Here is a 72,089-nt window from a genome sequence, read left to right as displayed (position 1 = left end):
TTTTTTTTTTAAAACATTAATCACAGGATCATCTCACAACAATTACTTTAATAACAAAAAGTGCACTGTGTCCTCAAACAGGTAGAAATAACAATGCTAGTACTAATGCTAGTACAATGCTATTACTTGAGCATTAATGACAATTTTTTCTTGATAAAGAGAAGCATTTCTGCCTTGTCACCAGTTAATCCAGCGGTACTACACTTCGGAACATTCATTCATATATTTGCGCTACGCCACCGCATACAGCGTCTTCACACACAGATCAACTTTACTAGAGAAGTGTAACATAAATGCATCTGTAAATAAATACAAATTAAATTCACATCGTGCATGCTTTAATTACCTTCAAATGCAACATATGCTGGCTTCAAACTATTAGTGTGTGAAGACACTGTATGCGGTGGCGTAGCGCATATATGTGAATGAATGAAAGTGTAGTAAACGTCAACGGATATCCCCTGCTCAGGGAGTAGGGAGCAATGAACACTGGACAATTGGAACACAGTTCATTCACGAAGCTTACTTCTAACGAGCGAGTTACCTGAATCAGGTGTGTTAACTAAGAGAGACATGCAAAATATGCAGAGCTGGGGCGTGATCTACCACATGTCCAGCCAAGCTAAACAAGCGCATGGTTCGTGGTTGTTCCCTCACGTTGTATTTAGGGCTGGTCCGAATACCATTTTTTGAGCTTCGAAGCTTCGGTAGTAATCAACATCGAATATTCGAAGCTTCGGTGGGAGGGGCTGAACATATTCTTCTCTCTAATAAAGGCAGGAATCTCTGTATGCCTTTCTGTTTGCATTTTTATTATGTCGAGAACAGTACATCCAAACGATTTTTGCTGTGGACCCAAGGGAGTGCAGTGTTGCATGTTGGTGTAATATGGACACACCACAGGTTCAGAATTAATAAATTGTAATAGAACATTGCTAGTTGGATGCGGCGCGCCTCACGCAGGCAGAGCTTATATGCTTCATGAACGGACACCGCACTAGTGATACAAAACACACAGGTCTGTTAAGTGCAATACTTTTAATAAGGTAGCCTAACATTTTTTATCAAACAAATCACTCCCAAATCAGAAATTAGCACAGTAATTATGGCACCGTGTTTAAAAAAGAAGAACGAAAAAAATGGCGCGGTGTTTATATATAAATAAATTATTCATATCTAAATTATTTATTAATAAATATATATACATTAAATATAACGTTTGTGTATATAAGCCTATATAAACTACATAGCCTAAGTATATTATTTTGAAACCCAAAATAAATGAGGCCCAAACATTTTTAACAAACGTGCGTGTTTATTTGAGCACTTCAGTCAGTGAACAATCAGCCTACAAAACGCTAAAATAAATCAAATAAATAATACATTTAAATATGAATCTAGCCTAAATAAGAATGTTAAATCGGCTATTAAACAAACATTCGTTGCAAACATTACTAAAACTTCGCCCGGACCTTCTCCGACAGCTCAATCAGAATTACTGGCCCGAGTCTGACTGGAACCGGTCTGTTTTCTCTTTCTCTTCCCCATTACACAGCTGCTGTTTTTAATAGCAAAGTGATTACATTTATTTTCGTTTACTTAGGTTATAAAGTTAATTTAGAAATATATTTGGAACACTTTTTATCTGTTAAATTTAAGTTTTTGTTTTTTAAAGTAACGACCAAGTCATCACGATTTCAATTAAAACCCATATAAGCACGCTTTGCAGAACATGAAGCGCCAGCCAGCGCTATGTGAAACTTCATTTTTGCTCATAAAGGTAAGACTAATATATCATCCGAAACTATAAAAAAATAATTTAAATCGAAAACAAAACTCTTCCTTTAGCTATTGGCCTAATGCATATGCATTTAGGTATTAAAGGCGAGTCCAATGAGCAAATGGCATCAGGGTCGTCCACTTCATCTTTTTGTCAAATACTAGTTTATTAATAAATAATTCAAATATCTCCTTACTTTTTCCCGACACATTCATGGTAATTATTTTTGCTGGAGCTTTGCGGCCAGCTTACTGTGTGCATTTAAATACAGAGGCGCGGTTGTCATTACGACAGTCACACCTAGTTTTGCTTCAACCATTCAAGTGGGTCCGACTGTACTTTATAGTGTCTCTTAAATATTACTCAATTTCTCTCTCTCTCTCTCTCTCTTTTTTTTTTTTTTTTTTGCTGTTTCTGTGTTAGTGGCGCAGCAGTCTGATCTTCTTCATTCATTTAAGCGGGAATGAGAACCGTTTCGCGGGGGATGCAAGGTGTATGAAAAAAAAAAACACGAATATTCGAATCTCAAAATTTAAAATCGAATGCCAACCCACCGAACGAATATTCGAATATTTTGGTCCAGCCCTAGTTGTATTTTGGCCTTATAAATGTTACAAACTGCGATCTTTGTGTCATCTTCACTTACACCAGCGGCATGTTTACACGCGACTGTGAGTCTGCGCGCGTGGCTGTGACGTAATTGCATGCGCCGCTGGCAATAAAGGGATCGGCTAGGAATCGGCAAGAGGAGAAATTGACCGGCCGGTCACCGATCCGGGCCGATTCCAATCACTAGCCGATCAATCGGTGCATCTCTAGTAATGAATGAAATTGGAGAGGCCACTTTAAAGGTGTGAATATTTAGGACAAAAGAAAAAGTGGGAATATATGTTTATTGTAGTAGACGTGTTGTTACAAATCTGTATGACTTTCTTTTTGAGTAAATTATTATTTTTATTTTTGTGTGAGCTATCTCTTTAACATAAGCTCCTAATGCTATTGTGCAAGATTGGTTAGTCCAGGTTATTCCAGAGACAAATAATATAGTTCTGCCTCTGAACTGTCTTTCCTTTTGACTGATGTAAAATAGGCCACATGGGCTTGTTATTGAGAAATAGCTGGGTGTAGTTTTAGTCTAGTCAAGAGACGAGCCAAAATAAAGTTCTGACATCATTTTTCTAGCAATATCATTTTATTAGCAAAATATTCCACCATTTACTGGTGCATTCAGGTCGCACTCAAATTTGCCATTGTCGTATTTGTAAATGTCGTAATACTCAAATTTGTGTTGTAATACGCAGTCAATTTTCTTAAATTTTATTTTTTCTTATGCAGTATAAGGATTGTATAAAGAAATTGTAAAAAATGTCAAAAGCAGGCATTATGGGTACATTCATAGATATCTGTAAGTAAGGTGTGCGTCACATGACTAAACACGCAGCATCTTTTTTCAGATACTTCCATTTCATTACAACATGCAAATGGTATTTTCAAATGTATCCACTTGGTTGAGCGTCTTCAGAAAGCCCAGTACAAAAAAGCCATCTTAGTGTGGAATAGAGATGTCCAAAAAGTAAAGAAAAAGATGCATTTTCAGTTTTTGCAGATCAATGTAGTAATTTAATCCTTAATTAACTGCATTCTGGTATATAATTCCCACCTTTCATGATCGAATCTGTTTCTAATAGATAAAACAAGTCGCGTCATGCATCTCATCTCGTTTCTCATTGAATATCTTGTTTCACTAGGAAATGGCATATTATGGAAGTAAAACTGGAAACTGGTTGTGAATTCCATTTCATGTTGATTTTAAGTTTGTATGTGTTAAGCATTTAGACTGGGATTCATAGCTGAAAGACAATGTATGAATGGCAAAGCTTGTCTTTGTTTGCTGTACCACTCTATGACCAACTTTGAAATCAAGAGTTTAAATACCAGGTTGATTCTCAAGCTCTAACCTCAGCTGAGAGAAAACAAAAACCTTTTTACAAGGTCTTAACATGTTAAAGAAAGATAGGAAGATGCTTTGAGTAGACGTTTTGACTACTCAATGCCAAAGACTGTTATTCCTGTACCAATGGACACATGTCCTGATCGCAGCTTGACCCTGTGGCTTACACTAATAAATACAATTACGGTGGTTGGAGTGTGGCCTTCTGCCAGAACGTCTTTGGCACTGCTGGGTTGCTGACGGAAGCTGTGTGTATACTGTAAGTGTCTGTATCTGTCATGTTTGAGTACATCTAGTAGATCACTGAGAAGCTTTGGAAGAAATTTGAGGATCTTCAGTGTTCCCCAGATACAAGCCAGAAGAAAAAAATGATAAGCAAAGGCCTTTTCACAAGAAGTATCCTCTGAATTTCACATTATGTTTTCAGTATTTGAACTTTGAGCATTATGTTGCAACTTTTGACCTGCACACAACTCTCTGTCCACTGTAACGCTTTAGCATGATTTTCTGATCTATTTTGCTATTTGATCTATCTATTTATCGGATTGAGGAATGGTGGAAGGGCCTTATTAAATGAAAAATCCAGAAGTGTAATTCAAACGTAAGTTAGGGAGTATTACCAATAAACCAACACTGTACAAGGAGGACATAAACAGATCTCTACTAACCCAGAAGCTAGAGTCGCCCAGAAGTCTTCTTCATGCATGAACAAACACACATAGAGCTGTAGTCATGGCCCCCGAGGGCTGGTGTTTTTGTTTGAGTCTTGAAACACTGTTTATTGTGTGTCTTCCTGTGTTTGAGTGTGTCCTGTGTCATAGCCTTTCACTTGATCCCCTTTTCGATTGGCTTGTTCTTGTCCACTTGTGTAAAAATTGAAAAACGCAGCTGTGAGTGTGGCTGGTTTTTTTTCCTCATGTGATTTTAAATTGACCACAGAGGACTTGGCCTAAACGCTCCCATGGTTAGCAGACTGCTTCATGTTACAAAAGTGCCTTTGCAAGTATTGCAAGACTCTGTTGGAAAGTTCAGCACTTTATCAGTTTCATATAGTCATTCATTTGCAATCGACAAAACCTTAGATTGCGGACCTACATGAACTTTGTTTCGTGTTTACACACAAGCCAAAAAGGTCATTGACTTTATGTCAGGTTTAGAGGCTTAATGTAAGATGTCATGAAATGTATAAGGACAATTGGCTGGATTCACACACTCACTTAAATCCTAAAGCCAAACCACGAATAGTTCGTCAAATGTTTGTGTTTCTATAAGCCAGGAGGGAAAAGACTGGAAATTCTAGCCCTATGTAATTTACATGTTGGCCAAGCACTTAATCCAGCAGCCAGGCTAAAGAAAGTTGGATGCTTGTAAAGTCAGTGTGAGAGAAAAAAAAGTATTTGGCAATACTAAGAAGTAAATGTGACGTTATGGATTTGTACCACATATATGCTGTAATAGCATTTTTAGCTTCCTGCTGGAGTAATTTCCACTTATTCAGTATGCAGTATGGTTATCCAAAGGCAGAAATGCAAATGTACTTTGGCTTCTTGGGCTGGAGTAGATTTTATAGGCCTTTGACATAATTGGCAGCTTATGTCTGCTATTTAAACATGCATGTCATTGCAATTAAAAAAGCATTAACAGATATTTTCATCGAGCAGTTGTGTTATTGCCTCACCATTGATTCCTGCTGTTATTTGTCTACTTGCAGCAAAACTTATTTCAACATTAATAGTTCTGCTATTGCACTGGGTGAAAATGTGAAACGTGTAGGGTTGTGGCTGGTAGTGATTAGGCACATTCTGCTGGACATTGTTAGCAAGTTGGTCAGAAATCAACTGTGGTTGGTCCTTAATATTGAGAATGCTGAAACTTGTGAAACCCCTTAATGTTATAGCAGAAAGCACATGAAACATGCATAAAAAGCCGTTTGTTACTGTGGTCAGGGGCGGATTTAGCCATTTTGGGGCCCAAGGCAAACACAGACATGGGGCCCTCTACATATTTTGTTCCTCCTTGTAAAACTGTAAAATCGTATTCTCATAATATATTACCTGTGCAATAATATTTATTATCTATTCACAAGGAAGAGTTGCCATTTGTTCCATTTACCTTGGTTTCCAAGCAGAATCTCCTAACTATCTGTTTGCTGCTGCCTAAATTGGAAAAGTTGTTTATTGTCTTTCTATCTCGTTTTACTAAAGTGAGAAGAAACACACGCCATAAATCATGTAAATGATCAATATGGACACATAAATGTAAAATGCTGTATTACAGTCTTTGTCATTACTATAATGGCCAAAAGTGAACACGGAAGTGCTGTTACCTCCACAGGGCTTGAAATTAACTTTTTTACTTGGTAGCACTGGTGCCCCCACGTTCAAAAAGTTAGGAGCACCAAAAAAAAAAAAATTATGAGCACCCAATTTGTTTTTAGTAATGCACGATGCACCGATCTTGATTATTCATGGCCGATTCTGATTGTCGATCTTTTACAAGCAAATGGGCTAATTCTGAAAGCCTTTTTTTAATATATTTATGTTACGCCTTAAGCAAGGGACAAGAATGAATGTAAACATGAGTACATGGACAAGCTGGTTAATTTCTCTATTAGAGCCATTTAAATTAGAGGCAGCCACTGTATTTTTAAACAATCTACAGTAGAAATGACAAAAAATAAACGACACAGTTCGTGCTTAGTGGTGTTGACAAATGCAGCCATAATCAAAGTAGGCTACTCTGTTAATATTCAAATTGCAAATAGAGACCGAATTTTTCAAGCATGATACAGAGCTATAGACAACATTATCATCTTATTATCTGCTCACATACTTATAACAGCCTAGATATTTTATGTAGCCTAATTTGCGCGCATTGGGAAGTCACTCTCTGCTTTTGAATGTGCGCGCGCATTTTATTTTTGATTTTAACAAACGCGCGAAACTCTCGACGGCGCTGAGCATGTTATAATACAAGAGATTACTTTAACAAAGCCATTTGAAAGTAGGAGGACACAAACGGGAATTTGAAAAGTGCGTCCTCAATGGAAATTACGCCCCTGCGTGAGTGGAACTCTGCCGCTGAGTTACCATTTGATGTGGATGTACGCTGCGTTGTACAGTATTGAGACGGAGGCGCCAGAATGTATCTGACAGAATGTACGCTGTAGCACTAAATATAGAATATTTCTTCAATCACTTCTGCAGTTCTGCAGCAGATGCGACGTGAAATAATGGAATAGTCCAACAGTGTGGTGTTCGAGGGAGGCGCCAGTTTCCATAACATATATTCTATAGTATTCTGATGACTTTTCAGAGAATCTTTGACATTTGCCATAAAGTAAAAAAAAAAAAAAAAAAAAAAATCACCTCGACCAAATTTTTTTGAGGGGGCCCCCTTGCAGCTCGGGGCCCAAGGCAACTGCCTACCTTTGCCTAATGGCAAAGTCCGCCCCTGACTGTGGTTAAAAATTTCTTTTAATGTGGTCACCCAAAAATGAAAATTCTGTCATTGTATACTTAGCTTTATCATGTTGTTCAAATTAAAGTTATGGCTTTCTTTATTCTGTGGAACATATAGATATATTGAGAGATGTCTTAATGTATTTTGTTTGTACATTGGAAGTGTATAGGAAGTCTCCAAAATTGTTTGGTTCCCAGCATTCTTCAAAATAAGTCCTCATAAGAAAGTAAGTTATACAGGTTTGAAACAACACGAAGGTGAGTAAATGATGATTTTCAATTTTTGGGTAAACAATCCCTTTATGTTTGGCTGATATAATGAAAAGTTATGTTTCAAATAGCTGCTTGTCAATCAACTGAGGACAAGCAGACACACTTCATATTAAATCTAAGGCCTACACTGAGTTCTGTTGAGACCTTTTTTTACTGTTATAAAATAAGTCAAAAACAAATATTAGCATAATACTTAGAAAATGTCTATCAAGTAGTGTTGGGCACGTTACTTTAAAAAAAAAATAGTTATAGTTACCAGTTACTTCTCACAAATAACTGAGTTAGTAACTGAATTATATCATTATAGGAAACTATTGTTTTACTTAAAAAAAAAAAGTTCAATATGTCAAATAACTTGGATGCCCTCAATATTATATGTTAAATTAATAAAACATTGAACACTAATCTACACTATTAGACTGTTACTGTGGGACAATATGAGAGACACCTTCCATGGGCTAAATATCACAATATTAGGGTCGCTTCAACCCACGGACATGAAAAATATCCCGCGGCAGCACTGATCTCTATGGGGTTGAAGACTCTGAAAAGAACTAAAATTGCTCCTTAATTTTGACTGTGCAGATAAGAATAAGGTATCGTTTGAAACTGCAAAGGGTCTACTTTTATTTAGTCATAACAACAAAACAATGTCCTTTTTTAAAATAAAAAGTAAACGGTGCACTCTCTGCCATCTCAGTCTCCGTCACCTCTCTTCACAGACATGCAAATAAAACAACCCTAATCTCAGTGAATATCTGCCTCACAGACGTGAGAAATATTTGTAAAGATGTCTACTTTTAAATGAAGTCTCATTTAAAAGTAATTTTCTCTGATAAAGTAATCTGTATGATACCAACGCAAGCTCCAGTTGCTCCCTTCTAAACATATTATTTCTGATGTAATCATGCCCAGGAGTGTCTCCGCTTTTCAAATGTTTTAACCATCCATGTGAGACACGTGTTTATGGAAGAAACACTTTGAGAGGAATAAGCCAGAATTTACTTCAGAAGAAGAACGCAAAGCAATGCGATGCACAGCTTCTTATGGCTGAGAGAGAGCCTACTTGGATGAAAACCGCTTTAGTGAGCTCAATTATAATAACGGCACATAGCATTTTATTGTCAGAAACGGTAAGAGTATTGTAATGGGGAAACAGTAATTAGTTTGATTACTCATTACTGAAAACATGAATGCTGTTAGTAATGCTGTTTATTTATAATGTTGTTGTTCCCATCACTGCTATCAAGGGCGTATGAGTTAGATTTTTTTTGTTCGCATATATTACCCTTCAACTCCTTTTAAAATTAAAAAGTAATTTTTTTGACAGTTTTTACTTTTTATAAAAAATTATGTTAATGTACTGAAATGAAATGTATCTGATTTTGTGTTGCTTAATGAGACTCTATGTCTGCTATATATGAGTGTTTTATTTTACTGAGGGCGGAAGGAGCGGATGGTATGTTACAGTGGTTACATTTGCTGTCTGTGGAACACGCATGATGTACACACGCAGATGTGTGCACAAACACACAGTCTGGCCTTGATTACAGGACCAGTCACCATCCTAAACTGCTTAGCAGATGGCGTAGCTAGAACTCATGGCTGTGACACGCGTGTTGACGCCCAGTATGCAACTCTCACCTACCGCCCACTACACAGCATACTGCTTTGACATCACAGACATCATTTAAACTTTTAGAGGGACTCTCTCTGAGGACTGGAAAACGAGCCAGGACTTTGTTATTCCATTCATTCCGCTATCAACTTTAAGAGGTTTTTATGGTTTTAACTTTTTTGGTACAAAGTGAGAGAATTGGGCCCTGTTCCCAACCTTACAAAGCCCAAGAGGCCTGGGGTGTCCCATTTGTCATTTGGTTATTGACGAACAGTGTAGTCCGCAAGTGCTGTTCTGATCTCCATGGGTTGTGGAACCTAGTTACTTATTCAATGTAACTCATATTCTCGGTTAAATTTAATATCTATCTGAGACATCTCTGGTCTGCTGCTGATTATCATAAAATTTGCTGATTATCATTTTGTTTATGAAGATAAACAAAAAATGTGTTTTCAGCAATGCACTTCTTTGGTTGAGACAGCTATAAAATTAATTTGGTTGATTTAAAGCAATTTCTGATTATGCGTTAATATTTTTGTCACATCACTTCCTGGTGTCCTTGCCAGGATATCAATGAAGAGTAAACACTCCCCTTTCCTACCATTGGTTAGCAAATAGATAGTCTAAACCCCTAATTCACTTCATTGCTTGAGCCAATATTGCTGTGTTAAACTGGTCTAACCAGATCTCATGGGTAAACTGTTTTACGAGGTGGAAATTTCATATCAATTTGTACAATTTTGTAAAAATAAACCTAACTAAACATTTAAAAATAAAAGGTCCAAAAGGTCCAACACTAACCCCACATGTAAATATAACTGTCAGTGAGGCATATGCAGATTGTATGAAAACATACAAATTGTAGATTATATAAATTCATATGGATTAACCAACAATTTGCCAAAACTTAAAATAGTTATAATAATATAGAACTGCTATTAGATCATGTTGGCCGATCGATTTTGACAGAGGTACTTGTCTACAGATGGTTTTCTTGTAGTTGTTGTTGTTGCATTTTTAAAAATATGATAGGTGAAAGTATTTTATTAAAATTTCACACATGTGAAACATTGCACCTTTAACAGCTGTAATAAAGGTCAACAGTAACCAATCAGATGACCTCTCATTATGGGCCACTGCTAAATCGGTACCTATTGACGTGTTCCAGGACATATGAAGGATAGAATTTACAGCTTTATTACATTATTGCGTTGGTATGTCCTTTGTTTTTTCTGTTTTAGGACATGCTTAGGTGCCCTCATAATGATGTTAAGATTTTCATGTGATTGACCTTTGAGCATTATCACACTAACAACTTATTTGTGTGCCAACAGCTTTCTGAGTTGATATCATATTCACACATACCCTCTCCAAAGCTTGTAATCCATGACCGTCATCACTGACCCTAATCTACCCCACACATTCAAATGAGTATAGCCAATGCTAATCCAGAAGGCAATGGCTGTGTCCAAATTCAGGGTCTGCATCCTCCTTAGGATCCTTCCTACCAGGTTGAAGGAGGAGGGGTCCTCCGAAGACCGCAAAACCTGGAAGTAGGTGTCAGTGAATTTGGACAGCCTACACTTCTTTCAGTTCCCTCCCTTCCCCGTTGCTCATATCCTGTCGCCTAGCAACCGTGACAGCGCTAAGCAAGAAGTAAGGTTATCTGTACTGCACAAAACAAAATAACTACTCTTTCATCCCTAAAAGCGTTAAAAACATCTTCAATCACTAACAAGAAATTAGCTGTGTGTAAGGGGATATTCACACAGACAGTAAGAAAGAAGCTAGTTTACGAAAGTGATGTTTTTTAACATATATACATACAAATGTAAAAAAAAAAAAAAAGCTTAACACTAAAACCAAAGGCCTAACTAGACAACCGCTGTAAAAAATATTTTTTGAAACGGCAGTTTTTTTAAAACTTCCATCATTACTACCGCTTGCTACGTCCGCCATTATTTGAAAATTCTGGAAATGCTCTTCCGAAAGGAATTGTGGGATAGGTAGGACGGGAAAGGATCCACCAGACCCATCCTTCAAATTCGGGGAAAAGGAGGACGTATTTGTGGGCCGCATTTGAAGGATCCTACGAATTTGGACAGCCTTCGTCGCGGCGCTGTGACGTAACATCCTTCAAATGAGTCCTCCGAAGGATGTAGACCCTGAATTTGGACACAGCCAAAGACAGCAGTGGCACCTCCCTGCCTCTCTCATTCCCAGAGTGCTTTGCAGGATGTTACTCTAGACCCTGAAGCTACATGGCAGCTGAGATTATGTTACATACAGTATACAAACACATTGACAATCCTACAATTTATAAGCTCAAACACAGCCGGAGGATACAGAGAGTAAACCATAAACTTTGCAAACAGCTCTGCCTGAGAGAGAGCAGTGCATTGTGGTCATCATCAAACCTTCATGCAATTGCTGTTTTGTTGTATATGTTAATACAAACGGGTTGTTCTAGTTTATGCTGTAAGAAATGTCTGGGAACAGTTTAAATGAAGGATCCCAGCCTGTCAGGGATACCAAAAAAACACCTTTTTTATTAAATCATATAGTTTTATATTCTATACTTCTTTACGCAGAGGGATTATTGAATTCAAAGCCAAAGAAACTCTTCTGAAGGGTTGTTTCCATCTGAAATTCATTACAATGAATGATGTTAATGTTTCTTAAAAAGGTCGGTGTGCATCATTCAGAATGATGAGTTGTGTACAGTGGTATGGCCATTTGATACAATGATTTATCACCATGGTACTGTTATACATTTTAGGTAACTATTTGAAGTGTAATTTTATACTTTTTTTTTTTTTTTTTTCAAATTGTACTTCATGTTGATGAAAATTATGTATTCCCAGCGATGAGGGAAGGCGTAATCCATGTGTAAGCAAATCTGTTCAGGTCCACTGCTTAAGACATGCAAATGCAGAGGGAACAGGTTGGGCTGTAAACCACCAACTGTGTGATTGACACCTACATAGGTAGCTTCCCTGCAGAAAGGCGTGCATTTATGTTAATAAACAGTGCCGTCTATGATGGTTTAATTTACCATTATATTTATGTTTCAACATGTACATTAGAAAGAACTGCTACAAATAGGTGCTTATTGACCTCATGTTACCCCAAACAAAAATGCGGCCCTGCACTGTGGTGCTCTTATCATGTACAGTTACAAAGAAAATCATTCAAGCACTGCCACATGCCAGTGTTGTTCACCTGCCCTACTAAATTTGTATGTCAGTTATTCAGATAAATAACCAGTTACTGGATGAATGTACTGCCTGTTGAATTGTTAAGCTATACCATTGAAGTAAAGTTAAATAGTGACCATGATGGAGAACAGAATAGTCTCTCTTTTACAAATGTATACTTTTAGCATGCTTTACTTGCATATATTTAGATACTTGTAGTACTTAATTGATAGTTACAGCTCTAAAATTATATTAAATATTAACAGTTTATAACACAGCTGCTGTTATTACTCGCAACTTCTTTTAAATGTGTAAAAATATATTAAAGTTAAATTGCTTGACTACCATAAACATCCTACTCTTATCCTACCATTGGAACTTCAAAAGCACACTAGAATAGCGTTTAAAGGCATTTAAAATTATACTGTGGTAGTGTGAGGCAGTATGGTGGCTATCTCATGCATCTTCAATCTTCAAAGCCAGTGGTATGTCAGCACTGGCCTCTTTTGAACTAATTTTTTTTTTAAAACTAAGAAAAGATACTGCCTGAAAAACTATTTGAGAAAATCAGGCTGTACTTTCATTTCGGTCCAAAACCATAGTGAATAGCTTGATGGGTAATTTGACCCTGATGCTGATGATTTTGACAATAGCTCTGTTAACATATCTTCACTTAAACACATGCATCCCATAATCCCCTGTGAAGATGTTGTCATCCCATCTGGGGGCGGTTCCCTGGGAAACAGGCCTCATGTAGTGCTGCAGTATTTAGTTCAGTTACTCAGCTCTGTGTATGTATGTGTGTTTGTATGTAGGTTTCGATTACTAGTAAAAATAGTATGGCAGATCGCAATTTACCTTAAAAGGCATTACCTTTTTGATCTGAATCTGCCTCATACTGAGTATACACAGAGCCTGTTTTTCTTGTTGTGTACTACTGGATCTGTTTTTTTCCTTTTTGAGCAGGTTTTTGTGTCTGTACCCATGAGATCCTATCAGAGCTTTTCAGTACAGGCAAAGAACCAGAAGTCAACTTAGTATCAATAGTGATTTCTCTCTCGAAATTGAAGCAAGTTGAAACAAGGCTGCATGTATAAGAACTCTCCCAGTTCTATTGATTGGCTGTCATCATTAAGCCAAGGTCACTTGCCAGCATCTTGTAGCACTGGTATTGTGTCACTATCTGCCTACTTGAGATGGCTATGACACAAGGAGAGTAGTGTGTACAGTAGAGACACACATATAGGCTGTAATTTTTGGTTCTTTGTCATATCTGCTTTATTAGCTTACATAACCATAACCAGACACAAATCATTAATAAACGCTTGGTCATTATCATAAAGTAAACTCATACAGAGTCATACAGAAACAGGTTTTCTGCTGTTGTTTATTAGCATTTTATGGTTTTTGTTCCAGTTATTTTGTTGTGGCAAAACAAGCTTGCAGTAGGAGGAGAAATATGCAGGGACATGTAGATATTATATTGATATGTTTGTCACGATACAATAATATTACCCTTTTTAAATGTATTGTCATTCAATTCACTATATTGTGATCCTGTACTCTTGTTTGTCATTTGGCTTCTGCTTTCATTGTAGGGTTATAAGAATAGTTTTATTTTTGACAATAGGCATCTCAGTGTTAGTAAGAAATACTTTAGGGAATAGCGTACCTTGGTTCAGCTCTTTTATCATAGCGTGAAATCATAGCACCCTTGCAGTGTACTATGCTGTATGGGTTGTGAACTGTACAGGTGACACAAGTTGTAGACTCACAATTTGTCCTAACCAGTATTTTTGTGGTAGAATAGAAATAATTGGTGTACATTAAATAACCTATTGTTTGCCTTTTCATAGACTTGTTGTGAGAATGATGGTCAGTTACAGCTTTCCCAGGAAAAAAATTGAGAGGGAATAAAATATTGAACCTTACCTTTAGACAGTATCTAGTACACAATTATTTGCTGGGCTTTCAAGTGAAAGTATAGTATAGGAGGTTATCTTGTTTGGTTTACACTACCAAAAAAATTGCAAATCCTCCAACTTGATTTCAAAATGATAACTGACAATACATTATTTAACTTTTTTTATTTGTTGACTATCTGTCTTTGCCTTATTAAACGACTACGGTTCAGTAACCATATATTGCAAAGAAACCTCTGAGCAGTTTCTATTGCAGTAAACCAACCATGGGTTTCCTGAAATAACCCACTATTGAAAATAATTTTGAAAATACATTGTCTACTGCAGATGAATGTTGTTGTACCTTTTCCCCTCAGTGTGTAATGCTGTTCTGTCCATATAGAATTTGGTTCTGTACAAACAGATTTTTCAGGCATGATATTTATACCACCAAACTTGTTCCAAGAAAGTTCTGGTTGTGACAAAACCAAACTAAACAGACAATTTTTTTTCTCCTAGTGGGATTGACTTGTGTGTTCTGTACACACATTGAACAATAAGGGCATATTTATTTGTATGGTTATCACACACAAAACTTGTGTAACGCTCTCGAATACAGTGTGTAATTGGCAGTAGTTTCTAAGTATGTAATACTAAATGAAAACCTAGAGTACAGCTTCTTACAGATGAAAAAACTGTCTGGCAGGGGTTTTAGTGGTGAGGAATGGTAATTTGTGGTGACTTTGAGATTCGAGACAGACTGGATTTCAGTCAGTGGAAATGGCTCTTCTGGGGGCCCTGAGCTGCCGTGAGATCCTAGTGCATGTGAGAAAGAGTGACACATTTGAGTCATTCAGTTTCTCTCACTGTTTGCTTAGTGAAAGGCGAAAGAGATGAGAAGAGAAGTGGGGTGTGTGTGTGTGTGTGTGTACTTGAGAACAGATGGCAGCTGGTTAGCTGGGCTTGGACAAGGTAATTACCGTGCACTGTGTTACTTAACTCTTTACTGGTGCAATCTGTCGGGTTTTCTCTCTGGTCTATTCTCTTATTCGCTGATAGACTGTTTGCTCTTTAGATAATCTTGTCTAAATGAATTTGCAGTTGGGCTCAACTAAGCTGTCATAGCAATTGGTGTTGTGGTATTGGGTGTGCCTCTTGTTTTTACTTCTCTTAACCTCATGCTCTGTTTCTTCTTTTCACACTTTCGGATCTCCACTCAGACAAGGCAAATCAACAAGGAAATCTACATGCTAAAGTTAAATTGAAATACATTTCATTTGGCAAGTGAACACATCTTTTCCATTTTATCACACATTCTAATCTAATCACACCTTTTATCTCAGTTGAGGTGTAAATCTGAGTCGTTAGTGCTGTTCTCTAAGGCAGGCATCACTGTAAATATTGCTCATACTGGATATTAAACTTTGACGTATCACACATTGTTTGTGCAATGTGTGGAATGATTCATATAGATTATTGAGGTGTTTTATTACTTTTTAAACAATCAGACTTTACGTTTTCAGCAGGCAGGTGACAAAACAGGCCAAAATCCCATAGGTTTGCATATCTTGGAAACAGAATCTCGTAAACATTTGAGGGTGGGCTTTTATGACTGGGCCACTTTGAAAATGCTAGTAGCAACCAAAGCATAACATGCTAAAAACACTCAAAATACTTTAGCAACCACATAGCATCGCTCTGGCAACCACCCACGTCACCCTTGCATATTAAAGGTGACTGTTACTAATCATCACAAACATTTTCTTTAGAAATTGCAAGACATTTCTAAGTAAATTGATTATGCCTTTGTTTAGGTTGAATTGTTTGCAAGAAACATTCAGCACTGCATATTATATTACCCTTATTAAAGGATTTCCCAAGAAGTTGCTCAACTGTTAGCAATGCTTGTGTGCTACTAAACTGGAATACAGAAGCATGAAAAACACTTTCCATTTACTTGTATAAGCTCTGGGGTGTGACAGTCTGAGTATTCTTGTTTGTATCATGATGATTCAGGTTTGTCTGACCTTTGCCTTTGCTTTTGAAACAGATTTCCTACCATGGCAGTGAGGAAGGGGGGGAGAGTGAAGACTCAGAAGGTGAAAACCAAGAGTTGGCACAGATTGACAGAGGTGTGTGTTTTGCCAAATGCATATTTCTATAGCATACAGGGCTTCAACAACTAATTGATAAATATTACATAGATAATACATTTACATAAGTTAAAGGTTGTATCAGCGATTTCTAGCCTGAAACATAAAGTGTCAAATTCAGCTGACCTTTCATCACGATCCGCTCGCTGCGTGCCCCATAAATTGTCTGTGAAAAAACCGCGTCTCTCTGGTCAGCCTAGGGTCCGAGATATGCCAAAAAAACAATCGGCACTACCAACCTTTCCACACATAAACAAACAGTGTTCCAACCAATCAGCGTCAGGGGTTTGGTGTTGTGGACTTTCGCTCCGCCTCCCTCACATCCCAGCACCAGTAGGAAAGTCCACAACACCAAACCCCTGACGGTGATTGGTTGTCATCATTGAAGGAATACTCCACCCAAAAATGAAAATTCTGTAATCGTTTACACACCCTTATTCCAGATGTATATGACTTACCTTCTGCAGTGGAACACAAAATGAGATTTTTTTCAAAAATAATTCATGTCTGTGAGTCCATATAATGCAAATGGAGGGGTTCCTCAAAGTTGCCACTTCAAAAAACATGCAAAATGGACATGACATTTTTCACAGTTGAGGTAGAAGAATCAATGTCTTTTGAAGTTAAACAATATGTGTGTGAGAAAAATAATGTAAATAATGAGATTTTCATATTTAGTGGACATGTCAATATACATATCAGTCAAACAGATTGCAACAACACGTGCAAATTAAAGAAAATTAAATGAAACAAAATTGAACGTTCAAAATACAGTTTCATTGCAGTCTCAAAGGGCTCTAAACGATCCTGGCCAAGGAATAAGGGTCTTATCCAGCGAAACGATCAGCCATTTTCTAAAAAATAACAACAACAACAACAACAAAAAAAAATTATATAGTTTTTAATCTCAAATGCTTGTCTTGTCTAGCTCTGTCATGCGCATAGGTACTCTGTTAATCCGGGTCAATACAGTTAGGGTACCTTCATCGCTGTTTTACCTTTTTTTTTGTAAATGTGTTTAACCTTCTTTGCATTTTCAGTACTTCTGCAGCGATGTAAGATGATTTTAAAGTTGGAGGAGAAAATGAGATGGGAGTTTTTCGACATACCCTAAACGTATTGACCCAGATAATAAAGAGTACACATGCGCATGGCAGCGCTAGACCAGATGAGCATTTAAGGTTAAAAAGTATATAATTTTATTTTATTTTTTTAAATGACCAATCATTTCGCTAGATAAGACCCTTATTCCTCATCTGGGATTGTTTAGAACCCTTTGAAGCTGCATTTAAACTGCATTTTGGACGTTCAAACTTGCGGGCACCATAGAAGTCCACTATACGGAGAAAATTCCTGAAATGTTTTTCTCAACAAACATAATTTCTTTACAACTGAAGAATATATGTTTAGAAGTGAACTACTTCTTTAAGTGTATTTTAAGTTTACGTTTTGCTAAATGACATCATTCTGCTATATTACACCCCCTGCAGAGCGCCGGCGGAACTGTGCCTTGACCCCTCTAGCCACTAGCCAACAGCACAATCAGGGCATTCTTTCTCCCGCCCACTTACGCCGTCTCCGTTTACTCCTGGACCCAATCTTGGACCGTCACAGTTCTGAAGAGGAGCTGGAGCGCATCGCAGGAGCCACGACAACCGAAGGAAACCGAAAGTGGCACAGACATGGAGACATGAGCAGCGCGTCGAGTGACGAGGAGGTGAAGGACCTGTGTGGGCCAAATGAGTCGTCGACTGGTCCCCGCTTGAGCGCCACCTCTCCCAGCCCTGTTCTCTTCAGCTCTTCCCCTCCTCGAGCTCTCAAGCCTTCCCACACCCCAGCCCGCCTCCCTGTCCGGCCTATCATTCTCAGCCACTTTGAACAACCTTCCATGCCTTACTGGCGGCACCGGCCTGCTTACACAGGAGAACCCGGTCGCCCCAGCTTGGACCTGGAGAAAATGCAGCAGGTACGGAAACACTTATTTTCACCAAAGTTCTTACTTATCCAAGAAACTTTGTGATTTTGCAAGAGATGACTCACATTTACTCACATATTTCAGGAAAAAGGCTGAAATCGATGTGGAAGATGGTTAAATTCACTCAACGAAGAGAAGCGATAAATGTGTGTGAGAAAAAATACTATTGATGTAAACATTAGCTCATTGTGAAGCACAATGCAAGTATAGAAGACTGTGCTTACGTCACACGTTTACATCAAGTTTCACAACTTGCTGATGTTTACTCATAGGACAGTTGGCTGGAAGTGATGGTTCATATTTTAAAAAGTTTAAAATATTTAAAATATTTATATTATATTATATTATATTATACAAAAGGGTCATTAGAGATTCATAGAGTCATAATTTGCAATGTTTTAATATCATTGCATTAGAAACAAAGTAGTAGATTAAGTAGCATTTTCTTTTACAATTAAGCAGAACATTTAGCAAAAGTTTAGATTTTAAATTCTAAAACAATAGATACATTTTTCTACCTATAGCAACAGTTTTTTTTTTTTTTTTTTCCCAAAAGTACAGTAAACTCTGGCTACTCTGCTTCATACAGCCACCAAAAAAAAACTTGGGACCAGTCATTGTGAAAATGTCTTAGGGGAAAGAAAAGATTTCTTAAATACTTTAATTCCAAAGAGCCTTTTTGGATTACTTTCTGGTGTAAAATCTCATCAAAATACTATTCAGATTTCAGACCAATAGTCCATGTTAACTCAATGGCTAAGTTTGAAAACAATGCTAGGCAAATGCACACAACTATACTTACTAAGACTACTCCATGTGCTCCAGGGCTTTGTCCACCTCCGGAGAGAAAGAGAGGATGACAGATGTCAGCCCCCCTCTCTCACTTTAAACAAAAGCCCAATAGAGTGAATCTGTGAATGAAAACAGGAAAGTAGGACAAGTAAACCTAGTAGTTTTGTCTTCAGGTGTTCAAATATACAGGCCAGATTGTGCGGAGTGTAAAAAAGAATACATGGAGAAAGAAAGAGCAAAAAGGCGAGAACAGAGAGAGGAGCAAAATGAATATGGCTGTGAAGACCATATGACACTTGGAGTGCACTGTTTGTGTGTGTGTGCTTGGTCAAGTGGAATGGGAGGTGTTGATGGAAAAACAATATGGGAGACTATTCACGTTAGCTGCTACAAGCTCATATGCTTTTATTTTAAAAAATCAAATCGATTTTTAACAAAAAAAAAAAAAAGATTAATAACACACAAAAAATGAAATAATCCACGTCCAGCCTTACTCCACTACATATTGCAAGTTTAATTATATATGACAGCTGTTATGTTAATATGCTCTGCTACGTTTGGCCAAGAGTTGTGTTAGCTTTTCATTATTAATCCTTACCAACTAATCCATTCCTGCACATATGCAGTTACTTATATCTCAAACGGAGGGGTCCAGCTATTGTTTGAGTGAAATGAATGGTTTGTCTGACAGATGTCTAAATGCTGCCCTCCATAGTTGAGTGAGCTTGACAAACATTATCTCCTTTTTTGGGAACTTTGAAATGAGGCCGAGCTCATTTCAAACTCCACTTGGGCTTTAACCATGGCTGCCTTCCAGTCACGCAGATCTGGACAAATTTGACAATTCCTGTTTTTTTTTTTTTTTTTACTGGGATTTTCCCTCGTAGAACAAAGACACTGCTTGAAATGTGCATTAATCTTCCTATAGGTTTTTTCTCATAGATTTATTATTACCAGTACATGCAAGCTTTGAAGCACGCTGGTTGTTTTTACTGTAATGGAAAACCTTGTTTGTAATATGATGTTTTTAAAGAAACAGAGGATTATTTCCATCCTCATTAATGATGGGTTGTCATGTCATTGTGTATGACATTCTTTCTTTTGTGGAAAAGAAAAGAATGTTTTGCAGTATGTTCATGCTAATTTTTTTCCACAAAACAAAACCATTCAGACTGAATGGGATTTGAAGTTCAAGATAATCAGTGACTTATTTTTTTTTGGACTACTTTTATTAATTGCCTTTTGTTCGTTGACCGCCTTGGTCCTTGATACAGCCTGAACATTCTTGTAAACATCCCCTTTCTTGTTCTACAAAAGAAAAAAAAAATTAAATCATAAACATTTTGTAGTCTTTGAAGATCTTTTTTTTTGTCCTATGTACACTTTTTTAAAAATGAACTGTAAAGAAACACAGTTAACCTCTGAGCTTGAGTCACCAGGCCTCAATTTAGCACTGACAGTACTGAGTTCTGGGTAAGGAAAGCAAACAGATTTCCATGGTTGTCCGGAGGGGGTGGCCCACAGGATGTTTTGCTCTGTTACATAAAAGACTCATTAGTTTTGGTAGCCACAGTGGCCCAGAGCTTCCAGGGCTCTTCCAGAACAGCTCAAGGGCAAAAAAGCAGTAAATGTTTATACTGACAATATAAAAACTGGTTCCTTATTGTGTGCTTTTGTGTGGAGTTTGGCTTTGCATAGACTTATGGAAGGTTTATGTCAGTCTTTTGAACCACAATTTCTCCTTTCTGCTTTTTGTTTCAGAAAATGCTTCTAAAAAAGAACTGTGGAGGGAAAACAAGGACTATCAAGATTCGGGTAAGTGTATTTAGACACTTAAACCACACTTAAAAGTTTATGAATGTCATTGCATTAAATAACAAAAAAACAAAGTGTCATTTATTGTAAAGAATGATTGCACAAGCACACTTTTCAAAAATAAAATTTGACAAAAAATAATTATAAACAATAAATACATGCAATTCAAAAATGTATTTGGACACTATCTGGTGTCTTGTAGAACATGTTAATAGTTAATGCATTGGACTACTCCAAGCTACCAGGGATAATATATATATATATATATATATATGTATGTATGTGTGTGTGTGTGTGTGTGTGTGTGTGTGTGTGTGTGTGTGTGTGTGTGTAAAGTTCGAAAGTTTGGGATTAGTAAGATTTTTAATGCTTTTTAAAGGAGACTTTTCTTCTCATCAAGGCTGCATTTGTTTGATTAAAAATGCAGAAAAAACTGTAATATTGTGAAAGGTAATGCCATTTTAAAAAAGTGGATTTCTATTTTTACTATACTTTAAAATATAATTTATTCCTGTGATACAAAGCTGATGCTGTGATTTTCAGCATCATTACTCCAGTTTTCAGTGTCACATGATCCTTCAGAAATCATTCTAATATGCAGATTTATTATCAGTGTTGGAAACAGTTGTGCTGCTTAATATTTTTTTTGGAACCTGTAATACTTTTTTCAAGATTCTTTAATAAATAAAACATTAAAAAGAACAGCCTTTATTTAAAATGGAAAACTTTTGTAACAATAAACACTTCATTTGAAGTTTAGGGTAATTATTTTTCTTTCTTTCTCTCTTTGAAAGAAAGTAATATTTTATTCAGCAAGCATGTGTTAAATTGATAAAAGGGATAGTAAAGACCCATATTGTAAGAAAAAAATTATATTTGGATTCTATTTTACTTTTTATTCATCAAAGAATCCTGAAAAAGTATCACAGGTTCCAAAAAATATTTGGTTGCACAAAAGTTGCCAACATAGATAACTCTAATAATAAATCAGCATATTAGAATGATTTCTGAAGGATCATGTGATACTGCAGACCAGAGTAATGGCTGATGAAAATTCATTTTTGCATCACAGGAAAAAAAAAGAAAAAAAAAAAAAAAAAAAAAAAAATATATATATATATATATATATATATATTGATGTATATTAAAATAGAAACCATTGTTTTATTTTGTAATAACATTTTGCAGTATTACTGTTTTTTCTGTATTTTTGATCAAATAAATGCAGTCTGGATGTGCGTAAGAGACTACTTTAAAAAAAAGTCTTACTGATACCAAACTTTTGAACAGCAATATTTGAATATATATATTTGTTATCTAATGCAAGGACATTCAACTATAAGTATATAAATCTTTTTTTAGGGTCACTGTTTACAGTTTGTTAGAAAACTGAAGGATTGTTTGTTTAGCTGCCATTTTATATACAGATAAGTTTATGCAAATAGTAAATTCTTTAGAAATGTTTTTTCTAATTCTAGTCTTGGATCAGGTTTATCTGATCAAACAGTACAGTAGCATGATTTCTTTGAATGAAAGTGGTTGGACTGCTTTGTAAAACACTGACATGTGAGCATGCCTTGTTTCGGCGATACGCTGGAACCTGGCCAAAGTGCACCCGCTGACCCTCATAGCCACGGCCGTGGACCCCGGGTGTTTTTTGGCACTCATCACACTGGTCCAGAAGGCCTGAACTCAATGATGCCAGCGTGTGACGTCATTATGAGCTCGGTACCTAATGGACTGCAGAACAGTGACTCCTGCTTGCCTCCTCCTGGCACAGGAACAGGAACACTCTTGGGCAACCCTGGCTGCAGACCAGGCTGCTGGAGTCAGAGAAATGAATTAGAAACACAATCTGTGTCACCTCTTAGGGGCCCCTTACAAAAAAAAAAAAAAAAGAATAAAAAGATGGGAATACTATTGTATTCTTTGAAATACCTTTTGGTAACATTTAAGTACCACAGTATTCTCATATTTACAGAATTTTGCAGCGCTAAAATGTTATCATTAAAAAAAAACATATTCTTTTATCTTCCTGAAATGCATATTTTGCCTCCTGCAGAATATTGTATTTGCAAAATAATTGTTGCGGATTTTTCTTTCTCTCTACTGAACATCCAGAAACCTCCATTTCATCTGCAGGAGATTGGATGACCATTTTTATGAGATTAATGGAAAGAGGCGAGGAGAGGAGATAGGGATGAAAAAGGAGAAGGAGAAGGAAGTGTGTGTAAGGATGAAGTCATTTTCCATTTATAGAGTGCCGGCTGTTGCAGGATCTACAGTCATAGAGAGAAAGATGTTCATCACTTCACTCCTCCGCTTTGTTGTTGTTTTCAACTTTCTTTCACTCTTCCCACTCTCTTTGCTTTCCCACTCTCTTTTCCTTTACCTTTTGTCCTTGATTGTTGACTCTATATTGTCATATTATGTACTATGTATCTATTGTATCTATTATGTATCTATTATGTATATATGTATCTATTTGATCAGACACGCTCAAAATAATCCTGCTTGGGTGGTCACATCCTCTGTTGCTTTCAGTCTATCTATTTATTTTCCTTTTCGAATATTTTTGGCCAAAGCGTGTTTTAGTTTAGTGTTTTCAAATGTACAATTTTAATATTATTTTCAAATTTTAATTTCAGTATAATTTTAGATTCTTTTGGTAATGCAATGGTGTGGTGTGCAGTGTACTAAAATGAGGAGGAGAAAGTCCCTGTTCTCATTTTAACTTTTTTTAGTTTACTTATAAAAGTATACAGTTGTGTTTATGAGGTTGTTTCTGGCTTAAAGTCACACGGGAAAGCATCAAACATACATTATGCTTGGAACAAGCAATCGACACCATGATATATTTGTAGGGTTATAATGATATATTTTTGCTGCAAGATATGGTTGGCTCTAGCACTCCCTGTGACCCTATCTAGGCTATAAAAAATAGAAATACTTGTTATAAGTCACATCGATATCTAATAATGTGGACATGCTTTTTTAAAGCATTGTTTACATCACATTTAAAAAAATAATGCATCATTAATGTAAATCTTTAAAAAATGTGTAATGATGGTCACAGCTCAGTTAAAATAAAAGGTGCACCTATATAAGTGACTGATTAAGTAAAAAAAACTCACTTGCCGATCCTTTCTTGCTCATTTTGATTCATTCATTCCATCCATTTATCTATTCAAGCCAGTTGCAGACTTGTGAAAATTATATCCTTTATATTATATCATTTATCCTTCAAATATATCACTGTCATAGGGTCTTAAGCTAAACATAATGCTTAGTATAGATTCCTCTCACACAAGTTTTGTATTTCCAATTTAATATTTAACACTTTAGGACCTCAAAGGCAGGCAGAAGACATTTTTTTTGAGTGACTGCTGGATAGTTTCAAGATACAGACTGATGTTTGTGATGATACAGAAACAGAACCATTAGTGACTAGCACATATCTTAGCTTTTAGGCAATGTTACACATTGACAGAGAAGTCTTTATGGAGTAGTATGTCTGAATCTGTGGTATTTATGAAACAGCAGGTAAGAAATATTTGTATTGTTTACTAGTATCCATCCACTGGATATTTGTGACCCTGGACCACAAAACCAGTCTTAAGTAGCACATATATATTTGTAGCAATAGCCAAAAATTCATTGTATGGGTCAAAATTATAAATTTTTAAAATATGTGGATATTATGTAAAGATCATGTTCAATTAAGATATTTTGTAAATTTCCTAAATATATCAAAACTTAATTTTTGATTAGTAACATGCATTGCTAAGAACTTCATTTGGACAACTTTAAAGGCGATTTTCTTAATATTAAGATTTTTTTGCACCTTTAGTTTCCAGATTTTCAAATAGTTGTATCTTGGCCAAATATTATCCTATCCTAACAAACCATACATCAATGGGAAGCTTATTCAGTCAGCTTTCAGCTTTCAAAAAAAGTGAAAAGGGGTGAAATAACTCAGCTTGCATTGAAGATCACATGATGGATGTAGAATGATTGGATTGCATTCATACTACACGTGCATACTGTATAGAACAGCAGCTATGAAGTAAGTTGCTTATCAAATGTAGTACCTGTTTGGACAATATGTGATTTTAGATGCAGCTCTTGTATTTACAACCTTACATGTGTTACACTATATAATCACAAACTTCAGGTAGGGTATATTTTTTAGTTCTAATATGCAAAAATAACTCTATCATAATACTTTTTTCCCACTCGCTCTCTCCTTTCTGTCCTTTCCCAACTGCACATGTAGTGGTTGGGCCCCTTGTTTTATCTCAGAGCCCCTGTCTCTCTGCTGGCCACGCTCCAGGTGAGAGCAAGAGATGGAGAGGGAAGCGGCTATCTGGGGGCCTGTTAGGGAAGAGGGAAAATCATCATGGGGGTTTGAGGTCTGGGACATGACCAGAGAGTATGAGGGCTGAGAAACAAGAAAAAGAGATGGATAAAAGTCATTGGTGGATGAAGCCAGAGAAGACAAACAGTCTCATCGCCTGGATGAGTTTTGGTCCAAATTTGTTGACAAGACTGATGTTAGGGGTTGAGGGGTTAATTATTTCCCATGTAAAAGTGGTATAGTGTGTAGTATAATGTTTTAAAAGCATTATGTGGTCTTAAAATCTACCCGGAAAGTCTGACCTATTTGTTATAATTAGTTTATAATAATTTGTCTTCCTACAGTTGCAGGTATATGTCAGTTTAGTCCTGCAGAGCTATTTAAAACTTGAAAATAAATAACTGCATTTGATGGTTTTCATCATTTGCTGTTAGGAATGTATGGATGAAACCAGTTTAAAATGATTAAACATAGAACATTGCTTCCTGAAGGGAGATTCATGGAAAACAGCTGCATGTAGAAAGTAAATGGAATTATGTAGCACTGCAATGAAACCCTGAGGCCTCCTCTTTTTATTTTGATGAAGTGTTGATCTGGCCCCTTGATGGATTTGAAAACCTCAAACAGAGTGGCTATTTGACAGGAAAAGAGCTTAACCTTGTGGTACATGCCAATATATCTTTGTGAGTTGTGCAGTTGAAGCCAGGCTAGATTTAGCTGGCCATATGTGAAACATATTAACTTCTTCTTTCATTCCCCAAGACAGGAACTCCACCTTTCTCTGGGTTTTTCAGATTTTTGCTCATTTGGTTTTTACTAAGGTTTTGTTTTGAAGATCATTTTAGTAATGTAAGACGGTGATGATCCACTAGACTAGAGGAACATAGCAGAAGCAGAAGACTTTTTAGAAATCATATAACACTATTAAAAATAATAATATAACAAATTAATAAATCAACTACATATGTCACAAATGGGTTTTGCAATCCAGGAATTCTCTGTGATATCCATAAACTCAGATAAAGGAACAGGGTCAGTTAAATGGGTGTGAATATGCTTACAGTAAAGTCACAGATGCCAGAGACATCTAGCATACAAGCTTAAAGATCTGTGTCCAACCAATTGATGATGGTTGGGCCGACAATTAGGCAAACTGATTGAAGTGGACTGCTTTATGCATAAATCTCAAGTATAGTATTCTTCAATAGCAAAGTGTGGTAGTAGTCTTTCTGTCATATTTTTAATAAGCGCCAATCCTCAATATTTAATTCTGTGCTTAAATTTCTCACAAATTCAATACACTGCACAGCAACGGTAGTTGAGGTGGCCACTCTAGATAAATGTGAAGTGATTGTGCATAGAGTGAATTGACCTTCCTGAAAATGCCACTCTCAGTTTAGACCACCACAAAGGGGTGCTCATGAGCATCCTTCTGAATCATTAAATGGCAAATACCCTTTAAAGTCTTTGTATTACTTCATAGACACTCGCTAAAAAATCAAAGTTCTGTACTAGTTTTGTCCCACTTTAGCTTGCAGTCACCTTCATACCCTCTTTTTGTTTTTCTTACAGAACCTGAGTGGTGGTCGTCATGCACCCCGGTACTCCTACGATCCATCCATCTTCGCTTTCCGCCCTCTGAGCAACGCTCCACCCTGCAGTCCCCTGCTCCCTGCTGAGGAACCTCCGTGTGCTTGAAGGATTGGACTGGAAACTTTCAGAGACAAAACATCACAAATTTGTGGACCAAAAATTCCCACCATAAAGACAATGTATGTTTGCATTGCCTTTTATTTTGCAGGATATTAGTGTGAACAAAGACCCTGTGATAAGGCCTGTTGACAGAACAGGAAGTGTGATCTGGGCCAGAATGTAGGAGAGGAATGAGGAGACGGCAACCTTTTGCCTTTAGCCGTCTCATCCTCTCTATCTCTCAGGAAACCCACTTAGAACTTATTATAATGACAAGGCCATGACCACTGCGCTATCTATAAAACCACAACCAAATGGTTTGGTTTCTCTGATGTGAGGGAGAGATTGGTCAGCGGTTCGTAGATAACATCTCACAACTTGGCCACATGGTTATGTTGAGGCCATCGGCTTGAGAGTAAAATGTAAGACCATGTTTAGGTTGCATTTTATTTAGAGAGCAAAATGCCATGAGAGACAATCAGTTTTATGCCAGAATGGGCCTTAATTCATCTTTGATAAAATCAAAGTTTTTCGTTCTATAAACAGTGTAAACAGGAAAGCTAAAAATCTGATATAATTACAACGCAGGCCAGATATTCCAAGTCATTTTTCAACTTCAGATGTTATGTAAGTCTGACCATAGCAATGTATCAGTAATCAGAGCTGATTATCTGATGTGTATTCCAAAGTAATTAAATCTTAAGCGAAAAAACACTATACTAGAATCTTTCAACATTATATATTAAACATGCGCCTTGCTATGTAGCATACTCAGTACTGTGTACCTAAATACAATGACTTTTACCATCAATATCTAGTTTAGTAAATGTTTTGACACTGTTTGAACACACCAAGGATGAAATCATTACACACAGGGGCTGAATGGAATACTAGCGTACTGCATACTGCAAAATATATTTTTTTAATATAATGTATCCTGTTTCACATTATATTTACAGCAAATGTTTGAAAAAGTATGTTGTTTATATTGGAAAATTTTAAAAGTAAGTGTGCATTAATTTCTGAAAGAAAAAAAAAAGGGTTTATTAATCACACTGGAAAGAAGGTCAAGTCAAACAGTGTATTGTGAGATCCAGTATTTTCCAGAAAATGTGCATACTGTTCACACTATACAAACACAGCAGAAATAGTAAGATGAGTATGCTAGTATACTATTACAAACATAGCCTGTGTGTTTATCCTTCAGATGTGTAGAAATTTAAGTACATAACGCGACATATGATCTTAAATATGGACAGCAGGAATCCTATCCATGCAGTATATTTCAGAACCAATCCTTCTGAGGATTTTGATTGTGGATGTAATGTACTTAGCAGCATACTTTTTACTGAATGTAAACTGCAGTTGTAACCCGAATATGGGTCGATAAGCTAGGCCAACCAGAGGGTGAACAATAAGGACAATTACTCGTAGTTGTTGCATAAGTTTCAGCTAGGTGTTACGTGTATCTCTGTGAAACAAATACAATATTTTTGAAATATAGCTATAGGGGCATATAGTACAGTACATGCTTGCAACATGTGAACATTTGTCCTTTTCTGTCTCTATGCCTCAAATGAGGGGAATAAATGTTTCTTCCCAGTTTGTCTTGTTACTTCACTTCAAATGCTCACATACTTTTATAAAAAAAACATACAAAACTATACACTACCAGTCAAAAGTTTTTGAACCCTTTGAAATGTTTTTTAAAGAAGTCTCTTCTGATCACCAAGCCTGCATTTATTTGATTCAAAGTACAGCAAAAACAGTAAAATATTTACTATTTAAAATAGTTTTTTTCTATTTGAATATATGGTCCCACTTTACATTAGGTGGCCTTAAGTACTATGTACTTATATTTAAATTAATAATTTGGTACAATGTATTTATTGTGTACATACATGTTTTTACGTTGTACTTATATATTTTTAAAATCCTATATGTAATTACATTTGTAATTAATTTCTGTAATTACCACTATTGACCCATCCCTTACACCCTAACACACCCTTAAACCTACCCATATTACCAAACCTGTCCCTAACCTTACCCATATCCCACCTTAATAGAAGCAAAAGTGCTTTGCAATGCAATATGACCACACTAAGTACATTGTACTTATTTTCTGATGTAAGTACATAATAGTTAAGGCCACCTAATATAAAGTGTGACCGAATATATTTTAAAAATGAAATGTATTCATGTATTGTGGACCCCCTTGAAACCTTGCCTCAGTGGATGAATGATGCATAAGCTATTGGCATCTAAATGTCCGTGCCTCATTTTACCCTGATTACATAAACATGCTTCACAAAAGTCACTTTCCACTCTCATAAGAGTTGTTTCTTCATGTAATAAGATGTTTGTGTGAAGGTTGTGTTATTTTTTACTGTGTATGTGCATGTGTCGGGCGATAAGTGAGTCTGCCAACATTGCAGGTTCCATATCCACCCTAAAGGAGCATTCTCTTTCCAGCGTGGGCTGATTCCACAGGCCTATCCGTGCCAGATCCCAAACAGAGCAATAAGCTGTGTTTGTGTTCAGGGAACCAGTGACGTCAGTGCCCAACTATGATGAGGGGCAGAAGGAAGTAAGCCAGGAATGAAGACATCAAGATGGGTGTGTGCAGCTTGATTAGAAGATACTCTAGAATAATATGGTTCAATCAGATGCCTTTCAAATCCAGTTTCCTGTAGGATAAGCAGTGTGTACACACTCAGTTTAGAATCTGGAATGGGTACAGGTCACTGCAAATGGCACATCTGTAAATCTCTGTGCAAAGTGATCTAAAGCAGTTGTGTTGCAAATAGCATTTGTTAAACCTATTCAGTACAATTCTTTGTTAGGTGAACAATTGGTATGTTGTATATGTTGACCACAATGAACTTTTATCTCTCACAACTTCCTGTCAAAAATTAAATGTGGCCTAACTTTACAGTGTATGAAGTAAGGCATTGCACTACTGGGATGATAAACATTAAAAGACTAAAATGAGTATTTATGTATACTTTGATATATACACTACCAGCTAAATGATTTTTTAATGCTTTTTAAAGAAGTCTGTTCTGATCTCCAAGCCTGCATTTATTTGATCCAAAGTACAGTGAAAACAGTAAAATTTTGAAATATTTTCACCATTTAAAATAACTTTTCTATTTGAATGTATTTAAAAAATGTAATGTATATCAATTTTCAGCATCATTACTCCAGCCTTTAGTGTCACATGATCTTCAGAAATCATTCTAAGCTGATTTGCTGTTCAAGAAACATTTATTATTATAAAACAGTTTATGTAAGCAGTATATATTCTTTGATGAATAGAAAGATCTGAAGATCAGCAATTTACCATTTTACTTTGCATTATACCAATCAAAAGAGTCAGTATTATAATTACTATTATTTAGAAAGAATATATAGAAATGAATACATTTATTTAGCAAAGATGCTTTAAATTGATCAAAAGTGTTGATATGAAGGCTTGGTGAGAAGAGACTTCTTTAAAAAAAACATTAAAAATCTTACTGTTCAAAAACTTTTGACTGGTAGTGTATGTAGAAATATATATGGGAATATACACACAGTATATATTTCTCTATGGGTGTGCAGACTTACATTTAAGGACACCAAGGTTATGTAACATATCTATCCACAAAGCCCAGTTACATGGTGCAAACTCCACATTTATTAATTATATTGATAACTGGAAGTTCATCTGGTTGGAAGAGTTGTCTAACCACAATCTGTCTGTCTCTCTCTCTCTCTCTCTCTCTCTCTATATATATATATATTCAAAAAATTTACAACTTAAATTGTACAAAAGAAGCATTATTAATGCTTTAACAGTTTAAATGCTGCTTCAAAGGGCTCTAAATGATCCCAGCCGAAAAAAAAAAAAGATTATTTTAAAAATAATCAATTGTCAATTCTGTATTCCGGTTCATAAATTGTGATTTTTATTTTTTCTTTTAAAAACGCTAGATAAGACCCTTCTTCCTCAGCTGGGATCGTTTAGAGCCCCTTGAAGCTGACTTTAAACTGCATTTTGGAAGTTCAAACTCTGGGACACCATAGAAGTCCACTCCATGGAGAGAAATCCTGAAATGTTTTCCTCATAAAAATATTTCTAATAGACGTAAGAAAGAAAGATACTAACATCTTGGATGACAAGGGGGTGAGTAAATTATCTGTAAATGTTTGTTCTGGAAGTAAACTTCTCCTTTTAAAACTTGCAACTTTAACATTCCTTTTTAAGTATTTTGGTGGGCTTGGTACTTCTTCATTTGGCCAGAGAGTTAAAGTGTATCCATAGATAGACATGCCTGAACAAGCCTTGAGTGTTGCCTTGAACATGCTTTTTATAAATGAATGAATGAATGAATCAATGGAACAGCTTTTATAACAATACTAGAATATTATTAACAATATAAATGTTATTATTTACTTTATAAAAATCTGTAGTTTTCACAGGAAAACAAACAAGCAAACAAGCTTTATGTACTATGACCTGAAAAGGACATTTTTAGAATTATACTAAAAGGCCTTTTACTTGCTAAAAATCTAAAATATCAATCAAATATGATAAAGTAGGCTTTATGGGGTTATAACTTAAAAGACCCCAAACACTTAACACAAGACCCCATGTTGGTGAGACACGTATGTTTATTTTACAAAAAATAAGTAACAAAATACACATTTTGTATGTGACTAATCATGCTCTCCAAACAATGGAGAATTCAAAAGCACTAAAAGGGTTGGATAAACAGAGAGACCAGTGCGTAGTAGCGAATGTGGGGGGCCTAATCCATCCTTGGAGACGCCAACACACACACACACGCTCACACATCACCAACACTGAGTCACTCTTCATTAATATCAAGAGAAGAGACACACATAAATAATGTACACAGAGCTCACTCTCACTCCCTTTCGCACACACACACACACACACACACACACACACACACATTAACAGCTTGCTCCCAATCCTAGAATGCCAAGCAAGTGTCCAGATGGCTGGTAAAGCCGCCTCTCTCTGAGGAGGCATCGTTAGCAGTCAACAGAACCACATCCAACAGGAGCTCTAGCCATACGGAGCGTGGCCACTCAGCCAAACTGAGGAGGGAGTCCGCCGTTGTTCTGAGAATGACCCAGAACAGCGGACTGAGTGGTCAATGAGCTCACTAAGCCTGTTAAAATGATCCCAGAACAGCAAGCTGTGGGTACAGATTTGTCAACAACAGAAGTGCTTAAACATAAATGGACTGACATTACACTGGCATGATGCATTTGAAAAAAATAAAATAAAAATACAACATCAAATGGAATAGATTTCAAATTGAATAAGCAGCAAAACAGAAACTCCAGAATATTGTTCTCAAAGAAACTCAAACTCAAAGTTGTTGAGTTGTTTGGCCATAAAAACAACTCTGAGAACAGAATAATCTTTTCCCAAACCTTTAGCTACCTCCGCCCCAAACTACCACAAAACCATCCTTGCCCTCAGGCCAGGTGTGGAAAAAAAAAAGTATATTAATGACAAGGCAAAGGAAGTATAAAGCATAGTACCAAACCGTTTCCATTAACAAGTGCTAGAAACTTTTTAATCAAACATCTGTTAAAATGTTCACATTTTGGAGAGTTTAAAGATGGTAAAAAAAAAAAAAAAAAGTATTTATCTGTCCACTTCCAAGGTCTAAGATGAATGGTTGGGCTGATTCCATTTTAAAGTAGATGGTCTTTCCATTCTGTTTTCAGTACCCATACTTATCATTCAGATGTGTCCGACCATCACCAGTCTGACCTGTTCAAAACAGACACACAGTATAAAATTATCTCTTTGTTTTACCCATTCAAAATTTCTGGTCAACACCATCATGAAATGGCAATGGATCTTTTTCACATTTCCGGGTTTCTAAGCAGTGGAAGTCATCATAGTTAAGTTAACTTTAAGAGCAGTAAATGACAGAGTACCACAAATATATTTTTTGCTTTCCCATTTGCCCAAATAGCAAATGAAAAACTCCATGATAGTGTTTTCACAACTTTCAAAAAAGAACGGCAGTTAGAAGAGAGAACAATGTCAAATTTACCGTGCACATACATTAAAAAAAATAAATAAATAAAAATCTAAATATTATATAAATATATATATATATATATAAGAGGGGCAGCTATTTACCTGATGGAGGAACCCAAACGCAGTAGTCGGGGTCGTCTTCTGGGTACTGCTTAGACATGGTCACCGGAGGCTAGAAATAATGGTAGAAATGTATATCAGGGCACATGAAAACTAATCCAATCAACCATATTTCTCATAAACAACCAAAAATCTCTAAATACTTTTGTCCTCTTTTTATAAAAGTAGATCAGTAGTAGTTTCACTTTTGTGAAATGGTACATTTGAAAAGCATTCTTGTTTTAACTTTCTTTAAAATAAATGCTACTTCTTTACATTTTGGGGCCACTATAGGTCCAAACCTCAAACGGCTTATTTAGTACTTTTGTTAAATAATCTTTCGTACATATCTTATACTTTGAGTAGAGCTGTTTACATGGATAATAATTGACTACTGCAATACTTACCCTGCTTGGGCCAACAACTTTTTTCTTGGCATTTGTCTTTGGACTCTGGACATTTGAGACACTGTTGTCAATTTCTTCTGTTGGGATATAAATCATAATTACTTAACATTTCATAGACATTATGCCACAGAATGTTTGAAACCATACACGCAGTATATGTGATTTTACCTTCTGGAGGAGAGACACTTTTATCTTGAAGATTTGGAGACTTGCATTTCTCTTTTTCATGAGATGTAACTATTTTAGCAGGCTGGTCCTCATGGGCTCCTTTAACTAGACACACAGAAATGTTTTAGATAATATTCGTTGTTAGCTATGATTACAGGCTAACATTATGGATGAGATTTTGTCTAAAATTAGACACAACGCTGCTGTCTTGAGGTCAGAAATAGAATTACACTATTCTGGGACTATTGTATTACAAGCAATTTTTAAAATCCTAACAAAGATTTTCCCTCTACAACACTTTTAAGGTAGGTAGCTATTTTGGTAAATGTCTAACCATTAGGGCAGTGCGTCTGAGTTTCAGCTCTGTCTGCACTGGAATGTTCCGAGCTGGCCGTCTCTGCAGACTGAACAACCTCCATATCACCATCTGTGACAGCATCCTCTGTGTTCTTGTTTTTTACCTCCTCGTCCTCCTCCTCTTCTTCTTCCTCACCACCAGAGGGCATTTCTTTCATGTTGAAGAGCGCAGGAGGCAGACTGGCTCGCTTTGGGGGTAACGTCTGCTCATTTAGGTAGAGAGAGATAGAGAGTAACTCATTATAGTGCCTATGAATGACCTATATATTATTCCTATATAAATTTAAAAAAGACTCACTCCTATAGTTCCAGTCTTCAGTTTCAATTTACTGCCTCCTTTCATGGCTCCAAACATAGGTAGAGATAACTTCTTAGGTTTCTCAGTGTCTGTAAACTGAGATCTGCATTTAAAAGCAAAAAAAGTAAGATTAAACAAAATTTAGGCCCCTATGAAATATTTTTTATAATATTTTATATTTATTTTTAATCAAATTCTGTGTTTTTTGTATTTTTCTGGATTTTGTTTCCCATTCAATTACATTTTAATAATCAACATTAGGTACTAAGCTGAATTTATAAAACTTTAACAATTTATATATTTATTAAAATTAGTGACCTATGATTTTTTTTTTTTTTTTTTTCAGAAATGTAGTGCTGTCTGTTTTAATTGTTCTGGATTCAGTTTCATTTTAAATTGAATATATTAGTGGACATCCAATTAATTTAAATCTAATATCAAAAACATTGGCAATACAATTAATAAAATTTAATGAATATTAATACAATTAATTAAATAATAATAATAATAATAATAATAATAATAATAATAAATAAAATAAAAATTCAATAAAATAAATATAAATAAAATTCATTTTCTGGCAAACAGTGTAGAGTTGTACTGGTTAAAATAAACGTGGACAAAAAATGTAGTTTACATTTACATTTACATTTACATTTATTCATTTAGCCGACGCTTTTATCCAAAGCGACTTACAATTGGGAATACAACAAGTGATTCATCCTAAGGAGGCAGATCAACATAGGAAGTGTTCAAAAATACCATATATCAGGCGTTGTTAGAAGAGTGCAGGCTAGAAGGAGAAGATCAAGAAAGAGAGGAAAAACAGGCTAGAAGGGAGGATATTTTTTTTTTTTTTTTTTTTTTTTTTAATTGAGTCAGATAGTGTCGAAAAAGATGGGTTTTCAGCAGTCGTTTGAAAGCTGTTAAGGAGTCTGCATTCCGGATAGGGGTGGGAAGATCATTCCACCAGGCAGGAACGTTGAACGAGAATGTTCTGGACAGTGATTTCATGCCTCTCTGTGGTGGTACAATGAGGCGTCTTTCACTAGAGGATCTCAGTCTTCTGGAAGGAGTGTAGATGTGTAGTAGTGAATGGAGGTAGGCAGGTGATGATCCGGTGGCTGTCCTATAGGCCAGCATCAGTGTCTTGAATTTGATGCGTGCTGTAACCGGTAGCCAGTGCAGGGATATGAAGAGAGGTGTAACATGGGCCTTTTTGGGCTCGTTGAAGACCAGTCGTGCTGCTGCATTCTGAATCATTTGTAGAGGCTTGATTGTACATGCTGGAAGACCAGCTAAAAGAGCATTGCAGTAGTCCAGCCTGGAAATGACCAGGGCCTGGACGAGGAGTTGTGTAGCATGCTCTGTTAGGAAGGGCCTGATCTTTCTGATGTTGTACAATGCAAACCTGCAAGATCGAGCGGTCTTAGCTATGTGGTCTTTAAAAGTCAGTTGGTTGTCAAAGATAACACCCAGATTTCTGGCTGAAGTTGATGGGGTAATTGTTGATGAACCTAACTGGATGGAGAAGTCATGCTGTAGAGATGGAGTGGCAGGAAAGATAAGGAGTTCCGTCTTTGCTAGATTGAGCTGTAGATGGTGTTCCTTCATCCATGCAGAGATATCCGCTAGGCAACCTGAGATCCGTGCAGCTACCGATGGATCGTCTGGTTTGAAAGAAAGATAGAGCTGTGTGTCATCAGCATAGCAATGGTAGGAGAAGCCATGTGCCTGTATGATGGGGCCCAGAGATGTAGTGTATATGGAGAAGAGGAGAGGTCCAAGAACTGAACCCTGAGGAACCCCAGTGACCAGTTGATGAGTTTTGGATACCTCGCCTCCCCAGGCCACTCTGAAAGACCTACCAGAGAGGTAGGATTTGAACCAGCGAAGTGAAGTCCCTGTAATACCCAGCATTGAGAGGGTGGACAGGAGGATCTGGTGATTCACAGTGTCAAAAGCTGCAGATAGGTCCAGCAAGATGAGTACCGATGATTTGGACTCAGCTTTTGCCGTCCGCAAGGCTTCAGTGACAGACAGTAGCGCAGTCTCAGTTGAATGGCCGCTTCTGAACCCTGATTGGTTAGAGTCCAGTAGATTGTTCTGTGAGAGGAATAAGGATAGCTGGTTGAAAACAGCCCGTTCCAGTGTTTTTGCTATGAATGGAAGGAGGGAGACAGGTCTGTAGTTGTCTATGAGTGAGGAGTTAAGTGTAGGTTTTTTGAGCAGTGGGGTTACCCGGGCCTGCTTAAATGTAGTGGGAAAAGTGCCTGTGAGAAGAGATGTGTTGATGATGTGTGTGAGCGCCGGTAGGATTGTAGGGGAGATTGCTTGGAGAAGGTGTGAGGGGATAGGATCTAAAGGACATGTCGTCGGATGGCTGGAGAGGAAAAGTTTGGTTACTTCTGCCTCCGAGCAAGGACAGAAGGAGAAGTGGGGGGTTCCAGCCGTGATTGTGGTCAATTTTATTTCCTGTATGTGTGGAGCTGAGAACTTATTATTGATCGATGTAGTTTTGTCTGTAAAAAATGTAGCGAAATCATCAGCTGTTATAGAAGTTGTGGGAGGTGGTGGAGGGGGACAAAGCAGTGTATTAAATGTTTTGAAAAGGTTGCGTGCGTCCGGGGAATTGTTGATCCTGTTGTGGAAGTATGAAGATTTGGCTGTATGTACTTGGGTAGCGAAAGATGAGAGCATAGACCGATACATACTGAGGTCGGATGGATCCTTAGATTTGTGCCATTTTCTCTCAGCTGCCCTAAGTTTGGAACGATGCTCACGAAGAACATCGGATAACCAAGGGGTTGTCGGAGCAGATCGTGCTGGCCTGGAGGAGAGAGGGCATATAGCATCTAGACAGGAGGTAATAGTGGAGCATAAGGTGTCAGTTGCTGCATTAGTGTCCAGGGATGAGAAGTGAGTAGGAGAGGGAAGGGAGGAGGATACTAAAGAAGAAAGATGGGAGTGTGAGAGAGAGCGTAGGTTTCTTCTAAAAGTAACAGGTAGAGGGGTTGGGAGTGCACAAGTAGCAAGATGTAGGTCAAATGTAATGAAGAAGTGGTCAGAGATGTGTAGGGGTTTGACCACAATATTGTCTGAAATACAATTTCGCATGTAAATGAGATCAAGTTGGTTGCCAGATTTATGAGTGCATGTAGTGATAACACGTTGTAGATCAAATGAAGCTAGAAGTGAATTGAAGTCAGCAGCATAGGGTTTGTCAAGGTGAATGTTGAGGTCCCCAAAGACTAGAAGTGGGCTGCCATCCTCTGGAAACGAGGACAGCAGCCCATCCAGCTCTTCTAAGAAGATGCCAAGTTGAGTAGGAGGGCGGTAGATTACCACAATGTGGAGTTCGATAGGAGATGTTACAGTGATTGTATGAGATTCAAATGAACTATAATTGCATAGAGGAGAATGGGTTGAGTATTTCCAGTTGTTAGAAATAAGAAGTCCCGTCCCCCCACCCCTTCCAGTCTGACGAGGGGTGTGAGAGAAGGAAAAGTTATTAGAAAGAGCAGCTGGGGTTGCAGAGTCTTCTGGACGAATCCAGGTCTCAGTCAAGCCTAGAATGCTCAAACCAGATTGCACAGAAAATGCTGAAATGAAGTCAGATTTGTTGACAGCTGATTGACAGTTCCAGAGTCCAACCGTGAAAGAGAAAGGTTCAGTGGAAGAAGTGTCGATAGGACGCAGGTTAGAAATATTGCGTCGACGTGTGCGTGTGATATTAGTGCGGTGTGAAGAGACCACCGGAATGAGTTGGAAACACATGATAGAGGAGGACAGAAAGAAGAGTGAAATAAAGGAGAGGAGTACTTAAGTGCGTTGTCGGTGTCGTTGCTCGGAGAAGTCGCGCAGGAAAAGTCGCAGTCTTTACTCTCATCGGTCTTCACGCGAGGAGGCTGAACGCTTCCGCTGAGGCTTCAGCGTCAGCTGTTCTGACGCAGTTAAATAGACAACCAAACAGTGCTTCAATGATAAAAGCTAGGGACGCCTCCTAGGCTCAGTGAGCCGCGAATGTCTCGCCCGCACGCAAAATGGCTCAATCGAAACTCAAAAAGCAACAGCTTCGCACTTGTAATAGCTCCAGAAGGGAACGATATGACAAAAACAAAAGCTTCCCTTGGCCGTACGCTCAGTTATCAATTTTAATGATTGCAATAAAAAACTAGAATTTAAAGCAAAAACAATCGCAGGACAAATAACAGAAGAACACTCCTTTTCTAACAGTGAATAGATGTAAATAAAACAAACGAATAATTAAATAGAACAACAGAGTACTTTAAGAAGCAGCTCAAAATTAATATTAACGAATAAGTGAATAGAAACTACAGAGTGCGTTTTAGAAGCAGCTCAAATTTAATATTAACCAATAAGTAAATAGAAACTACAGAGTGCATTTTAGAAGCAGCTCAAATTTAATATTAACCAATAAGTAAATAGAAACTACAGAGTGCGTTTTAGAAGCAGCTCAAATTTAATATTAACCAATAAGTAAATAGAAACTACAGAGTGCGTTTTAGAAGCAGCTCAAATTTAATATTAACCAATAAGTAAATAGAAACTACAGAGTGCGTTTTAGAAGCAGCTCAAATTTAATATTAACCAATAAGTAAATAGAAACTACAGAGTGCGTTTTAGAAGCAGCTCAAATTTAATATTAACGAATAAGTGAATAGAAACTACAGAGTGCTTAAGAGAACAGCGGCTTAAAATTAATACTTAGGAATAAGTAATTAAACAGAAACGACAAAGTGCTTTTAGCAGCAACTCTAAGTAACGACCGCCTAGTGAAATAGTATTAAAGTAGACACTTACGCGCCGTCGTTCTTTCTCGTCTGAGGACTGAACTCACTTTCCCGCAGTATGGAAAGTAAGCAAACTATTTAAGCAGTATTCTCGCTAGCCACGCCTCCTAGGCTCAGTGAGCCGCGAATGTCTCGCCCGCACGCAAAATGGCTCAATCGAAACTCAAAAAGCAACAGCTTCGCACTTGTAATAGCTCCAGAAGGGAACGATATGACAAAAACAAAAGCTTCCCTTGGCCGTACGCTCAGTTATCAATTTTAATGATTGCAATAAAAACTAGAATTTAAAGCAAAAACAATCGCAGGACAAATAACAGAAGAACACTCCTTTTCTAACAGTGAATAGATGTAAATAAAACAAACGAATAATTAAATAGAACAACAGAGTACTTTAAGAAGCAGCTCAAAATTAATATTAACGAATAAGTGAATAGAAACTACAGAGTGCGTTTTAGAAGCAGCTCAAATTTAATATTAACCAATAAGTAAATAGAAACTACAGAGTGCGTTTTAGAAGCAGCTCAAATTTAATATTAACCAATAAGTAAATAGAAACTACAGAGTGCGTTTTAGAAGCAGCTCAAATTTAATATTAACCAATAAGTAAATAGAAACTACAGAGTGCGTTTTAGAAGCAGCTCAAATTTAATATTAACCAATAAGTAAATAGAAACTACAGAGTGCGTTTTAGAAGCAGCTCAAATTTAATATTAACCAATAAGTAAATAGAAACTACAGAGTGCGTTTTAGAAGCAGCTCAAATTTAATATTAACCAATAAGTAAATAGAAACTACAGAGTGCGTTTTAGAAGCAGCTCAAATTTAATATTAACGAATAAGTGAATAGAAACTACAGAGTGCTTAAGAGAACAGCGGCTTAAAATTAATACTTAGGAATAAGTAATTAAACAGAAACGACAAAGTGCTTTTAGCAGCAACTCTAAGTAACGACCGCCTAGTGAAATAGTATTAAAGTAGACACTTACGCGCCGTCGTTCTTTCTCGTCTGAGGACTGAACTCACTTATCAGTTTACAATAAGGTGTCATTTGTTAACATTAATGTATTAACTAACATGAATGAGCAATACATGAACAATAGATTTATTACACCATTTATTAATCTTTGTTAATGTTAGTTAATAAAAATGCATTTGTTCATTGTTTGTTCATGTTAGTTCACAATGTTAACAAACACAACTTGTGATTTTAATTTGAAAACATTAAATAATGTGACTAAATGCTGTAAAAGTATTGTTCATTCTTAGTTCATGCAAACTAATGTAATGTAGTTAACTAATGTTAACAATTGAACCTTATTGTAAAGTCTTATCATTCCAATTTCACCAAATTTCATGATATTCAGGATTATAAAGTAAATTACATTTTTATGAATGGATTCCATGGTTCCATATTTGTTTCCTCAGTTCACAGTTATATTCGAATGACAAGCTTACCCGCTGGGATTTAATGAGGGCAGCTGGGTGGGTTTGGCCAGGTCTGCCAGCTTGCGCAGTCTCTGAGCTTCCTTCTTCAACTCAGCTACATGTAAATGTAGCTTCTTTCTCTCCACCCCATCCAGAGCAGTCTCGTTCCGTACAGCACTCATGAAAGCATCCAGAGGGTCCTCTGTGAAAGAACTGGAGGCTCCTGAAGGAGGACAACAAACACAAAGCATAACCTTACACATGACGAATTGTGCAGAAAAACATGAAAGAGGACACAGACTTTCACCACCTTACCTTTCCCAGAAGAATTGAGCCTTTTCTCAGTGTCAACCAGCTCTTTTTCAACCTTAGCCAGTTTGGCTAGCTAAGAAAGAATACATATTACATCAATACCAGGGACAGAACACACGGAGGAATGGATAGTCACAAAGGAAATATGATGCAGGTTTCTTACTAGTGATTCATATGTATCAGGACGCTCCTGAATCTTTCCAGCCTTCTTCATGCGCTCAGTTCGCTTCTTCTCCACTGCCCCTGTCCGGTCAAGGAACGTGTCATCATCACTGTCATAAAAATCTTCATCTTCCCAGTTCTTCTTCTTGCGTTTGCGGGACACTGTAAAGAGACAAAAATAGAATGATTGTAAGTAGACTATAAATGCCTGCAAATAAAAGAAAAACAAAATAGTCCAAATTTTTTATTGACCTGACAGCATTATTACAGGTTCTTGAAAACCATGGGATCGCCAAACTATTATTTATTTAACATTATTATTAAAGAGAACAGCAAATTAAAACCAGCAAACGACTAAAATCCAGTCGCTTACTGTAACAAAAATGGATGACCATTGGATGACCACTTTCCACAAATTGGTATTAGATTAGATTAGATTCAACTTTATTGTCATTACACATGTACATGTACAAGTACAAGGCAACGAAATGCAGTTAGGTCTAACCAGGAGTGCAATAAGCAGCAAGTGCAGGATATAGGTATAATTTATAGGTTATAAGTGCACTACTGCACTTATAGGAGATATGTACAGGGAGAGGATATGGATAATATTTACAGATGAAGTACTGTGAGCATAATTTACAGATGATAATTAACTACAATTAGAATGTACAAATAGATGAACATAATATACAGGTTGCTATTAACTATAATGTAAATTGCAGGTAGATATGAACATAATATACAGGTTGCTGTTTACTGAAGCAGGAATTTACGAATAGATATGTATAGATTTATCACAGATTTACAATATGTATATGTGCAATGGAAATGTGCATTTACAAATGGGTATGTACAGTGTAGTGCAAAGAACATTAAATAGTGCAATGGTAGTGGGGAGAGTGTGGGGTGGGTGAGAGGGGTGGGTGTCAGTGGGGGGCAGAGTTCAATAAGGAGACAGCTCTGGGAAAGAAGCTGTTCCTCAGTCTGCTGGTTCTAGTCCTGTGGCATCTGAAGCGCCTGCCGGAAGGCAGGAGAGAAAACAGTTTGTGGGCGGGGTGAGAGGAATCCTTAAGAATACTGCGTGCTCGACGCAGACAGTGTTTCTTATGAATGTCCTCAACGGTTGGTAGTGGACTCCCTATGATGCGTTGGGCAGTTTTCACCACCCGCTGCAGTGCCTTACGCTCCACAACAGAGCAGCTTCCGTACCAGACTGTGACACAGTTAAGGATGCTTTCTATCGTGCAGCGATAGAAGTTCACCAGGATAGCTGAGGACAGCTGGTTCTTCTTGAGTGTTCTCAAGAAGAACAGGCGCTGGTGAGCCTTCTTGACCAGGCTGGAGGTATTGGTGGTCCAGGATAGATCCTCCGAAATGTGGGTCCCCAGGAACTTGAAGGAAGAAACAGGCTCAACAGCCATCCCATTGATGTGGATGGGTTCGTGTGAACCTCTTCTTCCCTTCCTGAAGTCCACAATGAGCTCCTTGGTCTTGGTGGTGTTAAGGAGCAGATTATTGTCTGTGCACCATGTGGCCAGGTGCTGAATCTCCTCCCTGTAGGCTGTCTCATCGTTGTTGCTGATGAGACCGATCACTGTAGTGTCGTCTGCGAACTTGATGATGGAGTTAGATCCATACACAGGCCTGCAGTCGTGGGTGAAGAGAGAGTAGAGGAAGGGGCTCAGCACACAGCCCTGTGGCACACCAGTGTTGAGTGTGACAGTAGTGGAGCAGATGTTACCTGATCTAACATGCTGAGGTCTGTTAGTCAGAAAATCCATAATCCAGTTACACAGTGAAGTGTTAATGTCCAGGTCTCTAAGTTTGGTGATTAACTTAGATGGTCTGACAGTGTTGAATGCTGAGCTGAAATCAACAAACAGCATTCGTGCATAAGTGTTTGTATTGTCCAGGTGTGTGAGTACAGAGTGCAGCGCTATGGAGACTGCATCATCTGTGCTCCTATTGCCACGGTAGGCAAACTGGTGTGGGTCCAGTGTGGATTGAGAGTTCTTGAGGTGTGAGAGGACCAGCCGCTCGAAGCACTTCATAATGATGGGTGTGAGTGCTACAGGGCGGTAGTCATTCAGGCATGTTGGGTTGGAGTGTTTCGGCACTGGCACAATAGAGGTGGATTTAAGACATGCTGGTACAGTTGCTTGGGCAAGGGACATGTTAAAAATGTCTGTGAATACCCCAGCGAGCTGCTCTGCACATGCCCTCAGTACACGGCCAGGAATACCGTCTGGTCCAGCAGCCTTGCGCGCGTTGATCCAGCTCAGTGCGGTGTGTACGTCAGAGGAGGTTAGTGTGATGGGTGAGTGGTCGGTTGAGGGAACGATCTTGGTGGCAGTGTCTGTATTGTCTCTCTCAAAGCGAGCATAAAAGTCATTAAGCTCATCCAGGAAGAAGACATTAGTGGCTGTGGGGGTGGAGTGGCTGGGTCTGTAATCGCTAATGGCCTGAATGCCCTGCCACATGCGTCGAGGGTCAGAGTTAGAAAAGTGCTTGGCCTTTTTGATGCCCCTCTTCAGATTAGCCCTGGAAGTGCTGTAGGCCTGTGCATCACCTGATCTGAAGGCAGTGTTGCGTGCTTTCAGCAGGAGACGCACCTCCTAGTTCATCCATGGCTTCTGATTTGGGTATATGGTGATCTGTTTCTGGGTTGTAACACTGTCTATGGTAATGCTGATATAATCCAGAACAGAAGAATTGTATCTGTCAATGTCCGTGTGAGAGCCACAGGTGGCCTGAGAAGCAAACATACTGGTATGATTCTCTAGGGTCTTCATAAAATGTTTGTACATACTTTGGTTAAAATTCCTCAATGGTCGTGTAAAACAACACACTTTTTACCTTGTCAAAAACAGCTCTGTTCACAGTGACCTGCATGTGCAGTGAGGGAAAAAATTATTTGATACCCTGCTGATTTTATACGTTTGCTCACTGACAAAGAAATAATCAGTCTTTAATTTTAATGGCAAGTTTATTTGAACAGTGAGAGACAGAAAAACAACAACAAAAAATTTACTTTTTTTACAAAAAAAAGCATTTCAAAAAAATTTAATGAGTGAAATAAATATTTGACCCCTTGACAAAACATGACTTAGCACTTGGTGGCAAAACCCTTGTTGGCAATCACAGAGGTCAGACGTTTCTTGTAGTTGGCCACCAGGTTTGCACACATCTCAGGAGAGATTTTGTCCAGGAATCAGCAGGAATAATCGCATCAACTGTTGTCACCTTCCCACCAAGCTGCTTGGCGATGGTCTTGTAGCCCATTCTAGCCTTATGTAAGTCTACAATCTTGTCCCTGACATCCTTGGACAGATTTCCCTTTAAGTTTACACTAGTGCGTTTTTAAAACGCATAACTTTTGCTACGGTTATGCCTATTGTTTTTCACTATTCCAGAGTTTTGACCCTCGAAAACTGAGACTTTTGAAAATGCTGCAGACCCCATTTTAGTTTGAAAACTCTGGGGTTGTGTTTCAGTGTAAACTGACCAAAACGGAGACTTCTAAAAACGATGGCGTGGCTGCCCACATTCGCTCTGCATATCCTTGACTACCATGTAAACGATAACATCATGCTCATTGTTGTACACATAGATATGTATAGATAGATTTCCCATTCGACCGCTTCAAGCACGTAGACACGTCTGTCATCTAAATTATAGGGAATCTACGTATACTTATCTATGGCGGTACCTGCATTAATGGTCATGTGACATGCATGTGACAACACAGTGCTCCTAATCTCAGCTCCTTACCTGTATAAAAGACATGTGGGAGCCAGAAATTTAGCTGATTGATGGGGATCAAATACTCATTTTACTCAATGAAATACAAATCAATCTATAAATTTTAAGTTTGAGTATGACTTTTTCTCGATTTTTATGTTGTTATCCTGTCTCTCACTGTTCAGATAAACCAACCATTAAAATTATAGACTGCTAATTTCTTTGTCAGTGCAAAATCAGCAGGGGATCAAATATTGTATCTTTAAATGGTAATGAGCTCCTGCTTACCCCACTCCTCTCTTCCATGGGGCATGTCAACACAATACACATAAATAGCAGCCTTGGACTTTGTATATGGTGTGGAGGTGGTCTACAAATAGATAGCTATCTACGTAGAAACCAGCTGCAAATTGAAACTGCTCGTTGGATAACAGTTTCAGACTCAGACAGCCTGCGTGTTTTCTTTTCAGCTTTTCCGAGCTGGCAGACATGCCAGAAACCTAACTAAATTCAAAAATGTCTCCCATTTTCATTTTTATATTTTATTTAGTAAAATAGTAAAAAGGGTTAAACTGATATGAAAGCTCCAGTCATAAATCTGGCACTAAAACTTTTGTTATTGACTATTTGGCGTCTACCTACCTGCCTCCTGTCTCAGAAGACCACGGGCCTCCAGGATGCGGCAGGCCTCTAAGCAGCACTGGACAGCCGCGTCTTTCTTTTTCCCCGTGTGGGTCACTTCAGCCACCAGCTGCCTGCCCATAGCATCATCCACTGGCAACCTAAAAGACACAGAAATCAAACACAATATTTTCAAATTCCAGCTTTTATATAAACTAGGGATGCACCGAATCCAGGATTCGGATTCGGATTCGGCCGAATCCTGGGCTTTTTGACGGGGTTCGGTTTCGGCCGAACCTTAGATTTATTTTCCACCGAAACCGAACCCTAGACTTGCACTACGACGTCACACGGCCGTTGATTACGTGAAGGTGTTTAGGCTACATAGGACCCGTTCGAATGTAGTAGGCTGTAAGAATCAGAAAATGGAACTCGTAAGCAAAAAAAGTTTTGTTTGGCAGTACTTTCCACCAAAAGAAGGCGATTCAAGTCGAGCTTTATGTTCAATTTGCAATGCCAATTTGTCTCGTGGTGGCAAGGACCCTAAGCAGTACACAACATATCGCCGATGTTAAAACATTTGCGTCTAAGGGGCCGTTCACATGTCGCGCCTAAAAACGCGTGGAAAACGCTAGGCGCGCCTCTTTCTTCCTTGTCAACAAAGCGCTCGGGCGCTTGCGCTCCGGAAGCGTCTGCCGTTTCTAAGCAACCATCAGCTGCGCTCTAGCTCCAAGCTGCGGAGCGCTTGCTGCATTCTGAAAAGTTGAGATGTTTTTATCTCGATGCGGCGCGGACGCGCCTGGAAAAACGAGCGCGTCGCTTCCATTATGCGCGCGCAAGCCGCGCATCTACATTTAAAATAACGAATTTGAGCGCGCAAAAGACGCTACATGTGAACGGCCCCTAAAACATCCAAAAGAATACGAGTTTTGCATGAAGGAATCTACAGACAGCAGCCAAAATGCAGCAACTTCAGGTACGGCAGCTGGACAGTCACAGCTAAAAACGTGTAATTAAGGATGCGAGTAGGATTCGGTATTCGGTTTCGGATTCGGCCGAATCTTAAACAGTGTATTCGGTATTCGGCCGAACCCCAAAAATCTGGATTCGGTGCATCCCTAATATAAACATCACCACAATCACCTATATCCTTTTTCATAATATATAGCCATTTAAGATCAACCAGTCTGTGTATTTCAGTAGATAATTCTGCTACCAATCATTCACCCTGGTGTTACATTGGTCTAAAACCAAAGAATGTGCAAATGTGGTTTGGCTGCAAAATAAATAAATTGCTTACTTAATTCTGCAAAGCCAAGTACCATGGCCTTTTTCTTCATATTCAAACTCTAGTTCTTCTCCTGAAATGAAAATAAAAGTTAAAATCACAGGATGTGATTTTACAGATGTATGTGGTAAAGAAAGCTACATTTCATGATTCAGTACCTTTATTTAAATCAAGTTATTTTACCTTCTCTGTCATAAAAGCCCTGTAATGCCTTTTTAGGATCTTTTAAGTAAGCTGCTTCCTGATCCTCCTGAAATTCTGTGGCAAAAGGATTCTCCTCATTCTCATCCTCTTCTGGCACTTCCTCTTCAGCTACAAAACACAGAATGTAAATTCACTAAAAACAGGTAGTTACAATAGATTGTGGATCATATCTGTTGTCTTTGTTACCCATTCCCCAAGAGCATCCAGTGTCTTCTGAGGAGCTTTTCTTTGTAGCACTGGCCTCACTGTCCTCTTTCTCTTCCTCCTCATCTGAGCCATCACCCATCATCCTCTTCTCGAGCTCTTCTCTCTGTTTTCTAGCACGCTCTCTGAGCTCTGTCACCGTCAGTTCAGATTCTGCTTCTTCGTCAAACTCTGGACCCTGGGAACAGAGGGATGCTGGTATAATCAAAGCCAGCTCAAGCAATAAAACTGAAGAGCATGAGATAAATCTAATTACGAGGTCTAATTTAAATTATAAAAAGTTTCTTAATAAAAAGATATTACAATTGCATTTTACTGCACTACGGTACACTGCACACTTTTCAAGGTTGAAATGGTAAAAAACTATTTTAGTCTACTTCAAAATGTAACTTTTAATTGTTATGTTACTACTACTAGTCTACTTCAAAATGTAACATTTAATATGTTACTTGCTGTTTTTTTTTAATTAATTGTGGAATTTACTAGCAATTTCAGACTGAAAATTGCTTTGGTAACAATGAATTGGTAACCACAGTTTCTGTTGAAATACCATAGTTACTTCAGCTATAGCTACTGTACCATGTTTTATGGACAAATACAATGGCAAAACTATAGTACATGAATGTGGCAATCATGTAGTAACATCAAATTTACTAGACCAAAATACTGTAAAAATATTGAACATTATAATATTTGTGATACGGCTTATTTATTTTATTGTAGAATTCAGAATTTATTTTACTGATTTCTAACAGGGAATGACATGATAATATATATTTGTGCTATTATGTGCACAGTGTACGTGCTACTTTTAATAAATGCATACCTGCAAAATAAAGAGTCTTGTGCTTCCTCCAAACTTCAGAACATGTCCCACTCGTAGCCTTATGTATGTTTTAGGGGGTATTTTGTTCTTATTCACAAAAGTCCCATGAGTGCTGCCCAGATCATAGGCATAGAAGCCCTTCTCTTCTCCTAAGGCTCCGTCCTGCCCAGCTCTGCCCCGGTACTGCACTACGGCGTGATAGCGGGATATGGACGGGTGCTCCAGAGACACATCACACACCGGCAACCGACCCACCACAAAGTAACTTTTCTGGGTCAGCGGGACCGTATCTAGGATCGCCCCGTTTTTCAGCAACTCAAACGAGTAGCTGATGTCAGGAACAGATCCCCAGGGGGGCTCGGTGTACGGGAGCGGAGGAAATTTACCCGCCGGGGGTAGTTTGGCAGCGACCTTTGGTCGGATGTCTTTTGGTTTGGACTGGACCTTCTGAGCCTCTGATCTCTCGGATGATGGATGATCGGACGGGTCTATTAGAGTGTCAGTGGGTTTCGCAGATGGTTGCTGGTGTTTAGTATCAAGATCTGTTTCTTTATTCTCTGATCGGCTGCTGTTTAATTCCTCTGTGCGTTTCTTGCTTGGGTTTAATCCTCCTGATTTCTTCACTGTGAGAGATGGAGCCACAAAAATACCCGGTTTCTTAAAAGGATCATCTGTGTTTTCATTAGTGCTGGTGACGTCCTGTTTAGCATCAACGATTTGTCTGTTCTCAGGATTCGAGCTTTTCTCTGTTTCCATTTCAGAGTGATTATTTTCTGTCTGTCCGCTGCATTCAGACTCCATCATGTGTTCACTATACGATATGGTGTGTTTGGTGTAACACTTTAATGATTCCGATCCTGTAGAATTTGTGATATCGTTTGATCTAATTTATTTTATAACAATACGTGTATGTAAATATTTTAAAATGGATGAATAGTAATTATTTGCAATATATAATGGTTTTAACATTTTGAAGTCCTTATGTCTTATCTCCACTGTCTAGGAACTATTTTTTTTTCACGGAAACATTTTAGTGTTGTACCTCACAGCCGCTCGTTGTTTATACGTCGTTTTGTCGAAATGATACATATTGCTTAATTTTGCTATTATTCGCCCTTATGTTCATCTGCTAATGAAAGGTAAACTAAGCGATTTGTTGTGATGATTATGATGGTGATTATGCTTTATAAGTTCCAAATTAAACAATGGACATTGCAGGGCATGTAATGTTGTGTAACGTTCGTGTAAAAGTTAATATAAATCTTGAAATACATAAAACTATGAAAGTTTGTAAAAATATATAGATGTTTAAGTTTTATTTACATATAGTATATCAGTAAAGTGTAATATTAAGTAACTGAAATTGAATATCATGAAGAACATGTCTAAGTCTTTCAAAATCTAAGGAAATTATAATTTGCATAGTGTAAATGAATACTATAGGGCCATAATATATATATAATTGTGTTATTCTTATTGATTTCATTTTTGTAATTATATATATGTATATGTGTGTGTGTATATGTATGTGTGTGTGTGTGTGTGTGTGTGTGTGTGTGTGTGTGTGCGTAAAATTAAATAATAGGTATTTATACATCATTTTAGTGTTGCACTGCCTTAACAAGCAGTGCAACACTACAATGATGTATAAATACCTATTATTTAATTTTATATAAATAATTTAAATATATGATCATATAATCTAGAACAGGAAAAGTCATCTTTCCTGGAGTGCCGATGTCCTGCAGAGTTTAGCTCCAACCCTGTTTTTTTAAATAAATAAAAATTATTTTGATATTTGGGGTAACCATTCATAACCACTACATGTATATCAGCTGATAGCAGATATGTCAACTTTAGTGCTTTCTATGATTTTTAGATTGTCATCCACTGTCAAAGGAAGCGACAGCACTGTGTGAAGATGATGCGTTATTGGGGTGAGCTTCCAGTGGCCTCGGCTCCCTCTGGCCGCAGTTCTTTTGACCTTCTACAGCGCGAGTTCCGCCAGGTGGAGATGCAGGACCCTCCCCTGCACCAACCGTCTGCACAGCGTCCACGTCCTACCACCATGCTGGATATCCCCTCTGAGCCTTGCAGCCTTACAATTCATACTGTGCAGTTGAGTCAGCATGCTCGTCGTCTCCGGGGTCTCATTGCTGCTGCCCAGCAAGGTCAGCAACCCCTGTCCACATTATTAGATGTCCCTAATGGTGTCTTCAAACCTGAGGATGGGGATGCTCTACCCCCCCGGCCTGCCACACCCACTGTACCAGATGATCTGCTTCCACTGGATAGTAAAGCTCCTCGACAGCCTTTCCAACTACGCCATAGTGACCCAGAGAGCGACTTCTACAAGTATTTCCATAGATAACATATGTCGGTCATTGTTTGTCCAGTTTATTAATTCATTCAAAAATGCATAACTATTCCAATTATACATACAGTGACTTGAATACACCTCTTCTAGGGTAAGAACACCATGGAAAGAATACCATACTTGCTTGGCGTGTGATAACAAATCTCATTGGTTCTTATGAAAGCTCAAATGTGCTGCATAACACACAAGAATGAACACACAAGAATAAAGTTCATTAGTTGTCACACATCAAGCATGTATATATTTTGGACTGCAATGCAAAGTACATTTCTTAGAACTTAGAAAATGTTTGAAACTAGATTTTTATAATATTAAAGGGCTAGTTCAAATCAAAAAATTAAAATTAGCCCATTATTTACTCACCCTCCCGGCAACCTAGGTGTATATGCTTTCCTTCTTTCAGACAAATCCAGACAGACTTATATTAAAGGAGTAGATCACTTCCAGAGCAAAAATGTACAGATAATGTACTCACCCCATTGTCATCCAAGATGTTCATGTCTTTCTTTCTTCAGTTGTAAAGAAATTATGTTTTTTTTTAGAAAACATTTAAGGAATTATCCCCATATAGTGGACTTCTATGGTGCCTGCCAATTTAAACTTCTAAAATGCAGTTTCAGTGCAGCTTCAAAGGGCTCTGAACGAAAAAAAGAAAAAATGATATACTTTTAAACCTCAAATGCTTATCTGTGCATTCCGGTTCAATCAAAAAACTCCCATCTCATTTTCTCCTCCAACTTCAAAATCGTCGTACATTGCTGTTTTACCTTTTTTTGTGAAGGGTGTTATAAAAAGTATATCAATGTTTTTAGAAAATGACTAATCGATTTGCTAGATAAGACCCTTATTCCTTGGCTGGGATTGTTTAGAGCCATTTTAAGCTGCATTTAAAATGCATTTTGGAATTTCAAACTAGCATTACAGAAGTCCACTATAAGGAGAATAATTCCTGAAATGTTTTCCTCAAAAAACATAGTTTCTTTACGACTGAAGAAAGAAAGACATGAACATCTTGGATGGCAATGGGGTGAGTAATCTGTAATTTTTTGTTCTGGAAGTGAAAAATTATCTTGCTTTCAAGCTTTAGAATTGCATGGATGGGTGTTTCTTTTCATCAGTCCAAAACAAGTCTACTAAAGTGCATCCATTCATAATAAAAATTGCCTCACTAAGCTAAACTACTTTAATAATATTAATATAACAATTTTTCCTCATCTCTCTCCTTTTAGAGGTAAAGGTGAGCCAGTAACTGAGTTGAGTTGGCCGTCCTGCCGTCAGCTTCTTTACCAGTCAGTCGCCACAGTGCTCGCACGTGTTGGATTTGAGTCTGCAAACGTTTAGAGAGCGACTCCTCAATGCACACAAATTAGGCTAGATAAAATATCTAGGCTGTTATTAGAATGTGGGCTATAATAAGTTGTGAACTTGTCTATAACTCTGTATCATACTTAAAAAAATTCGGTCTCTATTTGCACTTTGAATATTGAAAGAGTAGTCTACTTTGAATATGGCTGCATTTATTGTCTATTTTTTGTTATTTATACTGTAATTTTTTAAAAATTTGATTCTGAGGCTTTCAGAAACAGCTCATTTGATTTGCCTGGCAATTGGAATCAGCCATGAAGAATAAAGATCAGTGCATTACTAAAAAGAAATTGGGTGCTCCTATTTTTTTTTTGATGCTCCTAACTTTTTGAAGTTTAATAGTAATTTTAATAAAATTTTTGTTTAATAATATGTTTTATTTAAAAAAACAAACAAACAAAAAACAGGCAAGGCAAGGAAATATTTAGTTTAAAAAATGGTCTTACATTTTTTACAAAAGTAATGTTTGAAAGCAATTCATTTTGTGTTTGCAGGTCTATGGTAACAGCAAACCAGAAATCAGAATATCTGCCGAGGTTTTAAGTCATTCATAGTGTTTTGAAGTCAAAATTTTTGCAACTTCCTTGACATATATATATTTTTTTAGCCTGAATTAGATTTAATTCGGATGACAGAAGAATATCTATTACCTGTTTATTTTAGCATGATCATTACATATATAAAAGATTTTAAAAAATAGATAATAATAACAATAATAATTATTAAAGCATTTCTCTAGGGAAATGTAATATCGCAAGAAATATTGTTATCGCAATATTCAACACCAATATTGCATATCGCATATTTTCCCAATATCGTGCAGCCCTATTTAATATTAATATAACAATTTTTCCTCATCTCTCTCCTTTTAGAGGTAAAGGTGAGCCAGTAACTGAGTTGAGTTGGCCGTCCTGCCGTCAGCTTCTTTACCAGTCGGTCGCCACAGTGCTCGCACATGCTGGATTTGAGTCTGCAAATGAGAGTGTTCTGGAGACTTTGACCGACCTGGCCCATGAACATTACTTGCGGATCACCAAATTGCTGCGAGTGGCTGTTGACAGGGAGGCCTGCCAAGGCTCCACACCCTTCCCTGATGTGGTGGAACAGGTATTCCATGAGGTGGGCATTGGCAGCGTCCTAGCTCTGCAGCGCTTCTGGCAGGTCCGCATTAAAGATTACCACAGCTACATGCTGCAGGTGAGATATCTCCAATGTTATGCCAGTTTCAATATCTACAGGACTGTATGCGTAGCTTTTATTTTGCATTGTGATTGCTTTGGCATTGACTGACTAGTGTTATCTTTGACTGTAGGTCAGTAAGGAGCTCTCAGAAGAGTATGAGAGACTTGTAAATCCAGAAAAGGCTCTGGAGGATTCCAAACCCTTGAAGGTTAAAGAGGAGCCGGTGAGTGACATTCCGTTCCCTTTGAGCGAGGAGCCAGAAGCGGATCTGGCCTCAGGTGACCAGGCCCTTCCCATCGGTGTACTGGGCACATCTAATGAAAGACTGGCTGGAGGACTGGAGGAGGGACATTCCCCTCACACATCAGGTACCTCCTTCAGTTCTAAGGGATCCTTATATGTGTTCAGTCAAGACAAGTTAAAAATGATCAAAAGAAAGTCATTTAAAACATCATATGCAATTTATTTATTTATTTATTTGTTTAACTTTTATTATAATAACAATAGATTTATTATTATTATTACAATTATTGTGAATATTATTAAAGTCTGGAGACTGGCTAGGCCACTCCAGGACCTTAATGTGCTTCTTCTTGAGCCACTCCTTTGTTGCCTTGGCCGTATGTTTTGGGTCATTGTGATGCTGGAATACCCATCCACGACCCATTTTCAATGCCCTGGATGAGGGAAGGAGGTTCTCACCCAAGATTTTACAGTACATGGCCCCGTCCATCGTCCCTTTGATGGGGTGCAGTTGTTTTGTCCCCTTAGCAGAAAAACACACTTGTAGCCCATTCCAGCCTTGTGTAGGTTGACAATCTTGTCCCTGACGTCCTTGGACAGCTCTTTGGTCTTGACCATGGTGGAGAGTTTGGAATCTGATTAATTTCTTCTGAGAGTTTGTTACCTGTATAAAAGACACCTAGGAGCCAGAAATCTTGTTGATTGATGTTTTTAAAAATGTTTATTTATTTATTTATTTTCTGTCTCTCACTGATAAAATAAACCTACCATTAAAGTTGTAGACTGATAATTTCTTTGTCAGTGGGTAAATATACAAAATCAGCAGGGGATCAATTTTTTCCCCTCATTATAAATAACATGTACAACATAAAAATTAAATAATTGACTTATGTGTATATATTTTTGTATCGTTCATATTTAGATCTTATTAAAGTTAAAATGATTATAATATTATCTGTATGGTTAGTGATATAAACTTGAATAGAAACATTTTCTGTTGAATTTGCATTTTCACAGTAATTTCATTATTCACAGTATGTATTTTTGGTCACACTTTAGTTTAGGAACCAATTCTCTCTATTAACTAAGTATTTATTATGACTTTTGCCTCAATACATTTAGGTATTGGGATTAAGGAATGTAGAATATGGTCAGAATGCAGAATAATAATGAGAATAAGGCATTGATATGTGCTTCATAAGTAAATAAACAGCCAGTATGCTAGTAATATGAATGCTAATAACCAACTAGTTAATGGTGAGAACTGGTCCCCAAACTAAAGTGTTACCATATTTTTTTCCTGCCAAATTTTCCTTGTGGCCCCATGGAGGACCCAGTTTTAAATACAACCAGGGTGTTTCGACTTACAGGGTGATTATAGCTCTGTATTTGCACATTCTTAACTTTTAGATTATCCAGCTGTGTGTTGTGCCTTTTTTCTACTGCAAAATATCTGATATACACCTGTGTGAGTAACCACTGCTTCTTCAGATCTGTTTAGTTAAAGCTTTGGTTTGGTGTAGTATTGCACTGAACTGTATGAACTAATGCATGAATTCATAAAAGTGCAATAAGCCATGAAAGAGATCTCAACTCGGTACACGTCTTGACGTGTTCATGTAAACACAGTTGGTCGTCTTAAGTGAAGCAGAGTTCCTACAGGTTTTGGAAAAGTATGGGATTTGATTTATGTATTTTCCAGGTCTGGAAAAGTATGGAAAAAAGAAAGCTGAGTATGGAAAAGTATTTGTCTTTCCAGACTTTTGCCTCTATTTAGTTTTTTTATAATAGAAAATTTTAATTTATTGAAAATGAATGCATTGTACAAGAAGTCAAACTCAATAACATTATGTAAAATGCAGGTTATAAGCATTTTGGGTTTCTTCTTACAATATTCTTAGCACCATATTACATAGCCTCAAGGACCTTTGCAAAAAAAAAAATATACAGACTTTTATGTGTGCACAAGAAACCATTAAACTTAGCATGCACACTGAGCCACCTATTGTGCCATCAGCCTAGTTCGCGGTGTGGTTTCTTGGCCTCTACAAAGTATGTGTTGAAAGAGACCTAAGGCCTTGAAATATGGCATACTGCCCTAATGAAAGCCAAATTTTGAACACTTTTTTTTTGTACAGTTTTTTTAATGCTATTAGCCCATTTCTTGTCATGGTTTCTGTGCTGCCACCAAGGATGTGAATGTGGATATTGAACATTAGGCCTTGATATTGGAGGTATTATCATAAGAAAAGCCAAATTTTCAGCAAGTAGATCTCTGTTTATTCATGGCGTCCATGCTCTTGTTTTATTCATAGTAAGATGGCAGTGATGCAGAAATTAAATAGAAATTGTAATGCATAAGCATGCAAAAACTACCCATGCACATGTGAATAGTTTCATAAAGTATATATAAAAAACAATGCTCTATAACCCATTTATGTTAAATACGTTCTCAAAGTCTACTGAGAGGTTTGGAAATTTGGAAAAGTATGGAATTTTGAAATGGAGTGTAGGAACCCTAAAGGCAAACAATTTAAATAAATATTAATATATTGGATCTGTGCATTAGGTCTTAAAGTGACAGCAAAAGAACTACTCTGCTTTCATGATTGAATAAATGTAATAGATTGAACAATAATCAGTGTTTAACTCATACAGTGCAGACTATGTAGTTTTTTAATTGACATTTTTAAAGTTTTTTTGTGTCTTTATTCTGTTGTTTTTTATTTGTCATATTGGTTATTATTTGTTTCCTTATTTTTATTGTATTACTAAATGTTTAATAGTCTTTTAGAATTGCTTTAGATCTTTTTATTTGCATTAGTTAGCCTAGTATTAGTTTTTGTTGTCTTTTTGTCATTATTTTAAAATAAAAATACTATAATGCTACAGTATGATTACATACGTTTACTTTAGTTAACATGAACAATGAAAAATGTGTAAAGCATTTGTTTATCTTAGTTAACGTTAATTCCAGCATTTATTAATATATTATTAAAATCAAAAGTTGTATCTGTCAATATTATTTAAGGAACTAACATTGAACAGTTCTATTTGTATTAACTAATGTTAAGAAAGATTATTAAATACTGCAACAGATTCACATTGCACTAACATTGCACCCATGCAAGTAATCAATTCTAGGGCTGCATAATAAATTGTTTTTAATGATTTCGATTTCTTCAGCATAATCGTCTGTGATATTTGCTTCCTGGTTATTTATCCTAAAAACATTTCATATTTACATTACATTTGTGTTATCTTGGACTGGTAACAAGCCTTCGCAAGCTTTCATGTTTGAGGTTTACAGGTGACAAAAGTTTAAATCCCTCAGTCAGCTTTTCTCCTACATTGATGCATTTTCTACCCAGTGTTTTACTACTTTAGTTAACATGAACAATGAAAAATGTGTTTTTGAAAATGAACATACATAGTTACAAGTCCTTGAAAGTGCTTGAATTTATTTTGTGCAAGAAATTCTCTGGAAAAAAAATTCATATTATTTCTTTCCGGTCCGCTAACACTTTGTGGTCTATGCATACTAGCTTGCTTGATTTAGGTTAGTTGCATGCATTTATGACAAATAGAATATCAGATCTCTGTCATATGGCCAAAAAAATGCAAAAAAAAAAAAAAAAAAAAGCAAAAAAAATAAATGTTTGACACATGAAAACTGTAACATAACAATGTATATTACAAGGTAACACAATGTAACCTTGCGCTCGCTTGAAATGTGTCCCCACATTAATGCTGCCTTCATATGCTATAGGAAATTTCCTGTTTCCCACTTGTGAAGTTGTGATTATGAGCTTGTCATTTTTATTCAAGTGCTTTAATGTCGTAAAGAATAAAATGTAACATCCTGTTGGTTGACAATTATATAAACAGTCACTGTGCTACACATGCAGTTTGCTGACAATTCTGGAATTTTGGTCAAATACATGCTTATGTTACTGCTTATAAAACATACAATATGCTTAGAAAGATTGTTCATATCTAGACTATAAATCTACTACTTTAGCGACAAGAAAAAGGGATGTAGTTGTTGTGTTAACATGAACAATGAAAAATACTCTTACGTTTTTGAAAATGAACATACATAGTTACAGGTCCTTGAAATTGCTTGAATTTATTTTGTGCAAGACGTTTTCTGGAAAAAATTTCATATTATTTCCTCTGCTCCGCTAATGTGTTATTCCGCCAATAATGCAAATGCATGCTTATTTTACTGCTTATAAAACATACAATATGCTTTGAAAGATCGTTCATATCTAACCTATAAATACACTTTAGCGACAAGACAAAGGCATGTGGTTGTGAGAACAGCATTGACAGCAGCAATGGTTGTCCCTACCACCATGTTTAAAGTTTATGACCCACCCAACTCGTAAAGCCTGGTATCAAATTATTTCTGAATTTCCCAGTAGTAAATACGACTTAATTCGAGTCTAATTTCTGATTAGGAAACTCGTATTGACGATAATTTTGATAGCACGTGAAGGCAGCATAAGTCCTTAAATTTAAGGGTACTGGACCTGAAAAGTCCTTGAAAGGTCCTTGAATTTGAAGTTAACCAAGGTGTGGGAACCCTGATTCAGTTTTATTTCAAGTGGTCGGTTGTGCTTGTTCATAATGTCCAGAATTAAAGACAAGCATAATTCAGAAACTGTTTAATAATCCATGTTATTTTTTATTTTGTCTACAATAGGAACGGTAGGGAATAGCTCCCCCTTGTGGCATTTAGCCCAGGTGAAGATGGAACCTCAGGACAGTGAGGAGGGCCAGGTATCAGGCCATGGAGTTCTGGGCAGCGACGTCTTTGAAGAGGGCCCCATGTCCACCATGAGTGAGGCTGGCATCCCTCCATCTCCTGGCGGTTCAGAAGGAAGTTACATGTCCCATTCACCAGATTCTCTCATGGGCACATCCCCTTTCACTCAGCGGCCAAAGAAACGGATGAGAAAAGTATAGTGGTTTTGTCTTCTAAAGAAAGAGACTGAAAGCATTTCCACAGTCATTTTGATGCATAGTATTACCTTCTGTTGAGACTAGATGTCTTACCTTTGAATGGAAGTTTTTAGTGAAATTAAATGAAACCGACAAATAAAGTGCGAGTCTGAATGCTCCCCAAGCAAATGGCAGACGGTCATTCTATTACTCAATTATTGAGCGGGACAATTACTTGTTTGCCATGGTAAAATTAGCATCTGTTAATTGTAACGAAACAATGGAGGGAGCACAACATGGGGAGTAATTACAGCCTGATGTCTGTTTCAAAACACACAGGGACATCAATCAAGTAGTAATGGCAAATTAATTACAGCATGCATAAATCTGCATGTTAAATAAGCAGGCCATTTCATTACCTGTACACTCCCAGGCGTCACAGTATGGAGGTATTGTTTCTTAGCCACCTGCGCCAAAACTGTTTTCCCAAACACGTACTGGTTGAGTGTAAATTTAGCTTCTCACCCTCACCAGGTAGCAGTGCATTCTGAGACTCAATCAAGTGGCCACTTCAAGGGTGTTTTTATTTCAGTTAGACAAAAAATAGCTTCTGTAAACCTTGACTTTACACCACAAGCTAACACATCTGTTGGTGTTTCATTAAAAATGTAAATAAATAAATTTGCTAATTTGCAAACAGAGTTCTCTTTGTAGCTGCACTGTGACATTATTTTAATTTATTTTCAAAATATCACATTTTACCCCAAACTGTTCCTGTAAAGTACCTGGGTATTTACTTTTAAGTTTATTTGTAATTCTCATTGTTCTTAATATTTCTTGTTAGATTTTCATTATTGCAATACTGCATTTTAGCAAAAACATTTATTTAAAGTACTCGCAATATCAGCGTGCAGCCTTTTGAACTAACAAATAAGATATCTTAAGCTTTGAAATAGATTCTTTCCACAACTATGGTTTTGTACTGACTAAAACGCCACTTATGAATCTGTTTGTGTGAGAAATTTGAATTCTGTAATGATTCTTCATGCACTTTTTTTTTTCTACTGATTTTCTTGGTAAACTCCAGATAAACTAAAAGGGGGGGAAAAAATCATATTTCCCATCCTTGTGCTCATTACATTTGTCTCCAAAGACCTTTCTTTATTCCAAACTCATCTTCAGTTTAATTGGATGTTGTTACCAGGTTCTGATTTGATAATAGAAACAGCAGGGGGCAGTACTGCATCACACGGCCACATTTTCAACCACATTCACACTGTTTCAGCCTCATTCCAGGTGTTCGATATTCCACTGGGCTGTGTCTGCTTTTATTGAGCATCCTGCTTTGTGAACAAGTTGTATTTGAGCAGAGAGAGAGTAATCCATTTTACCCATCTCCAGTGGCAGTTGTGATTTCCTTTAAGTCCTTTTACTAAATGGAAACATGTTTAGAACTCTTGCAGATAATTATGCCTACGAGGCTTGAAGATGCTTACTAATATATATGGGTAATTCCTGTTATACAGTGACTTTTCTGTCTCTATGTTTTACTTACTCATATCTTCTCTAAAATGAGTTACATATTTATAAATTATATATTTTGGTCTTCTTTATCACCTGAATAGAGATAATAGACAATACAATACTATTTTGTATTTTACACATTTTTATTGAAATATGCATTCAATTTTATTATGTTCTCAGTGCAAGGTAATCAACTTCCACAAGAAATATAAACCATGAAATGATAAAAGCCTCAAAATATTTTTAATTATGTTATAGACTAGGCTAAACGGCATCTAATAATACATTATTAATCATATGAAACTATAGTTATTATTATTATATTATTTTTTACAATTTTCTTTATTTACATTGTCCCTAAAGTCATCTTCCACCCTGTTAGGATGTACTTTTTGTAGACTACAATTCCATTTTTAGGAAGTGATATCTTTTTTTTTCCCCACATGAATTTAACTGTACAAACTGAGGTAAGTGTCATATCTCAGTCCTACTTTTTTTTTTAAATGTTATCCTGCTTGTTACACTCTCTCTCTCTCTCTCTCTCTCTCTCTCTCTCTATATATATATATATATATACATATATATATTACGTTTTGTTACTGTCCCAATTTACCTGAACATGTTAGATAAATTGGGACAGTGTGACATCCCATGAAGTAAAAGATAATACATTGCTTAATGTAAGAAATTATTTTGTTTTACAGAAAATTGTCACAAACTGTAGGGAGAAAGTAAATAAATAGGAATAGAAATTTTTAAATATTAGGTTTTTGTGCATAAAAAGTGCCTGTAAACAAGGGCATCACTGTCCATTACTCTTCCTTCTTGTGATGGTTTTTGTGTTTGTTTATTAATCTAGTTAATCCAAATGAATTACAGAATCTTTATTTTAATCAGATATATATTAAAAAAATCATTTCTTATGTCCATTCTCTCTAATTTGTAATTATTTCTCTAGCCACCTGAACAAAAAAAGTGTTTTTCCACTTGTCATCATGATTGATTGTGATAAGAAACAACAAAGCTATTTTTTTGTGTCTCTCCCCCAAAAGAAATCAGAATTTTTTTGTATTTTTTAAAAACAATATTATATAGATGCAGTTCCATACATTACAGATGGCAAACCAAAACCATGCAGGACAATGATGGAAAGCTCATCCACTGAACCTGTTAACACTAGTGTTCCACTCTGTTTTGCTCCATTTCACCCTGTTATGCTCTGTTCCACCCTGTTAGACAAGTCATTTCAAATAATAATTTGACAGCAACGTTAAATATTTAGCATACTTTTGTTTATTTTGTGGGGTGAGGAGCATTAACAAATATTTGTTTTTGAGCAATTTTTTTTTATTATTTACCATCCTGTTGTCAAAAATTGGTACAAAAAAGTACCTGCTCTTAATAATCAAGACATATTCTATTTATCGATAATTGGTTTGTTATTGTTTCAAGAATTTAAAAATGTTATTATGGCATAAGGGACATATACTATCGAAGAAAAGTTGATTATTGTTTAACATTTACATTATTAACATTTTGTGATAACTATGTACAGTAGTCAACATTTGAAGTGGATCAAAAAAGTTCATCAAAATTATCTGAAGACAAGAATGAGTATTGTTTAGGTTTTTTGGACAACTTTGATAAAAAGTTTTGATCCACTTCAAATATTGACTACTGTACAGGTCCTTTTCAAAAAATTAGCATATTGTGATAAAGTTCATTATTTTCTGTAATGTACTGATAAACATTAGACTTTCATATATTTTAGATTCATTACACACATTTGAAAGTAGTTCCAGCCTTTTATTGTTTTAATATTGATGATTTTGGCATACAGCTCATGAAAACCCAAAATTCCTATCTCAAAAAATTAGCATATTTCATCCGACCAATAAAAGAAAAGTGTTTTTAATACAAAAAGGTCAACCTTCAAATAATTATGTTCAGTTATGCACTCAATACTTGGTCGGGAATCCTTTTGCAGAAATGACTGCTTCAATGCGGCGTGGCATGGAGGCAATCAGCCTGTGGCACTGCTGAGGTGTTATGGAGGCCCAAGATGCTTCGATAGCGGCCTTAAGCTCATCCAGAGTGTTGGGTCTTGCGTCTCTCAACTTTCTCTTCACAATATCCCACAGATTCTCTATGGGGTTCAGGTCAGGAGAGTTGGCAGGCCAATTGAGCACAGTAATACCATGGTCAGTAAACCATTTACCAGTGGTTTTGGCACTGTGAGCAGGTGCCAGGTCGTGCTGAAAAATGAAATCTTCATCTCCATAAAGCTTTTCAGCAGATGGAAGCATGAAGTGCTCCAAAATCTCCTGATAGCTAGCTGCATTGACCCTGCCCTTGATAAATGTCGCGAAATTATGACGCCAAAATGTTACTGGGTACCAGGAATGACCCATATATGCTTGTGAGTGAAGTGCAGAGTCAGTCTGGCTTTTACTGGCTTAAAGTGTAATTTCAGATATTACCTGCCCTGCAGCCAACAAATTTAAACATAGCAGTCAAAAATATTTTTGGTATTTCAGATGAATTTACACCATTTGTGTAAATATTCAGAGTTGTGCTTGTGAGTGAAGTGTAGTCAGTCTGGCTTTTACTGGCTTAAAGTGTAATTTCAAATGTTACCTGTCAAAGCCAGCAAATTTAAATACATACAGTTGTGCTCATAAATTTATATAAGCCTTGCAGAATATGGTAAATGTTCATATTTTTTACAAAAATAAGAGGGATCATGAAAATTGTATATTATTTTTTTTAGTACTGTCCTGAATAAACTATTTCACATAACAAATGTTTATACACTTCACGAGACAAAATAATAACGGAAATTATATAAATGACCCCGTTCAAAAGTTTACTTTTTGAATCTTAATACTGTCTGTTGTTTCCTCGATGATGACTGCTTTTCTTTATCTTTTGTGATAGTTATTCATGAGTCCTTTGTTTGTCCTGAGCAGTTCATCTGCCTGTTGTTCTTTAGAAAATCCTCCAGTTCCTGCACATTATTTGTTTTTTTTCCAACATCTGCATATTTAAACACTTTACAAAAATGACTGTATGATTTTGAGATTCGTATTTTCACATTGAAAACAATTGAGGTCATACATAACTATTACAAAAGGTGAACAACACAATGCATTAAGAGCCAAGGGTGTAAACTTTTAAATAGGATGATGATGTGTAAATTTTTCTTCCATTTAGTATTGCACTTCAGAAGCTACATAAATATTTACATATCTCCCACAAGACAATATAAGTACAATTTAAAAAATATATATTATTATGTCCTGTGGAGTATATATAAACATCTGTGAAATAGCTTATTCAGGACAGTGCTAAATATATGAGCGCATATATATATATATATACTAAGCATATTCTGCAAGGGATATGTGAACTTATGAGCACAACCGTAGGTCAAAAATACTCTTAGTATATCAGATGAATTTACACCATTCGTTTAAATGTTCAGAGTTGCAAATGATTCAGAGTTTTAAATGTTTCAACTTGCCTTACTTTTTGCCTATACCTTTTGTCTGGTTTTCAAAAACAGACAACATGGCTGACACGTTGACGTGTTTGGAGCGATCAAATGTGGCAGCTACGTATACATATCAGAGATTGTCTTATTAATAGGAGATACAAGGGTCTGTAGTACTTACCATTGGAGAAGGCATAACTGTAATCTTTGATCACAAGACAGCCAGTCAAGTGTCATCCGCTTCCAGATTGATATTGCAAACTGGTGTATTGCACCATATTATTTTAATGTATTATCTTAATGAACACACTGGTTTGTCAAGTCAAGTCAAGTCACCATTATTTATATAGCACTTTTTACAATAATTGTGCTAATATTATCCTGTTCCGTTCTTATTGTGAGGTCACCATAGCCACCCAGTTCCAGACTGTATCCAGATCAGATGATCACTGCAGTTCCCCAATTCCAGTCCGTTTCCAGCCCAGATGGTGAATCAGCATCTAGAGATAACCTCTACAGCCCTTAATGTCAGTGGAGACCATGTTAACTAGATCAGCCCTAAACAATTCCCCAGCGAAGACCTCTTCACCTAGATTCAATTCAATTCAATTCAAGTTTATTTGTATAGCGCTTTTCACAATACGAATCGTTGCAAAGCGCTGTACAAAAGTTTAGGCTACTACAATATATTTAGTAATTTTAGTATTTAGTGGTGAATACTGTATGTCAAGTCGATGTACATATGATATAAATGTTAAAATCAGTAACTGTGTAATCGAACAGATGATGAACACTAATTGCAATGATTATGTGCTGTGATCAAACTTGTAAGAAAATTATGTAGTGCTGTATGTTGTTTCAAGGCTGGCATCATCTGCGGTCCTCTGAGGGGTCGGCATCATCTCTTCTTCTGAATCCAGACTGAATCTTGTGTAAATCCTAGTTACCACGGGATGGAAATCCCGTGGCAGAAACAGAGAAACAAATAGAGAAATAATTAGCGTAGCTGCTGTTCCAACTTCCAACCAAACAAAAATGATGTGTTTAGCCCAAGCTGAAGAATATTAATGTGCATTTGATCAGATGTAACTGAAGTACAACGTTATGAGATACATTATGTGAATGCTTGGCTAAAGAGATGAGTCTTTAATCTAGATTTAAACACAGAGAGTGTGTCTGAACCCCGAACGTTATCAGGAAGGCTATTCCAGAGTTTGGGAGCCAAATGAGAAAAGGCTCTCCCTCCTTTAGTGGACTTTGCTATCCTAGGTACTACTAAAAGTCCAGAGTTTTGCGACCTTAGGGAGCGTGAGGGATTGTAGCGTAGTAGGAGACTAGTTAGGTATGCAGGAGCTAAACCATTAAGGGCCTTATAGGTAAGAAGTATTATTTTGTAAGTGATACGGAACCTAATAGGTAGCCAGTGTAGAGACTGTAAAACTGGGGTAATATGATCATATTTTCTTGATCTGGTAAGGACTCTAGCAGCTGCATTTTGGACTACCTGTAGCTTATTTATTGAAGAAGCAGGACAACCACCTAGTAGTGCATTACAATAGTCCAGTCTAGACGTCATAAATGCATGAACTAACTTTTCTGCATCAGAAACAGGTAACATGTTCCGTAGCTTAGCAATGTTTCTAAGATGGAAGAATGCTGTTTTAGTAACATAGGAAATATGATTTTCAAAAGACAGGTTGCTGTCTAATATAACACCCAGATTTTTGACTGTAGAGGAAACAACAGTACATCCGTCTAGTTGCAAGTTGTAGTTTAAGAGATTCTGTGTACTCTTTTTTGGTCCAATAAGTAATATCTCAGTCTTATCTGAATTTAACAGTAGAAAATTATTGGTCATCCAGTCTTTCACATTTTTAACACACTCTGTTAACTTTGCTAAGTTAGAAGTTTCATCTGGTCTTGTTGAAATATATAGTTGAGTGTCATCAGCATAACAATGGAAACTAATCCCATATTTCCTAATAATATTACCAAGGGGTAACATGTAAATTGAAAATAGTAGAGGACCTAGGACAGATCCTTGTGGCACTCCATACTTTACTGGTGTTAGCTGCGATGACTCCCCATTTAAATACACAAAGTGATAGCGATCGGACAGGTATGATCTGAACCATCTTAATGCCTGCCCTTGAATACCTGTATAGTTTTGTAATCGATCTATGAGTATTTCATGATCTATAGTGTCGAACGCAGCACTAAGATCAAGTAAAACTAGCAATGAGACGCAGCCTTGATCTGCCGCAAGTAGCAAGTCGTTTGTGATTTTTACAAGTGCAGTTTCTGTGCTATGATGGGGCCTGAAACCTGACTGAAATTCTTCAAAGATATTATTATTTTGCAAGAAGGAGCACAATTGAGCAGACACAACTTTTTCTAGAATTTTAGACATAAATGGAAGATTAGAAATGGGTCTGTAATTTGCCAGTTCACTAGGGTCTAGCTGTGGTTTCTTAATAAGAGGTTTAATAACTGCTAGTTTGAATGGTTTTGGGACATGACCTAAAGATAACGATGAGTTAACAATATTAAGAAGCGGTACTTCTGCTACAGGTAACAACTCTTTTAGTAATTTAGTGGGTACAGGATCTAATAGGCATGTTGTTGGTTTAGATGTGGTGATAAGTTTATTTAATTCTTTCTGTTCTATAGTTGTAAAGCACTGCAGTTTTTCTTCCGGTGTAATGACTAATGTTGAAGTATCAGATGCTGTAGTATCTATATTTGTTATTGTATTTCTAATGTTGTCTATTTTATCAGTAAAGAAATTCATAAAGACATTACTATTAAACTGTGCAGGAATATTCAGGTCAGGAGGTGTTTGGTTATTTGTTAATCTAGCCACTGTGCTAAATAAAAACCTTGGATTGTTTTGGTTTTTTTCTATGAGTTGGTGGATGTACTCGGCTCTAGCAGCTTTTAAAGCCCGTCTATAGCTGGACATACTGTTTTTCCATGCAATTTTAAAAACTTCTAAGTTAGTTTTTCTCCATTTACGCTCAAGATTACGAGTTTCTTTTTTTAGAGAATGGGTATTACTGTTGTACCATGGCGCAGTACGTTTTTCTCTAACCTTTTTTAGCTTGATTGGGGCAACAGCTTCTAATGTATTAGAGAAGATAGTGCCTATGTTACTAGTCATTTTGTCTAGTTCATGTTTATTTATGGGTGCACAGAGCAGTTGAGATAAATCAGGCAGGTTATTTGCGAATCTATCTTTGGTAGCAGGAACAATAGTTCTGCCCAGACGATAGCGCGGAGCTATGTAGTTAACATCAGTGATACGCAGCATGCACGATACGAGGAAATGATCGGTAACATCATCGCTTTGAGGTACGATATCTATATCAGTAAGATCAAGTCCGTGCGATATAATTAGATCTAGTGTATGATTAAAAATAGATGGCCATCTGCATTTGATATATATATAAGTTTTATGATCTCATTGAGAAACTCCTTGCAAGACATTAAGCTTTGACATGTGCTTGTCCTTTGGACAAGTAAATTAGACATTCACTTGTCCGAGTAAAAAATTTACTTGTCCGGGGCAAAAAAATGTTTTTTTTTTTTTTTTTTTGCTGTAAATTAATCCATTCTGAAGCAATAGTCTCATCACTACTCTATAAGGTCTTACTTTAATCTGAATATTTGTGATATTTGCCTTAAATTGATTTCTAGGACACTTTTTAACTTTATTTTCCTAACCTTACTAAATGTATGTGTCATCATTCACATCAAATTCTTACATTTAATTAATACATTCAATTAGAAAAAATAGACTCTGTATGGTTACCTTTCAAATTAAATCTGTATCAACAAACTCCATCTTTCCACTGCACAGGAAAAACCGAGCCTGCATCGAAAATGACATTTAAATGTATTTACTTAGACTGTTTAATGAAGATAAGAGGTTCCAAAAAAATGCATTTTGACAGTAAAATTGCAAATACATAGGGGAGAGTGGGGAGAGTTGTGCCAGTTTTTACTCAAAGTGACTTTATAGTGAAGCCATGACAGTAATCCCTCCAATTTAAGTATGTACATATATTTCAGGATTTGGTGCATCTCTGGGAACAATAACTTTGGATCTGAAATAAACTGATTCAGAATTATAGCTTTCAGAAAAAAGTGGTCTCGTGGCACAACTTGCCCCCGGTGCGGGGTAAATTGTGCCTTTGGGGAGAATACATCGGGGTAAATTGTGCCAGTGATTATTTAAGTAAAAAAGAAAATTTTAATGTCATGAACTGTAATGCTATAAAAAATCAAGACCAGTTTAATACAAAATTACTAATTTAAGGTTTATTTAGATATCCTTACCCTAATAATCTATTGGCATGTCATATTTTCTACTTTTTCAGAAAACACAAAAAAACTCAAACACACAATATATGATATTAATAATTAGATAATTAGAACGCTGTCTATCAACAAAACGCTGTCTGTCAATCATGTAACATATAAGAAAAAAGTGAATTATTTCTGAACATTTCTGAACATCCCATTGTGACTTAGGCCACTTAAAAAACTGACAAATGGCAGGTAAATCAAACACTGATGAGGCACGCTCTTCTCCTTACACAGATTATCCCCTGTGGGTATGTAGGTCTAGATCAGGGATGCCCAACACTGTTCCTGGAGATCTACCATCCTACAAAGTTCAGCTCTAACCCTAATCAAACACCCCTGAACCAGCTAATTAATCTCTTAGGTAGCATGTCATAATTACAGACAGCTGTGTTGGAGCAGGACTGGAACTAAAGTCTGCAGATAGGAAGATCTCCAGGAACAGGATTGAGCAGCCCTGGTCTAGATCCGGACTATTACTTAACATCCCACTGGCACAACTTAACCCTGCCCCTTTGGCACAAATCACCACAGCCCGACAATTTTGAAAAACTAGCATGATCCAGAAGTTTAGAGCTAACATTATGCTAAGTGTATAGACTCACTGTGTAGTCTACTAAAGCACTAAAACATGTGTGAAATATTTTCAAACTTGTCTAAAATTGTTCAGACACAACAATCAAAAAACCTTAATGATATAAATTTTACTTTGAAAGGCAAAAAAACAGTTTTTTGAGCTAAAATGTGCTTAGCTCTCATGCCATGTCTCTCTCCTCTTTGGGGGAATAGGTAAATTGGATGGCTCTTCAAAAGTATGTGTTTACATGACCAATTTCTTCTATGGTTTTCTAGAAACAAGGGGTGGAACTACTTCCCCCCTGGCACAAATTACCCCACTCTCCCCTAAATAATGTTATAAGATTAATGTTTTACTTTTTTAACATATAAATCTAAAATGTTGGAAAAATGCAATACTTTTAAATATGAAACCGAACCACCAGTAGGTGACAGTAAGTCACTGTCTTAATGAGTGAGTCATGGACAGTTCGTTCACTGACTCACCCGATTCATTAAAAATGCTAAATCATTCTGTACTGCAATACCGCAATGTTGCTAGGATATTCACGACTGTTCTGCTGGCTTTGCTTAGAATTATTTTCGTTAACAAAAACGGTCAATGATGTGTCTAAAATGTAAGTCAGTTAATATTAACTACTAATTTATTGAACTACTGTTGTATAAAATTAATGTCACGTTTGCAATCGTTATGGTGCTTACCTATATAATATGTTATACAATATTTATCTTTTTTCTACCGCAGTATGTTTGTACGTTTGTTTCATTGTGTGTGCTGTTGCGCCTATTAGCTTTGATTTTCCGTGAGTCGGATAGGCTGCACGAGCTTGACACTTGATACTGTCTGTTTTCAGTCACCATAAGTAGTCAAGTCAAGTCAAGTCACCTTTATTTATATAGCGCTTTTAACAATACAGATTGTGTCAAAGCAACTGCACAGTATTTAAACAGCACAATAGTGTGTAAGTAACGCATTATTGTAAATAATCAATTTTCAGTTAAAGGCAGTTCATCAATGAATTCAGTGATATCATTCAGTTCAGTTCAGTTCAAATAGTATACGATATCGCTGGAAAGTGTCCCCAACTAAGCAAGCCAGAGGCGACAGCGGCAAGGAACCAAAAGTCGGGGGACCAGTTCTCCTCTGGCCAGACGAAACCAGCAGTTTGTACCAATGTCTGATTGTAGAGAATTTGTATGGATCCCGTGGTGTGGCACCGATGGCCGTCTAGGTTGGCGAGGTCTTCATTGATGATCCGTCTCTGGAGCTCATCTGGTTGACATCCACGGCTATTGAAGTCATCTCCAGGTGGTGAACCATGATCTAAGCTGGGTACGGACTGGATCAGGGGGACTGCAGTGACCATCTGATCTGGATACAGGCTGGATCTGGTGGCTACGGTGACCTCGGAATAAGAATGAAACAGACTAATATTAGCGTGGATGCCATTCTTTTTACGATGCAACGAGTGCATCAGATGTTATGGGAGGTGTTTTCGGTTCCGGTTGACCTAATTAATGCAGCCTAACAATCCTTTAACGGATTTGAGTTATAGGAATGTGTTAATGTTTTATGTGTAAGCCAGGTTAAAGAGATGTGTCTTTAATCTAGATTTAAACTGACAGATTGTGTCTGCCTCCCGAACAGTGTTAGGTAGATTGTTCCAGAGTTTAGGCGCTAGATAAGAAAATGATCTGCCGCCCACAGTTGATTTTGATATTCTAGGTATTATCAAATTGACAGAATTTTGAGAACGCAGCGGACGTGAGGGACTATAACGCGATAGAAGCTCGCTCAAGTACTGAGAAGCTAAACCATTGAGGGCTTTATAAATAATTAGTAAGATTTTAAAATATATACAATGTTTTATAGGGAGCCAATGCAGTGCTGACAGAACCGGGCTAATATGGTCATACTTTCTGGTTCTAGTAAGAACTCTAGCTGCAGCATTTTGGACCAGCCAGCTGGAGTTTATTAAGCATGCAGAACAACCACCCAATAAAGCATTACAATAATCTACCCTTGAGGTCATGAACGCATGAATTAATGTTTCAGCATTTGACATTGATAGCATAGGTCGTAATTTCGATATATTTTTAAGATGGAAAAATGCGGTTTTGCAAATGCTAGAAATGTGGCTTTCAAAGGAGAGATTGCTATCGAATAGGACGCCTAGGTACCTAACTGATGACGACGAATTTACAGAGCAGCCATCTAGTATTAGACTGTGTTTTAGGTTATTACTTGTGGAGGTTTTAGGTCCAATAATTAACACCTCTGTTTTTTTTTCAGAATTTTTTTTCAGAAGTTATTTGCCATCCAGTTTTTAATATCAGCTATGAATTCAGTTAGTTTTTCGAATTGATATGTTTTGCCGGGCTGCGAAGAAATATAGAGCTGAGTATCATCAGCGTAACAATGAAAGCTAACACCATGTTTCCTGATGATATCTCCCAAGGGTAACATGTAAAGCGTAAAAAGTAATGGCACTAGTACTGAGCCTTGAGGTACTCCATACTGCACTTGCGATTTAAATGATACCTCTTCATTTATTGCCACAAACTGATGACGGTCTGATTAGTACGATTTGAACCATGCCAGTGCACTACCGTTAATGCCTACATAATATTCAAGTCTATTTAAAAGAATGTTGTGGTCAATAGTATCAAACGCAGCACTAAGATCCAGTAGCACTAATAGGGAGATGCAACCACGATCGGTTGACAAGAGCAGGTCATTTGTAACTCTAATAAGAGCAGTCTCAGTACTATGATACGGTCTAAAACCTGACTGGAAATCCTCACAGATACCATTTTTCTCTAAGAAGGAGCATAATTGTGAGGATACTACCTTTTCTAGTATCTTTGACAGAAAAGGGAGATTCGAAATTGGTCTGTAGTTAATTAATTCATTGGGGTCAAGTTGTGTTTTTTTAATGGGTGGCTTAATAACAGCCAGTTTGAAGGTTTTGGGGACATATCCTAATGATAATGACGAATTAATAATATTTATAAGAGGATCTATGACTTCTGAAGTACCTCCTTTAGTAGATTAGATGGAATAGGGTCTAACATGCATGTTGTAGGTTTAGATGATTTAACAAGTTTATACAATTCTTCCTCTCCTATAATAGAGAATGAGTGGAATTGTTCCTCAGGAGATCTACAGCGCATTATCTGATGCGATACTGTAGTGGGTGAAGTATCTTGTGTTTTGTGCTTACAAGTTAATGTCTTAAACTGCCGACCTTGTTGATGTTATGAATTGTGAGACTCAGTGATCAGCATAGAACAGTGATTCTGTTCAAGTTTCCAATTAAATCATAGTTAATTGACCTTTTCCCTCTCTGTCGTTCACTTTGATGTTGTGTCGAATGATACGACACTAGAGGCCACTTTTGAGAGCCCAAAAACCTCTGATGCTTTGAGAAAAGGCCAATGAAATTGGATGTGCAGATTTCGCATAGCTGGCCACGTCCCGGAATTCAGGGTATAAATAGGCCAGCGTGCGATCTGCTCATTCGTTTTATTCTTCGGAGCCAATGCAGCGTCTCTTTGTGAGAAGCAGCACACTCACCTCTTCATCGTTGGATCTAAGGCATGGGCAGTGGTCTTTACCTTCTCAGACTCAGCCAGCTGCAGTGAGAGCCCCCTGGGTGCTTCGACGGTGATCTCATAGGAAGATTTTCCTCTAAAAGACCAAAATTTCTAAAAGAGCTACACACGATTGGATTGTGTGTTTTTTTATGCCTTTAGATCCGTGTCTTTCTGGTTGCAGTTTTCTACCTTTCCCCTAACGATCGGCAAGGTCTTGTCTGCAGTGTTTAGACAGTGTTTTTAAACTCCGCTTACGAGACACGTTCTTTACTAAAAGTCTGCGGCTCGATTCAAATGCTTCCTGTTCCGGTCCTTCTGCATCCATGTAGGAGGCTGCAACGATGTGCGTTGAACAGCAGGGGGAAACGAGTGAGATCTCGCCGGGTAAATCCCTGCAGACCGCTCTTCCCGTGAGTTCACTGGTCGAGCTCCCGGATGACTTTGATAGAT

The 72,089-nt window shown here is 37.1% G+C and overlaps 3 protein-coding genes across 3 annotated transcripts; 2 read left to right on the top strand and 1 right to left on the bottom strand.

The window, feature by feature from the left end:
* Nucleotides 1–14,961: 14,961 nt before the first annotated feature.
* On the top strand, nucleotides 14,962–28,570 carry LOC141295373 (uncharacterized). The gene is made up of 5 exons (XM_073826581.1): nucleotides 14,962–15,006; nucleotides 16,232–16,313; nucleotides 17,825–18,300; nucleotides 20,863–20,916; nucleotides 26,846–28,570. Exons 1-5 carry the CDS (start codon nucleotides 14,962–14,964, stop codon nucleotides 26,969–26,971), a joined length of 783 nt encoding a protein of 260 aa, XP_073682682.1. The 3' UTR covers nucleotides 26,972–28,570.
* A 3,036-nt stretch (nucleotides 28,571–31,606) lies between these two features.
* On the bottom strand, nucleotides 31,607–48,777 carry slc4a1ap (solute carrier family 4 member 1 adaptor protein). The gene is made up of 14 exons (XM_073827046.1): nucleotides 47,971–48,777; nucleotides 47,127–47,322; nucleotides 46,920–47,048; nucleotides 46,749–46,809; nucleotides 45,470–45,609; nucleotides 41,085–41,245; nucleotides 40,925–40,994; nucleotides 40,640–40,832; nucleotides 34,371–34,473; nucleotides 34,050–34,275; nucleotides 33,716–33,820; nucleotides 33,548–33,624; nucleotides 33,144–33,213; nucleotides 31,607–32,765 (listed from the first exon to the last, which is right to left on the bottom strand). The coding sequence occupies exons 1-14, from the start codon at nucleotides 48,772–48,774 to the stop codon at nucleotides 32,716–32,718; spliced, it is 2,385 nt and encodes a 794-aa protein (XP_073683147.1). The 5' UTR covers nucleotides 48,775–48,777; the 3' UTR covers nucleotides 31,607–32,715.
* Nucleotides 48,778–49,005: 228 nt separating this feature from the next.
* On the top strand, nucleotides 49,006–58,790 carry supt7l (SPT7 like, STAGA complex subunit gamma). The gene is made up of 5 exons (XM_073827016.1): nucleotides 49,006–49,109; nucleotides 49,850–50,325; nucleotides 52,585–52,909; nucleotides 53,025–53,262; nucleotides 57,846–58,790. Exons 2-5 carry the CDS (start codon nucleotides 49,892–49,894, stop codon nucleotides 58,106–58,108), a joined length of 1,260 nt encoding a protein of 419 aa, XP_073683117.1. The 5' UTR covers nucleotides 49,006–49,109; nucleotides 49,850–49,891; the 3' UTR covers nucleotides 58,109–58,790.
* The last annotated feature ends 13,299 nt before the right edge of the window (nucleotides 58,791–72,089 follow it).

The sequence above is a fragment of the Garra rufa genome, chromosome 21 (assembly GCF_049309525.1).
Source record: "Garra rufa chromosome 21, GarRuf1.0, whole genome shotgun sequence".
Taxonomy (NCBI): Eukaryota; Metazoa; Chordata; class Actinopteri; order Cypriniformes; family Cyprinidae; genus Garra; species Garra rufa.
This window is presented reverse-complemented; position numbering and strand designations above follow the sequence as displayed.

What these genes read in the sequence shown, in the direction of transcription:
- LOC141295373 (XM_073826581.1), top strand. Translation starts at nt 14,962, where the DNA reads ATGGCTCTTCTGGGGGCCCTGAGCTGCCGTGAGATCCTAGTGCAT. An exon ending in GCCGTGAGATCCTAGTGCAT is followed by an intron (nt 15,007 to 16,231) that starts GTGAGAAAGAGT and finishes CTTTTGAAACAG; the next exon opens with ATTTCCTACCATGGCAGTGA. An exon ending in GTTGGCACAGATTGACAGAG is followed by an intron (nt 16,314 to 17,824) that starts GTGTGTGTTTTG and finishes CACCCCCTGCAG; the next exon opens with AGCGCCGGCGGAACTGTGCC.
- slc4a1ap (XM_073827046.1), bottom strand. Translation starts at nt 48,774, where the DNA reads ATGATGGAGTCTGAATGCAGCGGACAGACAGAAAATAATCACTCTGAA. An exon ending in CAAGACTCTTTATTTTGCAG is followed by an intron (nt 47,323 to 47,970) that starts GTATGCATTTAT and finishes CTCTGTTCCCAG; the next exon opens with GGTCCAGAGTTTGACGAAGA. An exon ending in TGAAGACTGGAACTATAGGA is followed by an intron (nt 34,276 to 34,370) that starts GTGAGTCTTTTT and finishes CTAAATGAGCAG; the next exon opens with ACGTTACCCCCAAAGCGAGC.
- supt7l (XM_073827016.1), top strand. Translation starts at nt 49,892, where the DNA reads ATGATGCGTTATTGGGGTGAGCTTCCAGTGGCCTCGGCTCCCTCTGGC. An exon ending in ACCACAGCTACATGCTGCAG is followed by an intron (nt 52,910 to 53,024) that starts GTGAGATATCTC and finishes CTTTGACTGTAG; the next exon opens with GTCAGTAAGGAGCTCTCAGA. An exon ending in ACATTCCCCTCACACATCAG is followed by an intron (nt 53,263 to 57,845) that starts GTACCTCCTTCA and finishes TGTCTACAATAG; the next exon opens with GAACGGTAGGGAATAGCTCC.